General features: G+C 45.5%; 5 protein-coding genes and 1 non-coding gene across 6 annotated transcripts; 4 read left to right on the top strand and 2 right to left on the bottom strand.

The window, feature by feature from the left end:
• Positions 1-5,873: 5,873 nt before the first annotated feature.
• LOC127316297 (uncharacterized) lies at positions 5,874-6,858 on the top strand. Its single transcript, XM_051346697.2, has one exon. The coding sequence runs from the start codon at positions 6,161-6,163 to the stop codon at positions 6,764-6,766; it is 606 nt and encodes a 201-aa protein (XP_051202657.1). The 5' UTR covers positions 5,874-6,160; the 3' UTR covers positions 6,767-6,858.
• A 27,814-nt stretch (positions 6,859-34,672) lies between these two features.
• On the top strand, positions 34,673-39,550 carry LOC127316305 (AP-3 complex subunit mu). Its single transcript, XM_051346704.2, has 8 exons — positions 34,673-34,830; positions 34,973-35,078; positions 35,382-35,492; positions 36,663-36,752; positions 37,048-37,295; positions 38,073-38,282; positions 38,379-38,586; positions 38,831-39,550. The coding sequence occupies exons 1-8, from the start codon at positions 34,796-34,798 to the stop codon at positions 39,074-39,076; spliced, it is 1,254 nt and encodes a 417-aa protein (XP_051202664.1). The 5' UTR covers positions 34,673-34,795; the 3' UTR covers positions 39,077-39,550.
• Positions 39,551-40,411: 861 nt separating this feature from the next.
• LOC127316320 (mitochondrial fission 1 protein A) lies at positions 40,412-43,685 on the top strand. The gene is made up of 5 exons (XM_051346719.2): positions 40,412-40,693; positions 41,734-41,863; positions 41,978-42,099; positions 43,085-43,148; positions 43,356-43,685. The coding sequence occupies exons 1-5, from the start codon at positions 40,613-40,615 to the stop codon at positions 43,439-43,441; spliced, it is 483 nt and encodes a 160-aa protein (XP_051202679.1). The 5' UTR covers positions 40,412-40,612; the 3' UTR covers positions 43,442-43,685.
• On the bottom strand, positions 43,577-45,660 carry LOC127316313 (annexin D3). The gene is made up of 6 exons (XM_051346712.2): positions 45,380-45,660; positions 44,959-45,104; positions 44,632-44,862; positions 44,317-44,532; positions 44,089-44,178; positions 43,577-44,000 (listed from the first exon to the last, which is right to left on the bottom strand). Exons 1-6 carry the CDS (start codon positions 45,588-45,590, stop codon positions 43,794-43,796), a joined length of 1,101 nt encoding a protein of 366 aa, XP_051202672.1. The 5' UTR covers positions 45,591-45,660; the 3' UTR covers positions 43,577-43,793.
• Positions 45,661-46,218: 558 nt separating this feature from the next.
• On the bottom strand, positions 46,219-46,291 carry TRNAR-CCU (transfer RNA arginine (anticodon CCU)). Its single transcript has one exon. It is a non-coding gene; the product is annotated as a tRNA-Arg (tRNA).
• A 4,947-nt stretch (positions 46,292-51,238) lies between these two features.
• On the top strand, positions 51,239-52,819 carry LOC127316329 (annexin D4). The gene is made up of 3 exons (XM_051346726.2): positions 51,239-51,394; positions 51,512-51,915; positions 52,010-52,819. Exons 1-3 carry the CDS (start codon positions 51,355-51,357, stop codon positions 52,517-52,519), a joined length of 954 nt encoding a protein of 317 aa, XP_051202686.1. The 5' UTR covers positions 51,239-51,354; the 3' UTR covers positions 52,520-52,819.
• The last annotated feature ends 17,886 nt before the right edge of the window (positions 52,820-70,705 follow it).

Below are 70,705 nucleotides of genomic sequence, written 5' to 3' on the forward strand. Positions count from 1 at the left end.
AATAATTTTGTTAGTTCCATTCCTATGGCGCGGCGCTTCTTATCTCCAAAGCGTCGCATGGCTTGCTTCACCGGTTTAGCCCCCGGGTTTATGTTGAGGTAGTGCTCGGCGAGTTCCCTTGGTACTCCTGACATGTCAGAAGGCTGCCATGCGAAGATGTCCATGTTAGCGTGAAGGAACTCGACGAGCGCGTCTTCCTATTTGGGGTCCATGTTGGCTCCGACTGAGACCTGTTTAGATGAATCTCCCTTCTTGAGGTCGATGTTCTTGGTCTCTATCGCGGCCTTGAACGAAGTTTTCTGTTCGGAGACCTGCTTCTTGGTGGTTTGCATCTCTTTTGGATCCACCGCGGCTCTGTACCCTTTCATCTCCTCTTCGGATATCACAGACTCTGCGAAGGCGGCTTCGCCCAACTCGCACTCGTGAGCCTTCTTGTAGTCTCCGGATACGGTAATCATACCATTTGGACCCGGAATCTTGAGCTTGTTGTAGATGTAGCACACTCTTGCGTGGAATATGTGGTAGGTGGGCCTGCCGAAGATGACGTGGTAGGAGCTCTTGAAGGGTACGACCTCAAACGTGATCATCTCTTCGCGGAAATTTTCAACATCGCCGAAGGCCACGGGAAGTCTGATGCTGCCTAGGGAGTTTTCCTTTTTACCCGGAACCACACCATGAAATTCAGTGGTGCTGTGTTTGAGCTGTTCCTTGGTAAGGTTCATCCACTCCAGAGTCTCCAGGTACATGATGTTCAAGCTGGCTCCGCCGTCCATAAGGCACTTGGAGAAGTCATAGCCGTCGATGCGGGGACTTACAACCAATGCATAGCACTCCTTCGGAACGACGGTAGGATGATCCTTCCTGTCGAACGTACACGGAGTTTCCGACCACCTAACATACTGCGGCACAGCCGGAACTGTGGCGTTCAGGATCCGGAGAGCTGATTTGCTAGAACGGACTGTTGGGGTTCCGAGGAAGGTGTGGTACACGCCCGCACTCTTTTTGACAAAGGAGTTAGGTTTAGCTGCGGATCCTTCCTTGGGATCCGGCGAAGCATCATCCTCGTCCATTGCCTCGGAATTGTCTTCCTCCTTGTCCTTGTTCTTGCCCTTGCCTCCTTTGCCGCGTGGGCGGTGCTTCCGGGCTCGCTTGTAGCCTGCTTCCGGGTCAGATTTGAGATCGTTGACCCACTTGCAGTTGCGGTTGGTGTGAGTGGACTTCCCCGTAGCCGGATCCAAGTGGGCCAGGCAGGGCATGTCTCTGTACTCTTCATAGGTTTAGGGGGCGCGGGTTCCGGCAGCAGTGACTTCATCACGCTGCTGGCCCCTGCCAGCTCCGCCTCCGCGGCCACGTCCTCTTCCGCCTCCTTGACCTCCGCGTTGGAAAGCCATGTCGACCATTTCGGATCCGCCACTCTTCTGGTCATCGGGGGAATTTTTCTGCTTGCTGCCGCTGCTATTACCGTTATCACGGTTCTTCTTCTGCTGATGCAGGGGAATTGCTGTAGCTACTAGATCTCCGCCTGCGTCGTCATCGGCGGCAGTGTGATCGCTGGCAATGGAGATCATGTCATCCAAAGTCAGTTTATTTGCGTTAGCCAAGCAAGTGAGCTTGTGCCGCAGCAATCCTCCCCGCTGCAATCCACCTATAAAGGCGTGCATAGCTGTGGTGTGATTGACATTCTCACACTCGTTCCTGGTTGCTAACCATCGGGTGAGGAAGTCTCTTGATGTTTCACCCTTTTTCTGGATACAGGCCTGGAGGTCGCTTGTTGTGGCAGGTCTCTTGTAGGTGCCCCTGAAGTGGTTTTCAAAGGCGTTCTTCAGGTCAAACCAACAAAAGATGGAGTTCTTCTCGAGGTCACTGAGCCAGATCCGGGCTGGACCTACAAGGTACAGCTGAAGCATGCGGCAGGCGATATTAGGGGTTCCTCCGGCGAAGGTCACTGCATTGTAGTAATCCTCGATCCAGGTATCCGGCCTTTCGGTGCCATCATAGTTCTTCAGGTTTTCGGGTAGCTTGAGGTTCATCCTTGGCTTTGGTTCCTCTTGAATCATCTTGCCAAAGCATTTTGGGCCGATGTAGTCAGATCCGTATTTGTTGAGGTGTTCCCGCGCGTCACGCGAGCCGTTGCGGGGGGATTTTGAGCGTGAGCGAGATCTCCGGCCACCGCCTCCGCCTCCACCTCCGCCTCCACCGCTGGGTGGTGGGGAGGGAGATCTGCGAGGGGGTCGGTTCGACCTCTTGCTTCCGCCTTCTGATTCTCCTCGTCCTTCGCGGTGCTGACTCCGGCTGCGATGGCTGCCTTCACCATGGTGCTGGCTGCCCTCATCATTCCGGCTTTGGTGGGGCTCTGGCTCACGTTCATCGTTCCGGCTCCTCCTTGGCTCGGGCTCATGATTGTTGTTCCGGCTACGGCGGGGTTCCGGCGTGCGCTCCCTACTCCTATTCCTCTGAGGTACCACGTTGTCGCGGATATTGATTCCACCTGGCCCATGGGGTCTGGTGTTTCCGGCTGGACTACAACGGCGAGGGAGCGGAGGACGCGGGTATCCCTTAGGCGGAGGTGACGGATTCTGGTACTTGTTTTAACCAGCGTACATCACATCCTTTCCCTTCTTTGGATCTGACGGGGGTGTCTTTGATGGTACAGGGATTGGATTTGGGTGTTCTCTGGTTCTCCTCCTGCGCTCCGAAGATCCGGTGCGTGATTCGTCATCGCGATGGCGATTATCGTAGGCGTCCTTCTGTGCGGTAGACATGCAGTGATCCGGGTTGGATTCTAGCCTGCGCGAAGTATCTGCCTTGCTCTGCTGCTTCATTGCTGAGGCAACGAGCGTTCGGACGTAATTGATATATATCTCCTCATCCTTCTTTTTCAAGATCTCCGCAGCCTTTTTCATGTTATCCTTTGGGGTTGCGAACGGCTGTTGTTCAGTAGGAGTTGCGAAGGTGATTTTGCGGGGAGCAACAGCTTCTCGCTTCATCCTATCAGCTTCCTGTTGAACCTCGGCGATCTTGTCCTCCCAGTGCTTCCGGAGGTTCTTGACTTGCTCCAGTGACTCGTCCACCTGACGTTCCCGCTGGAGGAAATTATCCACGAAGTGCGTGGCCTCTTTCCTTTCCTTCAACATTACAGCTGCAGTGGTGGTGAATTTTTTGGCTGTTGCCAGCATCTCCTGCCTCTTAGCTTCTAGAGCTTCCGGGTCTACTGCATCTTCAGGAGTTATGGGTTTGTTGAGGATATCCGAGTGTGCGATTGCATCCATGCCTTCCTGCTCGACCAGTTCTTCTGGGGACATGACTTCCTTGTGCGGACGTTCCCGCGAGAGCGGAGATCCTGCATGGGATGGCTGTGGGTCGGATTGAGTGTTTTCCTCTGAATGTTGCTGATCTAGCGCCGCCAAGGTTGCAAGGACCTGTTTAGGCTGGGCGGATTCAACTTTAGTTTCATCATCACCTCCGAACTCCTTCATTCTACGATCGAATTTCTCGGTATCCATGGAGGAGGTATCGTAGGAAGTTGGGCTTAGATTACCCAGGATCGATTCTTCACCCGGAGCGTCGCTTTCTCCGACAGCCTCCTGCTGATCCGGAGCGGCGCTATTTTCCGGTGCCTCGACCTGCTCGGGACCAGCTCCGCCTTCTTGAGGGGCGGTTCCGGCGGTATGGGCCAAGAAGTGTACGAAGTGACACCTTTGCTTTTCTAACACCTGGGAGACCCAGGAGGATCTGCATTGGTCTTCCACCTTTATTTCCTGCTCAGGGGCGGATTGGGTGGGTTTTGATTTTTCCAGATCTAAGGCGGAATATTCCTTAGGAAGCTCCTGCATCTCAGATCGGATCTTCGCGACTGCGTCCTGCTTAGCGGCGGACGCGTCAGCGTTACTTACCAGTTTGTTTCCGTCGGAATCGACGGTCTCACCGATGAAGATGTGAATGCCGCCAATTGGGACGATAGAGAGCTTGACGGGGTTAGTCATAGCCGGAATCCAACACTCATCCGGTGGGACGATCGGCAGATTTCCGGCGTAAAGAACACGCCCCACAGCGATGGTTTCGTCGTAGCTTCCCGTGGCGGAACCCTCCCGGTTCCGGCCTCTAGACGCCGCTGGCCCCACGGTGGGTGCCAACTGTCGTTGCCTAATCGACGGTACCCCGGAGGAGGGATCCTCACGAGGGGGAGAAGAAGTAGGGGCCATAGGGCGGAGAGCACTCGGGACGGTGGTACGCGATTTACCCAGCTTCGGAACACTCGCACGATGGCAAGGCCTACTGCTGCTTGTCTGGAATTATCTGGGCGCTTTCGCGTTGTTACAATGAGTTGCCGTTGTGCCTCTAGGGCTCCTGGGATCCGGCTTATAAAGGCGCACGGATCTAGGGTTTACATGGAGAGTCCTAGCCGGAATACAAGTTGCCTAACTACGGTATAATATCTTCCCGTGTACATCAAGGATCCGCCTTCCATGAAGACTGTGCTGGATCCGGATACTTCATGGGCCTTCACGGATCCGGCCTCCTTTGTAGATCGGTTCAGGATCCGGCTTACTGTTCCTGGCTGGACTTCATCCTTCAGGATCTACAGCAACTGGGCCGCCCGACGGGCCACATGCCACATCACCATCTGTGGGCCACCCGGGCTTGCCGGATCTAGGCCACGCCGTTGATATACCCATAAAGTATACCCACAACATCCATCAAGATGGGGGTTTCCCCTCTCTACATGATAGAGATATCCCTGGACCCCTTGAGCGATCGGATTCAGAAATGCATGGCCGAGCTAGTTAACATTAAGAGTAACCTAGTAAGGATTCTGAATCACATGATCGATAAACAATGGTCATCTTGACATTGTACCTAATATCATGAGGCAAAGGAAATGACATGCATATAACATTATGATGGTTCACCCGATACGATTTTTATCCGTGTTTAGGAGTTGACATGTCTTGCTAGAGGCCAGTACCAACTATTGGCTGAGTAGAAGTACTCGTGTCACGTCTATTCACGTGTGAACCTATATGATCACACACTTAAGGGTTGGAAGCCTAATTCAGACTAGATTTGAATTAGACGAGGCTTAGCGTACTAATGGGTCTATAATGTAGAAGCCTATGAGCGACGCCTATATAAGAGAGGGTGGGGCTAGTTGATTATGTTGATCACTCCACCCAACTGCCAAACCTTTCACGTCTCAGTTGCACACGCGCACCTAGCAGTCTAGCGTGTGACGCTTTCATTCTGCACGAGTGTATACCTTGCAGGTGTTGCGTTCGTTACACTTGGACGACCCACACAAGAGGAGCTGAGCGTGTGACGAGCGCGTGAACATAGTATGGCTACACTGTTCGACGTGTTTCATTGAGTTCAGCAACTACACATCAAATAGTAATTCCGTGATCTATGGTTACATCAATTTTGTTTTACGTGGTAGAAAATGTAAACTTGCGCTAGCGAAGCCTACCCGTATTAGAAGTTGGTCCATTCTCGGCCTTTTTCCCATGTTTCCGGTGTGCGTGTGTGTTGTAACTTGACATGTGGCAATACACACTGTTGAACTTCTCGAAAGAAAATGCCAATTACAGGAGATAAAAGAAAAAACACTATATTGATATATTCCATCCATTTAAACGCATCATCACTATATTCCGTACATTTGGACGCGTCCCCTATCTAACAACGTGTCGCTGCACCACCAATAAACCTAACCTATTGCTCCTTTGCTAGAGCATCATCACCTGTCTGGTTATAAGTAAGCAATCTGTAGACTATCATTTTCTCTTGAGATACTGGGCACCACACCACCCTACAAATCATTGGTTCCACCATATCTTTATTTTTTGACTTGACGAGGCAGTTCCTTCCGTGTTTCTCAACGTAACCCTACACCTGTGGCGAAAGCGAGATGGGAACAAGAAAGCGAAGTCCAGCCAAGCCACGGCGGCAGCGTAGATGCAAACCGCAAGCTGTGCGCCGCAATAATAGCGCACGGAACAAACCGAATTAGGTGCACGCCTCTCCCCTCTTCCACCCCCTACCAATCCCCTCCAAATCGCCGCCACGCGACGGCGGGTTCGGCGGCCGCTAGCAGGAGTAGTCACCGACGCCATCTGGGCGGAGCTCCCGTGGCCGCCGCGTGTCGGCCCTGGCGGTTGCATGTATGCGGGAGGGGAGCGCCAATGGGGGAGCCGACCGAGCGGGAGGCGGCGCTGATGCCGCCGCCGCCGCCGCCGTTCCTATGGAGGCGGCCAGGCGGCAGAAGCAGCCGTCCTCGTCCGGCTCGGCTGCGTCGTCTTCGTCGGCGGAGGAGAGGGTAGGCGAGAACAAGCAGGGGAGGCGCAGGAGCAAGCGGCGGGAGGAGGTCATGAGGGCGATCCGGGACAGGCTGCCCGCCGCCCCCTCCTGCTGGGGCAACAGCGTCTCGGTGGTGCAGGAGCGGAGGGGCCGGAGGGGGAGGCCCGACGATCGCGGCCGCAACGGCGGCGGAGGCGACGCCGTCGAGGTCTTGGAGGAGGTCTCTGTTCCAGGCCGTGGCCCAGGAACCGCCGCGGCGCCGGCGTGGTGCTGCCTCTGCCCCGAAGGGGACTGCTGCTCGCTGGAGGCCAACCCGAGCGCCAACGGCAAGGAGGACCCGGGCCTCCGCGCCCTCCTCGAGCGCAACGACTTCTACTCCGACGATTGCAACCCGCACGCCCCCGCCGCCAACGCCGCCGTCAACGACGACGACGACGGCGGCTTCGAAACCCCGGCCGCCGATTTTGATTAGGTGCCGTCGATCCGTTACTGCACATTGCTGTACAGAAATTCTATACACCGTTATCTGAAGCAAATTATACACAGATTGGTTTTTTTCTCTCTTTTCCTGCGTGCCAGTTGTGGGTTTTTTCTTCTACTCTTTGTCTCGTTTGCAGCTTTGTCTCATCGTCAGTGCGTTGGATTGACTCCGTGGTCGCCTTTGCCTGCCTGCTGGTGAGCGATGTGGCACGCGGCGCAGCACACGAACCTCTTTTTTCCCGTGATCTCCATTGCCTTTCCACTGTGGAGTGTGATTGCTACCGAGGTGTACGTATCGTGTTTCTCAGGTGACTTGGCCAAGGGGTGACGTGTACCTACCTGTTGTGCTTTGCTTCGGACACGAACACGCAAACAAGAAAAGATCCTTCCTTCAAAATATCATTCCACTATTTCAAATTAATCAAATTAAGTGTCACATAGTTATCTATCCATTCGGGGACATCCGATAAATTTGCATGTATCTAGTCTAGATACAAAGATAAATGCAAATCTAGGCAAATCAACAACACTTAATTTGAAATGGAGGGAGTAATAAAAGACCAACTTGCTAATTCTCAGGGCTAGTTATAAAACTTATTTTGTACTTTTAAATACCGGCACTTGAACCTAACGAATCAGTGGTCTGATCAGTAAACCGCAAACACCGAGGCCTACTTGTTCGGTCGTGGATCCGATTATTACAGAGAACACATATGACAGTTTTATCGTTCATTATAATTGCAACTTGCAAGTAGGGATCGCCACAAAGATTTTTTGTGTGTGTTAATTTTCAGTTGTAAGTATGGTTGCAATTGAGGTTTTTTTGTTGTTGCAAGTGGAGTCGCAACTATGATTTTTTTTCTTACTTGCAAATGTGGTTGCAACCGAGACTTTCTTCAGTAATGAAATAGTTCCAGTTGCAAGTGTGATTGCAACTAAGCGGTTTCAAGTGGAACTGCAGCTATCATTTTTTCTAGTTGCAAGTGTCGCTGCAACTAGACCTTTTCAATTGCAAGTATGGTTGCAACCGAAACTTTCTACATTTGCAAGTGTGGTTGCAACCGAGGCTTTCTCCAGTTGAAAGTGTAGTTGCAACTGAGAATTTTTTTCAGTTGCTGAGAATTTCTCCAGTTGCAAGCGTGGTTGTGAGTTGCCACATATATTTTGTTCATTTGCACGTGTGGTTGCAAGTGAGAATTTTTCCATTTGCAAGCAAGGTTGCAACCGAGAATCTTTTAAAATATTCAAATTATGAAAATGTTGCTAGAAACTTTTTTGGCACCTAATTTTATTTTGCCAAATATGAGAGCGAGAAAATTTAACTTGTTTTTTTTAAAGTTAGATTGTAGAATACGAAAAACATAAAGAAAATGACTATAAAAGATGCCGACGGCATTCTACCGAGCACCCTAAGGCTGGTGCCAACGCGGGCGGCAGCTGGCGGTGTACGCCACGCCGCCGAAGCGAGAGAGGCGGGAGTGGGCGGGACGGGAGCGTGGGCGCTGCGGGCCGGGCGCCGGCGGTACCGCCCACTGCCGCCCGGCTCCCGCCCGCGTTGGGGGCGACAGCGAGGCGGGAGCGAGGCGAGAGGCGGGGCGGCGCGGTGGCGAGCCGGGGCGAGAGAGGGCGAGAGAGGGGTGAGAGAGGGGCGAGAGAGGGCGAGAGAGGGGCGAGAGAGGGGCGGTAGTGGCTGAGGTGGCGCGATCTGATTCGTCCACCTCAGCTAGCCGTTGGGGTAGCCGTTGGTACTTAGAAGCCGTTGCGTCGTATGATCGCTGGATCTGGCATGCCTTTTTTGGAGTGGCCGGGTCCAACAACGACCTCAATGTACTCAACCAGTCGCCGTTGTTCACGGATGTGCTTAGGGGAGAAGCACCCGTAGTGAACTTCACGGTGAATGGACACGAGTACAACTATGGTTACTACCTTGCCGACGGCATCTACCCCTCCTGGCCGGTGTTCATGAAAGGTGTTACTCTTCCACAAAGTGAAAAGCAGCGAATGTTCACTGCTGCTCAATCAGCTTGGCGCAAAGATGTCGAGTGTGCCTTTGGAGTGCTGAAGGCTAGGTTCAACATTCTAGCAGTTCCGGGACGCTCCTACTCGAGGCGTACTCTTGGGTTGATCATCTGTGCATGTGTCATTCTGCACAACATGATCATCGACGATGAGCGTGGTACAAATTTGGAGCACACCTATGAGACCGTTGAGTCCAATGTCGGCCCTGCAATACACCACCATGCACCACCAAGCCTAGTAGCTAGGATTCAGATGGTCGAGGAGAGAGAAAAGCTGATGTGGAGGAGAGAGAAGTGAGAGCTCTCACTATAGCCCATGCATTGGCAAGGTGGGGTGAGAGTGGGGTGAGAGTGAGGAAAAAAGCTGACGTGGCGGGTGAGAGTGAGGCTATGCATTGGCACCAGCCTAAGAGACCCAATAAGAAATGATACGATGAGTTCTTTTTTCCCATCGTCCTATCCGGTCCCTAACCGTTGGATCAGGGATTCAGGGACTTCGTAGATCCATCTAGTCCGTACAAGTTACCAATTTTGTGTGTGTGAGATACTGAGATGAGCAGGCTCTCTTTTGGTTGGCTAGAATTGGAGAAAGGTCTTTATCACCTTGAGACGTCCATGCTGCTGAGAACTCACAGTTTTTGGTTGGATTTCAATGGTGCGGGCATCACGTCTGCTAAAGAAGAAACCAAAAGCTAACTATCTCTCTTGGCTTAAATCCCAACGATGGCGACACAGCGTTTTCTCCCCATCCACATAAAGGAAGATAGATTGGGGAGACGTCGTTATCAGACTATCAAGTGCCAATTGGATTGGAGGCCTCCATCCAAACCATAATATCAAGTGGCAGGTGAGCTCAAGACAGAAAGTTCATACATTTTTCGGAGGTACGGTCTCACCCAGAATGAACTGTCGTAGCTTTTGGAGGAAGGCTGCTTCAGTCTTTTCAGTTTGTCGTTCAGGTGTCATTTGCCACAAGAACTTGCATATAGAGCCCCACCCACAATAGAAACCAAACCGTCCCGATAGTCGCAGCCATTGGAGCTCGTAGCGCGGCCGCCGCCAGAGTCCAGACCTTGCCCTGCTGCACTCACACAGTCACACTCCTTACGCGCAGGACACAAATATTACGGCATCAACAACAAAATAAAAGAGTGCTTATGAGGTAACTGAAATAAATAACCACAAATAAACAAATAGAGTGATTCTTTAAGCGCCAACACACGACCTCCTAACAGTATAAATGGTTGTCTCTTTTACGGGCCACAAGTTCTTGACCTTTCAAAGGATGGAAATTCAATTAGGCTTCCGGATGGATGCGTTATGCGTATGCTTCCACTAAATTTTTCTTTGAAATGTCAAAAAGTTTTGATAAAATATTCTACATGTACGTGTCCATAATATATGTGTGTTTGTCAAGTTTCACGAAAAACTAATTTTTATGGTCTATGCAAAAAAGACAAAAAAATTCTTGTGAAAAGCATTATTTTTACCATTGAATTTTGTTTTTTTACACACGTCACATGACAAGTCGATTTTTTCATGAAACGACTTTGTGAGCGTGTAACACGTGAAGATGTACATGCAATTTTTTTGTTTCTATTCTTTCAAATTTCATAAATGTCCGTAAGATGCATTTCAAAATGGAGGGAGCATATGCTCTGATGTTTCAAAACACCACTCCCTTCGAAGGGACACTAGACATTTGTGCTAAATAAGAGCTTACTACTAAAGGCTAACCTGACATCTAATCCTTTTGAGCACACCAACAGATTATTGACTCGTCGCTTCTACCGTTGAGAGTCCCACCCAAGCTCCCAGCTCCCCTCACCCTCTTCTTCAGCGGTTTTGTCGGCCGGAGGCGACGGGGGAGAGGAAGCCGGCCTATATACTGTAGATGTAGGTCCTCTAGGTCTAGGGTTCGTTCATGTGTTCGGGCTTTGTCGCAGTTAGGTGTTATGCCGGTGGAGATCTGGTGGCAGAAGATTGCGGGCGACGCTCGACCACTGGAGTTGATGTTGTTCCTCCTTCCGGTGTTGCAAAGGACGCAGCTAGAGGCAAGCAACAGTTCACCTTCTCCCTCCACAACGAATAAGCTCGAGGTCACTCCTGAGCTCCTGGATCTAGAGATCTCTGGCCCTGTTCTTCCCGCCTTGGTGATGGGGTGGGAAATAGACCGTGAGGCCTATACAAATTTGCTCAGCTCTGGAGTTTACGGGGGTTCTTCGTGTGTGGTACGTCGAGCTATTCAAGATCCACAACAGTTCCTTGCTGCTTCTCTATTGGCATAGCTCAAGGGAGTGCATCATTGATGACGTTTTTTATTGTCGACTTTTCAGGTCGGAGGGTGATACGTCTCAAACGTATCTATAATTTCTTATGTTCCATGCTAGTTTTATGACAATACTCACATGTTTTATATACACTTTATATCATTTTGATGCATTTTCCGGCACTAACCTATTAACAAGATGCCGAAGCATCAGTTCCTGTTTTCTGCTGTTTTTGGTATCAGAAATCCTACACAGGAAATATTCTCGGAATTGGACGAAACAAAAGCCCACGGTCTTATTTTCCACGGAGCCTTCCAGAAGTCCGAAGAGGAGACGAAGAGGGGCGACGAGGCGGCCACACCCTAGGGGGGCGCGGCCCCACCCCTGGCCGCACCGCCCTATGGGGTGGGCCCCTCGAGCGTCCCCCGACTCTGCCCCTTCGCCTATTTAATCTCTCTGTCGCGAAAACCCTAGTACCGAGAGCCACGATACGAGAAAATTTACTGTGACGCCGCGGCCGCCAATCCCATCTCGGGGGATTCAGGAGATCGCCTCCGGCACCCTGCCGGAGAGGGGAATCATTGTAGGATAACGTTGCATAGAAAACAAAAAATTTCCTACCGCGAACACGCAATCCAAGCCAAGATGCAATCTAGAAGACGGTAGCAACGAGGGGTTTATCGAGTCTCACCCTTGAAGAGATTCCAAAGCCTACAAGAGGAGGCTCTTGTTGCTGCGGTAGACGTTCACTTGCCGCTTGCAAAAGCGCGTAGAAGATCTTGATCACCGGCGCCACGAACGGGCAGCACCTCCGTACTCGGTCACACGTTCGGTTGTTGATGAAGACGACGTCCACCTCCCGTTCCAGCGGGCAGCGGAAGTAGTAGCTCCTCTTGAATCCGACAGCACGACGGCGTGGTGTCGGTGGTGGTGGAGAACTCCGGTGGAGCTTCGCTAAGCGTGCGGGAGCTTATGGAGGAGAGGGGGCGGCTAGGCTGTGGTCTTGAGGTGGCCGGCCCCCTCCCCTTGTCCCTCATTATATAGGTGGAAGCCCCAAGGGTTGGACTACAAGTCTCCGAATAAGACCCGAACCCAAAACCTTCCATATGATAGGGAAACCTACCCAAGCTAGGACTCCCACTAGAGGTGGGAGTTCCACCTTCCATGGAGGGGGTGGCCGGCCCCCCTTGGGGGAGTCCACTTGGGACTCCTCCCCCACTAGGGTTGGCCGGCCATGGAGGTGGAGTCCCTCCGGGACTCCACCTTCCTTGGTGGTTTCTTCCGGACTTTTCTAGAACCTTCTAGAACCTTCCATAGAACCTTCCGCATCATTTTAAATCACATAAAATGACATCCTATATATGAATCTTATTCTCCGGACCATTCCGGAACTCCTCGTGATGTCCGGGATCTCATCCGGGACTCCGAACAAATATTCGAACTCCATTCCATATTCAAGTTCTACCATTTCAACATCCAACTTTAAGTGTGTCACCCTACGGTTCGTGAACTATGCGGACATGGTTGAGTACTCACTCCGACCAATAACCAATAGCGGGATCTGGAGATCCATAATGGCTCCCACATATTCAACGATGACTTTAGTGATCGAATGAACCATTCACATACGATACCAATTCCCTTTGTCACGCGATATTTTACTTGTCCGAGGTTTGATCTTCGGTATCACTCTATACCTTGTTCAACCTCGTCTCCTGACAAGTACTCTTTACTCGTACCGTGGTATGTGGTCTCTTATGAACTTATTCATATGCTTGCAAGACATTAGACGACATTCCACCGAGAGGGCCCAGAGTATATCTATCCGTCATCGGGATGGACAAATCCCACTGTTGATCCATATGCCTCAACTCATACTTTCCGGATACTTAATCCCACCTTTATAACCACCCATTTACGCAGTGGCGTTTGGTGTAATCAAAGTACCTTTCCGGTATAAGTGATTTACATGATCTCATGGTCATAAGGACTAGGTAACTATGTATCGAAAGCTTATAGCAAATAACTTAATGACGAGATCTTTATGCTACACTTAATTGGGTGTGTTCATTACATCATTCATACAATGACATAACCTTGTTATTAATAACATCCAACGTTCATGGTTATGAAACTAATCATCTATTAATCAACAAGCTAGTTAAGAGGCATACTAGGGACTCTTTATTTGTCTACATATCACACATGTACTAATGTTTCGGTTAATACAATTATAGCATGATATATAAACATTTATCATAAACATAAAGATATAAATAATAACCACTTTATTATTGCCTCTAGGGCATATCTCCTTCAGTCTCCCACTTGCACTAGAGTCAATAATCTAGATTACATTGTAATATACCTAACACCAATGGCATTCTGGTGTTGGTCATGCTTTGCCCTAGGGAGAGCTTTAGTCAACGGATCTACTACATTCAGATCAGTGTGTACTTTGCAAATCTTTACTTCTCCATCTTCGATGTACTCGCGAATCGAGTGGTAACGCAGCTTGATATGCTTCAGCCTCTTGTGTGACCTTGGTTCTTGTGCATTGGCGATGGCACCCATGTTATCACAGTAAATGATTAATGGGTCCAATGCACTAGGAACCACACCGAGCTCTACAATGAACCTCTTCATCCATACCGCTTCTGATGAAGCCTGCGAAGCCGCTTATGTACTCGATTCCGTTGAAGACTTTGCCACCGTGCACCGCTTCGAGCTTGCCCGACCATCGCAGCACCATTCAATATAAACACGTACCCGTGCGTGACTTAGAGTCATCAGGATCGGTGTTCCAACTTGCATCGGTGTAACCACTTACAACGAGCTCTTGGTCACCTCCATAACAAAGAAACATATCCTTAGTTCTTTTCAAGTACTTCAGGATATTCTTGACCGCTGTCCAGTTGTTCCATTCCTGGATCACTTTGATATCTCGCTAGTCAAACTAACGACATGTGCTATATCCGGTCTAGTACATAGCATGACATACATGATAGATCCTACTGCCGAGGCATAGGGGATATTACTCATCCTTTCTCTTTCTTCTGCCGTAGCCGGTCCTTGAGTCTTACTCAAGACCTTGCCTGGTAACATAGGTAAGAACCCTTTCTTACTTTCGTCCATTCTAAACTTCTTTAGAATCTTGTCCAGATATGTACTCTGTGATAGCCCTATTAGGCGTCTTGATCTATCTCTATAAATCTTGATGCCTAATATATACGATGCTTCACCAAGGTCTTTCATTGAAAAACTATTATTCAAATAACCCTTTACACTGCTTAATAGTTCTATATCATTTCCGATCAATAATATGTCATCTACATATAATATCAGGAATGCTACAGAGCTCCCACTCACTTTTTTGTAAATACAGGCCTCTCCATGACACTGTATAAACCCGAAGTCTTTTATCACCTTATCAAAGCGTCGGTTCCAACTTCTTGATGCTTGCTTCAGTCCATAGATTGAACGCTGAAGTTTACATACTTTGTCAGCATTTTTAGGATCGACAAAACCTTTGGGTTGTACCATATACAACTCTTCCTCAATGTCTCCATTAAGGAACGCTGTTTTGACATCCATCTGCCAAATCTCATAATCGAAAAATGCAGCTATTGCTAACAAAATCCTCACAGATTTTAGCTTCGCTACAGGTCAGAAAGTCTCATCGTAGTCAACTCCTTGAATTTGTCGGAAACCCTTTGCGACAAGTCGAGCTTTATAGACAGTAATATTACCATCAGCATCTATTTTTCTCTTGAAAATCCATTTATTCTCGACAGCCTTTCGGCTATCAGGTAAGTCTACCAAAGTCCATACTTTGTTATCATACATGGATCCCATTTCGGATTTCATGGCTTCTTGCCATTTGTTGGAATCTGGGCTCATCATCGCTTCTTCATACGTCGCAGGATCCTCATCATTGTTATCCACAATCATGACATTTAGACAAGGATCATACCAATCAGGAGTGGCACGCTCCCTTGTCGATCTGCGAGGTTCAGTAGTTTCCTCGTTCGAAGTTTCATGATCATTATCATTAGCTTCCTCTGTTGCCGGTGTAGGCGGTACAGGTACAACTTCGATCTTGCGCTACTACGATCAACGAGTATAGATTCATCAATCTCATCGAGTTCTACTTTTCTTCCAGTCACTTCTTTAGTGAGAAATTCTTTCTCAAGAAAGGTTCCGTTCTTAGCAACAAAGATTTTGCCTTCGGATCTGTGATAGAAAGTGTACCCTATAGTTTCCTTAGGGTATCCTATGAAGATACATTTCTCCGCTTTGGGTTCTAGCTTGTCCGGTTGTAACTTCTTTACATAGGCTTTGCAACCCCAAACTTTCAGGAACGGCAGCTTAGGTTTCTTATTAAACCATAATTCATACGGTGTCGTTTCTACGGATTTTGATGGTGCTCTATTTAAAGTGAATGCGGCTGTCTCTAATGCATAACTCCAAAATGATAACGGCAAATCAGTAAGAGACATCATAGAACGAACCATATCTAAGAGAGTTCGATTACGATGTTCGGACACACCGTTTCGTTGTGGTGTTCCCGGCGGTGTCAATTGTGAAAGTATTCCGCATTTCTTTAAATGCATGCCAAACTCATAACTCAGATATTCACCTCCACGATTAGATCGTAAAAATTTAATCTTCTTGTTACGTTGATTTTCTACTTCACTTTGAAATTCCTTAAACTTCTCGAAAGTTTCGGATTTATGTTTCATGAAATAGATATACCCATATCTACTCAGATCATCTGTGAAGGTTAGAACATAATGATAACCACCGCGCGATGCTACGCTCATTGGTCCGCACACATCGGTATGTATGATTTCCAATAAGTCAGTGGCTCGCTCCATCATACCAGAAAATGGAGTCTTAGTCATTTTACCCATTAGACATGCTTCGCATCTATCAAGTGACTCAAAGTCAAGTGATTCAAGTAATCCATCAGCATGGAGTTTCTTCATGCGTTTCACTCCAATATGACCAAGACGATAGTGCCACATATAAGTAGAATTATCATTCAATTTAATTCGCTTAGCATCAATGTTATTTATATGCGTATCACTACTATCGAGATCTAACAGAAATAAGCCATTCTTTTGTGGTGCTCGACCATAAAAGATATTATTCATCAAAATAGAACAACCATTATTCTCAGACTTGAATGAATAACCGTCTTGCATTAAACAAGATCCAGATATAATGTTCATGCTCAACGCGGGTACAAAATAACAATTATTTAGGCTTAAAACTAATCCCGAAGGTAGATGTAGAGGAAGTGTGCCGACTGCGATCACATTGACCTTGGATCCGTTTCCAACGCGCATCGTCACTTCATCTTTCAGTAGTCTTCGTTTATTCTTTAGTTCCTGTTTCGAGTTACAGATATGAGCAACCGAACCAGTATCAAATACCCAGGTACTAGAACGAGAACCAGTGAGATAAACATCTATAACATTGATGTCTACGTTCCCCCTCCTTTCTTGTAGACAGTGTTGGGCCTCCAAGAGCAGAGGTTTGTAGAACAGTAGCAAGTTTTCCCTTAAGTGGATCACCCAAGGTTTATCGAACTCAGGGAGGAAGAGGTCAAAGATATCCCTCTCATGCAACCCTGCAACCACAAAGCAAGAAGTCTCTTGTGTCCCCAACACACCTAATAGGTGCACTAGTTCGGCGAAGAGATAGTGAAATACAGGTGGTATAAATAAGTATGAGCAGTAGCAACGGTGCCAGAAAATAGCTTGCTGTCGTGTAGTTGATGGTGGTAGTATTGCAGCAGTAGTAACGCAAAGAAACAAGAAACAAGCAGCGATAGCAGTATTTAGGAACAAGGCCTAGGGATTACACTTTCACTAGTGGACACTCTCAACATTGATCACATAACAGGATAGATAAATGCATACTCTACACTTTTGTTGGATGATGAACACATTGCGTAGGATTACACGAACCCTCAATGTCGGAGTTAACAAGCTCCACAATTATGTTCATGTTTAAGTAACCTTATAGTGTAAGATAGATCAACGCTACTAAACCAAGTACTAACATAGCATGCACACTGTCACCTTCATGCATATGTAGGAGGAATAGATCACATCAATATTATCATAGCAATAGTTAACTTCGCAATCTACAAGAGATCATGATCATAGCATAAACCAAGTACTAACACGGTGCACACACTGTCACCTTTACACACGTGCAGGAGGAATAAAACTACTTTAATAACATTGCTAGAGTAGCACATAGATAAATTGTGATACAAACTCATATGAATCTCAATCATGTAAAGCAGCTCATGAGATTATTGTATTGAGGTACATGGGAGAGATGAACCACATAGCTACCGGTACAGCCCCGAGCCTCGATGGAGAACTACTCCCTCCTCATGGGAGCAGCAGCGGTGATGAAGATGGCGGTGGAGATGGCAGCGGTGTCGATGGAGAAGCCTTCCGGGGGCACTTCCCCATTCCGGCGGCGTGCCGGAACAGAGACTCCTGTCCCCCAGATCTTGGCCTCGCGATAGCGGCGGCTCTGGAAGGTTTCTGTGGTTTTCGTCGAACGTATCAGGGTTTTCGATCCAGGGGCTTTATATAGGCGAAGAGGCGGCGCAGGAGGGTCGAAGGGGCGACGACACCATAGGGCGGCGCGGCCAGGGCCTGGGCCGCGCCGGCCTATGGTCTGGGGGCCCAGTGCCCCCCTCCGGTCCTTCCGGTGTTCTGGATGCATCCGGTGAAAATAGGAACTTTGTCGTTGATTTCGTCCGATTCCGAGAATATTTCGTTACTAGGATTTACGAAACCAAAAACAAGTAAAACAGAACTGGCACTTCGGCATCTTGTTAATAGGTTAGTTCCAGAAAATGCACGAATATGACATAAAGTGTGCATAAAACATGTAGATAACATCAATAATGTGGCATGGAACATAAGAAATTATCGATACGTTGGAGACGTATCAGCATCCCCAAGCTTAGTTCTGCTCGTCCCGAGCAGGTAAAACGATAACACAGATAATTTCTGGAGTGACATGCCATCATAACCTTGATCATACTATTTGTAAAGCATATGTAGTGAATGCAGCGATCAAAACAATGTATATGACATGAGTAAACAAGTGAATCATAAAGCAAAGACTTTTCATGAATAGTACTTCAAGACAAGCATCAATTAAGTCTTGCATAAGAGTTAACTCATAAAGCAATAATTCATAGTAAAGGCATTGAAGCAACACAAAGGAAGATTAAGTTTCAGCGGTTGCTTTCAACTTGTAACATGTATATCTCATGGATAATTGTCAACATAGAGTAATATAATAAGTGCAATAAGCAAGTATGTAGGAATCAATGCACAGTTCACACAAGTGTTTGCTTCTTGAGGTGGAGAGAAATAGGTGAACTGACTCAACAATGAAAGTAAAAGAATGGTCCTCCATAGAGGAAAAGCATCGATTGCTATATTTGTGCTAGAGCTTCTATTTTGAAAACATAAAGAGAGCATAAAAATAAAGTTTTGAGAGGTGTATGTTGTTGTCAACGAATGGTAGCGGGTACTCTAACCCCCTTGCCAGACAAACCTTCAAAGAGCGGCTCCCATTTTATTTTATTTTGAGTGGCACTCCTTCCAACCTTTCTTTCACAAACCATGGCTAACCGAATCCTCGGGTGCCTGCCAACAATCTCATACCATGAAGGAGTGCCTTTTTATTTTAGTTTTATTATGATGACACTCCTCCCAACCTTTGCTTACACAAGCCATGGCTAACCGAATCCTTCGGGTGCCGTCCAACAATCACATACCATGGAGGAGTGTCTATTTTTGTTAATTAATTTGGGACTGGAAATCCCATTGCCAGCTCTTTTTGCAAAATTATTGGATAAGCGGATGAAGCCACTAGTCCATTGGTGAAAGTTGCCCAACAAGATTGAAAGATAAACACCACATACTTCCTCATGAGCTATAAAACATTGACACAAATCAGAGGTGATAAATTTTGAATTGTTTAAAGGTAGCACTCAAGCAATTTACTTTGGAATGGCGGAGAAATACCATGTAGTAGGTAGGTATGGTGGACACAAATGGCATAGTGGTTGGCTCAAGTATTTTGGATGCATGAGAAGTACTCCCTCTCGATACAAGGTTTAGGCTAGCAAGGCTATTTGAAACAAACACAAGGATGAACCGGTGCAGCAAAACTCACATAAAAGACATATTGAAAACATTATAAGACTCTACACCGTCTTCCTTGTTGTTCAAACTCAATACTAGAAATTATCTAGACCTTAGAGGAACCAAATATGCAAACCAAATTTTAGCATGCTCTATGTATTTCTTCATTAATGGGTGCAAAGCATATGATGCAAGAGCTTAAACATGAGCACAACAATTGCCAAGTATCACATTACCCAAGACATTTATAGCAATTACTACATGTATCATTTTCCAATTCCAACCATATAACAATTTAACGAAGAAGAAACTTCGCCATGAATACTATGAGCTAAGAACACATGTGTTCATATGCAACAGCGGAGCGTGTCTCTCTCCCACACAAGCATGATGTAATCCAATTTATTCAAACACAAAAAAAAAGCATACAGACGCTCCAAGTAAAGCACATAAGATGTGACCGAATAAAAATATAGTTTCAAGAGAAGGAACCTGATAATTTGTCGATGAAGAAGGGGATGCCTTGGGCATCCCCAAGCTTAGACGCTTGAGTCTTCTTGAAATATGCAGGGATGAACCACCGGGGCATCCCCAAGCTTAGACTTTTCACTCTTCTTGATCGTAGTATATCATCCTCCTCTCTTGACCCTTGAAAACTTCCTTCACACCAAACTTCTCATAAACTTCATTAGAGGGGTTAGTACATAATCAAAAACTCACATGTTCAGAGGTGACACAATCATTCTTAACACTTCTGGACATTGCTCAAAGCTACTGGAAGGTAATGGAACAAAGAAATCCACCCAACACAGCGAAAGAAGCAATGCGAAATAAAAGGCAGAATCTGTCAAAACAGAACAGTCCGTAAAGACGAATTTCTAATAAATACTTCCGTTGCTCAAATCAGAAAACTCAAAACTAATGAAAGTTGCGTACATATCTGAGGAACACGCACGTAAATTGGCATATTTTTCTGATTTTTCTACAGAGAAAACAGTCTAGATTCGTGACAGATAGAAATCTGTTTCTGCGCAGAAATCCAAATCTAGTATCAACCTTCGATTAGAGGCTTCACTTGGCACAACAATGCAACAAAACTAAGATAAGGAGAGGTTGCTACAGTAGTAACAACTTCCAATACACAAATATAAAACAAAATTACTGTAGCAAAATAAACACATGGGTTATCTACCAAGAAGTTCTTTCTTTATAGCCATTAAGATGGGCTCAGCAGTTTTAATGATGCACTCGCAAGAAATAGTATTTGAAGCAAAAGAGAGCATCAAGAAGCAAATTCAAAACACATTTAAGTCTAACATGCTTCCTATGCATAGGAATCTTGTAAGTGAACAAGTTCATGAAGAGCAGAGTAACAAGCATAGGAAGATAAAACAAGTGTAGCTTCAAAAATTTCAGCACATGGAGAGGTATTTTAGTAACATGAAAATTTCTACAACCATATTTTCCTCTCTCATAATAACTTTCAGTAGCAATATGAGCAAACTCAACAATATAACCATCACATAAAGCATTCTTATCATGAGTCTCATGCATAAAATTATTACTCTCCACATAGGCATAATCAATTTTATTAGTTGTAGTGGGAGCAAATTCAACAAAGTAGCTATCATTATTATTCTCATCAAGTGTAGGAGGCATAGTATAATCACAACAAAATTTACTCTCCATAGTAGGTGGCACCAAAAGACCACTATCATTATAATCATCATAAATAGGAGGCAAAGTATCATCAAAGAAAATTTTCTCCTCAATGCTTGGGGGACTAAAAAGATCATGAAAACCAGCTTCCCCAAGCTTAGAACTTTCTATATTATTATCAACAATGGTGTTCAAAGCGTTCATACTAATATTACTACCAGCATGCAAATAAGATTCCATAGGTTTTTTAATTTTCGCATCAAACAATCCATGTTTTAAATCAGGAAACAGAAATAGAAGCTCATTCTTGTCCATTATGCCAAACTAGTGTAAACAAGAAACAAAAAGATGCAATTGCAGGATCTAAAGGAAATAGTTTCGAGTACTTACAGCGCCGGGAAATAACTTAGTAGCCGAGATCCAGAGTGTGAGTACCTTTTACCTTTCCTCCCCGGCAACGGCGCCAGAAAATAGCTTGATGTCTACGTTCCCCCTCCTTTCTTGTAGACAGTGTTGGGCCTCCAAGAGCAGAGGTTTGTAGAACAGCAGCAAGTTTTCCCTTAAGTGGATCACCCAAGGTTTATCGAACTCAGGGAGGAAGAGGTCAAAGATATCCCTCTCATGCAACCCTGCAACCACAAAGCAAGAAGTCTCTTGTGTCCCCAACACACCTAATAGGTGCACTAGTTCGGCGAAGAGATAGTGAAATACAGGTGGTATAAATAAGTATGAGCAAGATAACGGTGCCGTAAAATAGCTTGCTGGCGTGTAGTTGATGGTGGTAGTATTGCAGCAGTAGTAACGCAAAGAAACAAAGAAACAAGCAGCGATAGCAGTATTTAGGAACAAGGCCTAGGGATTACACTTTCACTAGTGGACACTCTCAACATTGATCACATAACAGGATAGATAAATGCATACTCTACACTTTTGTTGGATGATGAACACATTGCGTAGGATTACACGAACCCTCAATGCCGGAGTTAACAAGCTCCACAATTATGTTCATGTTTAAGTAACCTTATAGTGTAAGATAGATCAACGCTACTAAACCAAGTACTAACATAGCATGCACACTGTCACCTTCATGCATATGTAGGAGGAATAGATCACATCAATATTATCATAGCAATAGTTAACTTCGCAATCTACAAGAGATCATGATCATAGCATAAACCAAGTACTAACACGGTGCACACACTGTCACCTTTACACACGTGCAGGAGGAATAAAACTACTTTAATAACATTGCTAGAGTAGCACATAGATAAATTGTGATACAAACTCATATGAATCTCAATCATGTAAAGCAGCTCATGAGATTATTGTATTGAGGTACATGGGAGAGATGAACCACATAGCTACCGGTACAGCCCCGAACCTCGATGGAGAACTACTCCCTCCTCATGGGAGCAGCAGCGGTGATGAAGATGGCGGTGGAGATGGCAGCGGTGTCGATGGAGAAGCCTTCCGGGGGCACTTCCCCGTTCCGGCGGCGTGCCGGAACAGAGACTCCTGTCCCCCAGATCTTGGCCTCGCGATGGCGGCGGCTCTGGAAGGTTTCTGTGGTTTTCGTCGAACGTATCAGGGTTTTCGATCCAGGGGCTTTATATAGGCGAAGAGGCGGCGCAGGAGGGTCGAAGGGGCGACGACACCATAGGGCGGCGCGGCCAGGGCACAGGCCGCGCCGGCCTATGGTCTGGGGCCCAGTGCCCCCTCCGGTCCTTCCCGGGTGTTACGGATGCTTCCGGTGAAAATAGGAACTTTGGCGTTGATTTCGTCCGATTCCGAGAATATTTCGTTACTAGGATTTCTGAAACCAAAAACAGCAGAAAACAGGAACTGGCACTTCGGCATCTTGTTAATAGGTTAGTTCCAGAAAATGCACGAATATGACATAAAGTGTGCATAAAATATGTAGATAACATCAATAATGTGGCATGGAACATAAGAAATTATCGATACGTTGGAGACGTATCAAACATGTATATCAGATATACCTTCTTTCTTCTTCTTGACAAGGCCGCTCTTCAGATCAGCCAGATACTTGGAGCAATTACGCTTCCAGTGTCCCTTCTCCTTGCAGTAATAGCACTCAGCATCAGGCTTAGGGCCGTTCTTAGGTTTCATAGGAGGCGTGGCAGCTTTCTTGCCACCCTTCTTGAATTTTCCCTTAGACTTGCCCTGTTTCTTGAAACTGGTGGTCTTGTTGACCATCAACACTTGGTGCTCTTTCTTGATCTCAATCTCAGAATTTTTAGCATGCCAAAGAGTTCAGGTAACTCCTTGTTCATGTTCTGCATATTGTAGTTCATCACAAAGTTCTTGTAACTTGGTGGCAGTGATTGAAGGACACGATTAATCCCCAGTCTGTTAGGAATCACTATTCCCAAGTCACTGAGTTTCTTCGCATGCCCGGTCATGGCGAGCATGTGCTCACCAACGGAGCTGCCTTCTTCCATCATACAGCTGAAGAAATGTTTCGATGCTTCATAGCATTCCACGGCCGCATGAGTCTCAAAACTAGCTTTCAGCTCTTTCATCAACTCATGAGGATCGTGGTGCTCAAAACGTTTTTGAAGATCGGATTCAGTATCGCACAGGATGGCACACTGAACTTGAGAGTACCGAGTTTTCCGAGTCTCGTAAACAGCTTTTAATTCATCGGTTTCAGTTTCTGCAGGAGGGTCACCTAGCGGTGCATCAAGCACATATTGCACATTTCCGCCAGAGAGGAAGATCCTCACATGATGGAACCAGTCGGTGAAGTTGCTACCGTTGCTCTTAAGTTTTTCTTTCTCTAGGAACTGGTTAAAATTGATTGGGGACGCCATCTCTACAACATATATTTGCAAAAGTTTAGACTAAGTTTATGACAAATTGAGTTCAAATTTTAATTCAACATAATTAAAAATCTAGGTGAACTCCCACTCAAAACAATATCCCTCGCATTGTCTTAGTGATCACACGAACCAAATCCACCGTACCTAAGTCCGATCATCACGAGACAAGGTGTGATTTCAATGGCGAACACTCAAAGTGTTCATCATATCAACTATATGATTCATGCTCTACCTTTCGGTATCACGTGTTCCGAGACCATGTCTGTACATGCTAGGCTCGTCAAGGCCACCCTAGTATCCGCATGTGCAAAACTGTCTTGCACCCGTTGTATGTACTTGTTGATTCTATCACACCCGATCATCACGAGATGCTTCGAACCGACAAGACTTGGTAACGGTGCTACTAAGTATGAACACTTTATTATCTTGAGATTTTAGTGAGGGATCATCTTATAATGCTACCGTCGCGATCTAAGCAAAATAAGATGCATAAAAGGATTAACATCACATGCAGTTCATATGTGATATGATATGGCCCTTTTGTCTTTGCGCCTTTGATCTTCATCTCCAAAGCACGGACATGATCTCCATCATCTTCGGGCATGATCTCCATCATCGTCGGCGTAGCGTCAAGGTCAATGGCGCCGTCTTCATGATTGTCCTCCATGTAGCAACTATTACAACTACTTTGAAATACTACTCAACATGAAATTTAAAGACAACCATAAGGCTCCTGCCGGTTGCCACAATACAATAATGATCATCTCATACATATTCATCATCACATTATGGCCATATCAAATCACCAAACCCTGCAAAAACAAGTTAGACGTCTCTAATTTGGTTTGCATATTTTACGTGGTTTAGGGTTTTCGAGAGAGATCTAATCTACCTACGAACATGAACCACAACGTTGATACTAATGTTTTCAATAGAAGAGTAAATTGAATCTTCACTATAGTAGGAGAGACAGACACCCGCAAAGCCTCTTATGCAATACAAGTTGCATGTCGAACGAGGAACAAGTCTCATGAACGCGGTCATGTAAAGTTAGTCCGAGCCGCTTCATCCCACTATGCCACAAAGATGCAAAGTACTCAAACTAAAGATAACAAGAGCATCAACGCCCACAAAACCATTGTGTTCTACTCGTGCAACCATCTATGCATAGACACGGCTCTGATACCACTGTAGGATAACGTTGCATAGAAAACAAAAAATTTCCTACCGCGAACACGCAATCCAAGCCAAGATGCAATCTAGAAGACGGTAGCAACGAGGGGTTTATCGAGTCTCACCCTTGAAGAGATTCCAAAGCCTACAAGAGGAGGCTCTTGTTGCTGCGGTAGACGTTCACTTGCCGCTTGCAAAAGCGCGTAGAAGATCTTGATCACCGGCGCCACGAACGGGCAGCACCTCCGTACTCGGTCACACGTTCAGTTGTTGATGAAGACGACGTCCACCTCCCGTTCCAGCGGGCAGCGGAAGTAGTAGCTCCTCTTGAATCCGACAGCACGACGGCGTGGTGTCGGTGGTGGTGGAGAACTCCGGCGGAGCTTCGCTAAGCGTGCGGGAGCTTATGGAGGAGAGGGGGCGGCTAGGCTGTGGTCTTGAGGTGGCCGGCCCCCTCCCCTTGTCCCTCATTATATAGGTGGAAGCCCCAAGGGTTGGACTACAAGTCTCCGAATAAGACCCGAACCCAAAACCTTCCATATGATAGGGAAACATACCGAAGCTAGGACTCCCACTAGAGGTGGGAGTTCCACCTTCCATGGAGGGGGTGGCCGGCCCCCCTTGGGGGAGTCCACTTGGGACTCCTCCCCCACTAGGGTTGGCCGGCCATGGAGGTGGAGTCCCTCCGGGACTCCACCTTCCTTGGTGGTTTCTTCCGGACTTTTCTAGAACTTTCTAGAACCTTCCATAGAACCTTCCGCATCATTTTAAATCACATAAAATGACATCCTATATATGAATCTTATTCTCCGGACCATTCCGGAACTCCTCGTGATGTCCGGGATCTCATCCGGGACTCCGAACAAATATTCGAACTCCATTCCATATTCAAGTTCTACCATTTCAACATCCAACTTTAAGTGTGTCACCCTACGGTTCGTGAACTATGCGGACATGGTTGAGTACTCACTCTGACCAATAACCAATAGCGGGATCTGGAGATCCATAATGGCTCCCACATATTCAACGATGACTTTAGTGATCGAATGAACCATTCACATACGATACCAATTCCCTTTGTCACGCGATATTTTACTTGTCCGAGGTTTGGTCTTCGGTATCACTCTATACCTTGTTCAACCTCGTCTCCTGACAAGTACTCTTTACTCGTACCGTGGTATGTGGTCTCTTATGAACTTATTCATATGCTTGCAAGACATTAGGCGACATTCCACCGCGAGGGCCCAGAGTATATCTATCCGTCATCGGGATGGATAAATCCCACTGTTGATCCATATGCCTCAACTCATACTTTCCGGATACTTAATCCCACCTTTATAACCACCCATTTACGCAGTGGCGTTTGGTGTAATCAAAGTACCTTTCCGGTATAAGTGTTTTACATGATCTCATGGTCATAAGGACTAGGTAACTATGTATCGAAAGCTTATAGCAAATAACTTAATGACGAGATCTTTATGCTACACTTAATTGGGTGTGTCCATTACATCATTCATACAATGACATAACCTTGTTATTAATAACATCCAATGTTCATGATTATGAAACTAATCATCTATTAATCAACAAGCTAGTTAAGAGGCATACTAGGGACTCTTTGTTTGTCTACATATCACACATGTACTAATGTTTCGGTTAATACAATTATAGCATGATATATAAACATTTATCATAAACATAAAGATATAAATAATAACCACTTTATTATTGCCTCTAGGGCATATCTCCTTCAATCATCACCGGAGGGCTCTACATCACTGATGGCGTGTAACTCACACGTTCGTTGGGAACCCCAAGAGGAAGGTATGATGCGCACAGCAGCAAGTTTTCCCTCAGAAAGAAACCAAGGTTTATCGAACCAGGAGGAGCCAAGAAGCACGTTGAAGGTTGATGGCGGCGGGATGTAGTGCGGCGCAACACCAGGGATTCCGGCGCCAACGTGGAACCTGCACAACACAACCAAAGTACTTTGCCCCAACGAAACAGTGAGGTTGTCAATCTCACCGGCTTGCTGTAACAAAGGATTAACCGTATTGTGTGGAAGATGATTGTTTGCAGAAAACAGTAACTGGCACTTCGGCATCTTGTTAATAGGTTAGTTCCAGAAAATGCACGAATATGACATAAAGTGTGCATAAAACATGTAGATAACATCAATAATGTGGCATGGAACATAAGAAATTATCGATACGTTGGAGACGTATCAGCATCCCTGCTTAGTTACGCTCGTCCAGCAGGTAAAACGATAACACAGATAATTTCTGGAGTGACATGCCATCATAATCTTGATCATACTATTTGTAAAGCATATGTAGTGAATGCAGCGATCAAAACAATGTATATGACATGAGTAAACAAGTGAATCATAAAGCAAAGACTTTTCATGAATAGCACTTCAAGACAAGCATCAATAAGTCTTGCATAAGAGTTAACTCATAAAGCAATAATTCAAAGTAAAGGTATTGAAGCAACACAAAAGAAGATTAAGTTTCAGCGGTTGCTTTCAACTTGTAACATGTATATCTCATGGATATTGTCAACATAGAGTAATATAATAAATGCAATAGGCAAATATGTAGGAATCAATGCACAGTTCACACAAGTGTTTGCTTCTTGAGGTGGAGAGAAATAGGTGAACTGACTCAACATTGAAAGTAAAAGAATGGTCCTCCATAGAGGAAAAGCATCGATTGCTATATTTGTGCTAGAGCTTTGATTTTGAAAACATGAAACAATTTTGTCAACGGTAGTAATAAAGCATATGCATCATGTAAATTATATCTTATAAGTTGCAAGCCTCATGCATAGTGTACTAATAGTGCCCGCACCTTGTCCTAATTAGCTTGGACTACCGGATCATCACAATGCATTGTTTTTACCAAGTGTCACAAAGGGGTACCTCTATGCCGCCTGTACAAAGGTCTAAGGAGAAAGCTCGCATTGGATTTCTCGCTATTGATTATTCTTCAACTTAGACATCCATACCGGGACAACATAGACAACAGATAATGGACTCCTCTTTTATGCATAAGCATATAACAACAATTAATAATTTTCTCATTTGAGATTGAGGATATATGTCCAAAACTGAAACTTCCACCATGGATCATGGCTTTAGTTAGCGGCCCAATGTTCTTCTCTAACATATGCATGCTTAACCATATGGTGGTAGATCTCTCTTACTTCAGACAAGACGGACATGCATAGCAACTCACATGAAATTCAACAATGAATAGTTGATGGCGTCCCCAGTGAACATGGTTATCGCACAACAAGCAACTTAATAAGAGATAAAGTGCATAATTACATATTCAATACCACAATAGTTTTTAAGCTATTTGTCCCATGAGCTATATATTGCAAAGGTGAATGATGAAATTTTAAAGGTAGCACTCAAGCAATTTACTTTGGAATGGCGGAAAATACCATGTAGTAGGTAGGTATGGTGGACACAAATGGCATAGTGGTTGGCTCAAGTATTTTGGATGCATGAGAAGTATTCCCTCTCGATACAAGGTTTAGGCTAGCAAGGCTTATTTGAAACAAACACAAGGATGAACCGGTGCAGCAAAACTCACATAAAAGACATATTGAAAACATTATAAGACTCTACACCGTCTTCCTTGTTGTTCAAACTCAATACTAGAAATTATCTAGACCTTAGAGAAACCAAATATGCAAACCAAATTTTAGCATGCTCTATGTATTTCTTCATTAATGGGTGCAAAGCATATGATGCAAGAGCTTAATCATGAGCACAAAAATTGCCAAGTATCACATTACCCAAAACATTAGTAGCAATTACTACATGTATCATTTTCCAATTCCAACCATATAACAATTTAACGAAGAAGAAACTTCGCCATGAATACTATGAGTAGAAACCAAGGACATACTTGTCCATATGCTACAGCGGAGCGTGTCTCTCTCCCATAAAGTGAATGCTAGGATCCATTTTATTCAAACAAAACAAAAAACAAAAACAAACCGACGCTCCAAGAAAAAGCACATAAGATGTGATGGAATAAAAATATAGTTTCAGGGGAGGAACCTGATAATGTTGTCGATGAAGAAGGGGATGCCTTGGGCATCCCCAAGCTTAGACGCTTGAGTCTTCTTAATATATGCAGGGGTGAACCACCGGGGCATCCCCAAGCTTAGAGCTTTCACTCTCCTTGATCATGTTGCATCATACTCCTCTCTTGATCCTTGAAAACTTCCTCCACACCAAACTCGAAACAACTCATTAGAGGGTTAGTGCACAATATAAATTGACATATTCAGAGGTGACACAATCATTCTTAACACTTCTGGACATTGCATAATGCTACTGGACATTAGTGGATCAAAGAAATTCATCCAACATAGCAAAAGAGGCAATGCGAAATAAAAGGCAGAATCTGTCAAAACAGAACAGTTCGTATTGACGAATTTTAAAATGGCACCAGACTTGCTCAGATGAAAATTCTCAAATTGAATGAAAGTTGCGTACATATCTGAGGATCATGCACGTAAATTGGCTTAATTTTCTGAGCTACCTACAGGGAGGTGGACCCAGATTCGTGACAGCAAAGAAATCTGGAACTGTGCAGTAATCCAAATCTAGTACTTACTTTTCTATCAACGGCTTAACTTGGCACAACAAAACACAAAACTAAGATAAGGAGAGGTTGCTACAGTAGTAAACAACTTCCAAGACACAAAATAAAAACAAAGTACTGTAGGTAAAAACATGGGTTGTCTCCCATAAGCGCTTTTCTTTAACGCCTTTCAGCTAGGCGCATAAAGTGTGTATCAAGTATTATCAAGAGACGAAGTGTCAACATCATAATTTGTTCTCATAATAGAATCAAAAGGTACCTTCATTCTCTTTCTAGGGAAGTGTTCCATACCTTTCTTGAGAGGAAATTGATATTTTATATTACCTTCCCTCATATCAATAATAGCTCCAAGCTTTCGAAGAAAAGGTCTTCCCAATATAATGGGACAAGATGCATTGCATTCAATATCCAAGACAACAAAATCAACGGGAACAAGGTTATTGTTAACGGTAATGCGAACATTATCAACTTTACCCAAAGGTTTCTTTGTAGAATGATCAGCAAGATTAACATCCAAATAACAATTTTTCGGTGGTGGCAAGTCAAGCATATTATAAATTTTCTTAGGCATAACGAAATACTTGCACCAAGATCACATAAAGCATTACAATCAAAATCTTTAACCTTCATCTTAATGATGGGCTCCCAACCATCCTCTAGCTTTTTAGGAATAGAGGCTTCGCGCTCTAGTTTCTCTTCTCTAGCTTTTATGAGAGCATTTGTAATATGATGCGTGAAAGCCAAATTTATAGCACTAGCATTAGGACTTTTAGCAAGTTTTTGCAAGAACTTTATAACTTCAGAGATGTGGCAATCATCAAAATTCAAACCATTATAATCTAAAGCAATGGGATCATCATCCCCAATGTTGGAAAAAATTTCAAATAGCTTTATCACAGACGATTTAATGATTTTAGCGATTTCGAGCAGTTTCTCGCGCTTTGCATTAGAAGTGGAAACATTGCTAACACCAATTCTTTTATTAGTATTAGTAGGAGGTGCAGCAACATGTGTAGCATTAGCATTACTAGTGGTGGTAATAGTCCAAACTTTAGCTATATTCTTCTCTTTAGCTAGTTTTTCATTTTCTTCTCTATCCCACCTAGCACGCAGTTCAGCCATTAATCTTATATTCTCATTAATTCTAACTTGGATGGCATTTGCTGTAGTAACAATTTTATTATGATGATTTTCATTAGGCAAAACTTTTGATTTCAAAAGATCAACATCAATGACAAGACTATCGACTTTAGAAGCAAGTATATCAATTTTCCCAAGCTTTTCTTCAACAGATTTGTTAAAAGCGGTTTGTGTACTAATAAATTCTTTAAGCATGGCTTCAAGTCCAGGGGGTGAACTCCTATTATTGTTGTAAGAATTCCCATAAGAATTACCATAGCCGTTGCCATTATTATAAGGATATGGCCTATAGTTGTTACTAGAATTGTTCCGGTAAGCATTGTTGTTGAAATTACTATTTTTAATGAAGTTTACATCAACATGTTCTTCTTGTGCAACCAATGAAGCTAATGGAACATTATTAGGATCAATATTAGTCCTATCATTCACAAGCATAGACATAATAGCATCAATCTTATCACTCAAGGAAGAGGTTTCTTCGACGTAATTTACCTTCTTACCTTGTGGAGCTCTTTCCATGTGCCATTCAGAGTAGTTGATCATCATATTATCAAGAAGCTTTGTTGCTTCACCAAGAGTGATGGACATAAAGGTACCTCCAGCAGCTGAATCCAATAAATTCCGTGAAGAAAAATTTAGTCCTGCATAGAAGGTTTGGATGATCATCCAAGTAGTCAATCCATGGGTTGGGCAATTTTTAACCAGAGATTTCATTCTTTCCCAAGCTTGAGCAACATGTTCAGTATCTAATTGTTTAAAATTCATTATGCTACTCCTCAAAGATATAATTTTAGCAGGGGGATAATATCTACCAATAAAAGCATCCTTGCATTTAGTCCATGAATCAATACTATTCTTAGGCAGAGATAGCAACCAATCTTTAGCTCTTCCTCTTAATGAGAAAGGGAACAATTTTAGTTTAATAATATCACCATCTACATCTTTATATTTTTGCATTTCACATAGTTCAACAAAATTATTAAGATGGGCAGCAGCATCATCGTAACTAACACGAGAAAATTGCTCTCGCATAACAAGATTCAAGAAAGCAAAAGTTTAATTTCAAAGAATTCTGCTGTAGTAGCAGGTGGAGCAATAGGTGTGCATAAGAAATCATTATTATTTGTGGTTGTGAAGTCATACAACTTAGTATTTTCAGCGTTGGCCATTTTAGCAACAGTAAATAAAGCAAACTAGATAAAGTAAATGCAAGTAAACTAATTTTTTTGTGTTTTTGATATAGCAAACAAGATAGCAAATAAAGTAAAACTAGCAACTAATTTTTTTGTATTTTGATTTAGTGCAGCAAACAAAGTAGTAAATAAAACTAAGCAAGACAAAAACAAAGTAAAGAGATTGAGAAGTGGAGACTCCCCTTGCAGCGTGTCTTGATCTCCCCGGCAACGGCGCCAGAAAATATGCTTGATGGCGTGTAACTCACACGTTCGTTGGGAACCCCAAGAGGAAGGTATGATGCGCACAGCAGCAAGTTTTCCCTCAGAAAGAAACCAAGGTTTATCGAACCAGGAGGAGCCAAGAAGCACGTTGAAGGTTGATGGCGGCGGGATGTAGTGCGGCGCAACACCAGGGATTCCGGCGCCAACGTGGAACCTGCACAACACAACCAAAGTACTTTGCCCCAATGAAACAGTGAGGTTGTCAATCTCACCGGCTTGCTGTAACAAAGGATTAACCGTATTGTGTGGAAGATGATTGTTTGCAGAAAACAGTAACTGGCACTTCGGCATCTTGTTAATAGGTTAGTTCCAGAAAATGCACGAATATGACATAAAGTGTGCATAAAACATGTAGATAACATCAATAATGTGGCATGGAACATAAGAAATTATCGATACGTTGGAGACGTATCAATCACCATGCCCGCCTCCGGACTGATGCGTGAGTAGTTCATCCTTGGACTATGGGTCCATAGCAGTAGCTAGATGGTTGTCTTCTCCTCTTGTGCTATCATGTTTAGATCTTGTGAGCTGCCTATCATGATCAAGATCATCTATTTGTAATGCTACATGTTGTGTTTGTTGGGATCCGATGAATATGGAATACTATGTCAAGTTGATTATTGATCTATCATATATGTGTTGTTTATGATCTTGCATGCTCTCCGTTGCTAGTAGAGGCTCTGGCCAAGTTGATACTTGTAACTCCAAGAGGGGGTATTTATGCTCGATAGTGGGTTCATGCCTCCATTGAATCTGGGACAGTGACAGAAAGTTCTAAGGTTATGGATGTGCTGTTGCCACTAGGGATAAAACATCAATGCTTTGTCTAAGGATATTTGTATTGTTTACATTACGCACAGTACTTAATGCAATTGTCTGTTGTTTGCAACTTAATACTGGAAGGGATGCGGATGCTAACCCGAAGGTGGACTTTTTAGGCATAGATGCATGCTGGATAGCGGTCTATGTTCTTGTCGTAATGCCCTAAGTAAATCTCATATTAGTCATCATGATATGTATGTGCATTGTTATGCCCTCTCTATTTGTCAATTGCCCAACTGTAATTTGTTCACCCAACATGCTATTTATCTTATTGGAGAGACACCACTAGTGAACTGTGGACCCCGGTCCATTCTTTTACATCTGAAATACAATCTACTGCAATCATTGTTCTCTGCTGTTCTTTGCAAACAAACATCATTCTCCACACCATATGTTTAATCCTTTGTTTACAGCAAGCCGGTGAGATTGACAACCTCACTGTTAAGTTGGGGCAAAGTATTTTGATTGTGTTGTGCAGGTTCCACGTTGGCGCCGGAATCCCTGGTGTTGCGCCGCACTACACTCCTTCACCAACAACCTTCACGTGGCCTTCATCTCCTACTGGTTCGATAAACCTTGGTTTCTTACTGAGGGAAACTTGCTGCTGTACGCATCACACCTTCCTCTTGGGGTTCCCAACGGACGTGTGCTTCACGCGTCATCAGAGGGTGGCCACTCCCTCTTGGGATGCTAGCGCTTGGTAGCTAGCTAGCATCAGGTATTCTTCAATCTCCAACCTAGGAGGCTCTTCGGCTCCACCATGGTTGGCTCCTGCTACGGCGATCAAAGTGGTCTTGTCCCCGACATCGTCGTGGTTGACCATGTCAGGAAGCATCACGAGATGTGTGGACATGGAGGTGGACCGGATCGCGTTCTCTTAGATAGATCTAAGGTCCCTGGTACAAAGAGGAAGGACTCAAGTGTAATTTACTACTTCTTCAGGATTCTTTCTGTAATTTCTACTTTCACAGCTCCCTATTCAAAAATAAAAAAGAATACATATTTCTTACTTTGGTTGCTAAGACTACACATCATCGGTGCAAAAAAGAAGAAGAAAACAAAATACAATGATCTGCAAGTGCCCGCACGCATTGGGGTGATGTGTTGATGACTGTAAGTGCACAATTTATATGTAGCTAGTTTTGAAGTAATAATTTCGAACCACTTGAAACTATTGGTAAATGTCTGTATGACTCTCGTTACCCTTTACCAAAGGATGCTTGAAACTATTGGTAAATGTCAGTTCGAGGGAGCTTTTGTGCTATTTTAGACGGATAAACTTTGGATGACAAAGGCGGAACAAAACTTTCTGACCTTGCAATAGGAAAATAATATAACTAAATTGGAATTGGCAGTATGATCTTTATAGAATTTTGAAAGAAAGAAAGGTTTTTGTGTGGTCGTTATTTCTTGTCTCTATCATATCACATAGGCTTTTCGATTTGGAACGAGGAGAGATGGCTGAGTGGACTAAAACGGCGAATTGCTAATTCGTTGTACAATTTTTGCAGGCTTTCTAGAAGATGTGTCATCCATCCATAATATATTGTGTACTCCGAGTCATCAAGTACTCCTGCTGCACCGGAGTTGTTCTGGCCGCAGGATGGATAAGCAAGGGACATGATGGCCCTTGGTCCAGATTCAATGCTATATTTGCAAAAACGCCCTTCCAAATCTGTAAATTCAAGTATGAAGTACCTCCATCCCCAAACATCTCGTCACAGGTCAAACGACTCCCGTTTCCTTCTACTGCTGCAGTGCGGCGGTATCTTCCGCGAGTCGCTCCAGTCCCGAGATCCTCACACCGGCGGAAAGGAGCAGAATGCTGCAGTGCGTCTTCCTCCTCTCCGACTGCGGGTAATCCCCTCCCCGCGCCGCAAGTCTCTTGATTTCCTCTCCCCATTAGCATCGTCCCGCCTTTACTGGTCGGATCCGTCCGCCCCTTTCCGCCGGATTCGTACGAATTTTGATGAATTACGGGATCGGTGCGTGCTTCTAGGGAGGTGTTGGTGGAGAAGCAGATGACGGCGCACCGGGTGGACCGCGCCATCTGCGGCTGGTTCTGGGAGTACGTTCTTGCCCACGCCGCCGGGGACCCGTCCAAGGTAGAACCAGCCTCTGCCCCTGCCAATTCTTTTATCGCCCGCCCCACTTTTGCTCAGTACTTCCAGGGGAGCTCCTTGCTCTTGATCCCCGATGCCTCATTGTGTATTGCTGGCTGAATTTACATTGCAGGCTCTTGGTCTGTCCCAGGTTTCAGTATCTTAGATCATGGATGTTGCTATTGTACATAAATTCAGTTTAAACTAGTGAATTTCAAGCTGTTGTAGTGATGAGTTCATGATATTTGGTGTTCGTGCATCGATATAACTGGATCACCGCTTATTAGGTTTGTTCGACTTTGGAAGGTCTTGCAGGTTGTGGTGTCCCCAACACACTACTTGTTCCAAGTATATCGCAACGGCGTGACGTTCTTGGCATGCACCCAAGTGGAGATGCCCCCGCTGATGGCTATCGAGGTATGTGTGCTTCATAGCCTTACACTCTTTTGTGTCTTTAATTCAGTGCCATTTTCTTGCTGACAAGACACAATGTAACATAGCTGTCTCAGCAAAAGCTACCAATATCAAGGGGAACTGAGATTACATCCTGTTTGCGCCGCTCATGGTGGATGCTTTCATACGATGTTGCAGTTTCTGGATAATATGTAACTTTCACTATGATAACCACAATTAAGCTTGCTGATTTATCAATGCTCGATATGTATATAAATTACCCCCTCCGATCCATAATAAGTGTCGTGGTTTTAGTTCAAATTTTGAACTAAAACCACAACACTTATTATGGATCGGAGGGAGTATAAAATAACTAATAGAATTTTCTATTGACATTTGGTGTATCAAAATCCTGAAAGCTAAGAAAATACTAACACATTGAATAAAAAGCTTGATAGATGATACTCATTTATGGTATCTTTTTTGCAAGGATAATATATAGAATCTCTACATCAACATTTTCTAGTTCTCGTGCCACAACACTTATTATGGATCGGAGGGAGTATAAAATAACTAATAGAATTTTCTATTGACATTTGGTGTATCAAAATCCTGAAAGCTAAGAAAATACTAACACATTGAATAAAAAGCTTGATAGATGATACTCATTTATGGTATCTTTTTTGCAAGGATAATATATAGAATCTCTACATCAACATTTTCTAGTTCTCGTGCTGAAAAATGTTAGTGAAAATGTGTTAAACCTGCTCATTCTTATCTAAGAGTTGTAATTTATTAACGATATGAATTTGAATTTTCCAGCTTGAATTAGGTGCTCCATTCTCAGCAGTAGTTATGTTTAAGATATGTCTTAAGTACGGCTTTCTTTCTAAAATTGTTTGTATTCTACTTATACAAGTAATAACATGGATTCCATGTTTAAAAAGTTTTTGAAGATGTATAATTTTAAGTTAAACAACAAGACTCTGGGACATCAGAAGCACTTCCTGCGAGGATTTGCAAATTGGAGCTAAAAATGTTTTGTTATTCGTTAATCTGTCCTTTCTTGAAGTAGTAATATTGAAGTAACTTCAGAAAGTTATCTATCCCTGGAATAGCAGATAGCCCGATTTACTACATGTTTTAACGTTCACCAACTTATATGGGTGTGCTCATATGATTTTTGGCATCCAGTTTCTCTCTCGCGTGGCTGATGTCTTGACAGATTACCTTGGAGATATAAATGAAGACACAATCAAGGACAACTTCGTAATTGTTTATCAGGTATGTTTCATTACTCCTTTCGAATTATAACTATGCAAACAGTGTCACTATAATTCATCGTAGGATGATTTTCTTTGATAGTTTATTGAAGTTCTACTATGGAAAATTTGAATTGTATATGGAGAGCTACAAAGCTCAAGTATTTCAATACGTACAACTATATATTTGTTGAAAATTAGGCGCTACATCTGTTAAGTTCAGTCTGTCAAATCAACATTAATCCAGGATGTCTGTTGCATTTGAGCATTTAATAATGATCAGCAACTTCTTTAAACATTATAATTCTTATATCCAGATTCTAGATGAAATGATGGACAATGGCTTTCCGCTCACTACTGAGCCAAACATCTTGAAAGAGTTGGTTGCGCAACCAAATATGGTCAGCAAAATGTTGAATATTATGACTGGTAAGAGTTCTACTATTGGTAACAAACTTCCAGATGCAACTGCTTCTTTTGTACCTTGGCGAACAACACTTGTCAAGGATGCAAGCAATGAAGTCTATGTTAACATAGTTGAGGAACTAGATGCATGTGTGAACAGGTATGTTTTCATTTCTCCTTTCTTATACTCTGGGTATAATAAATTTATTTCATCAGATCTGTAAATATATTCTCAGTTCACACATTTTTGTTTTTGAGTCAATAGAAAATCCATCAAATCTGCGACTGTGACTGCTAGGACATTAGGTTGAATTATCTGCAGGAAACTATTACTGGACTTTGCTATATCCAAAGTACCAACTACTAAATATTCAGTATTGGTACCAAATCACAAATCAGCTATCTACTCCTTCCATATTATGAAAACATGAAGTTGGTGGTTTTTCAAAAGCACACGAAAAGATAACGTTGGAGGATTTAAGGAGTTTAATGGTCACGTTTGCTCTTGTGTTGTTAATGCCCTAAAAAAGATGCAAGCACCAGGATTATATGCGTGTACCTGTATGTCACCATGAAGTGCTGCCACCAGCTGGACTAGACAGTTGTATTGGTTAACATGCGAAACTGCGTCTATGTTAAGTACTTAAGTAGGGGCAAGACGGTAAACAAGCACCGCCATTGACACCACCTTGATATCCGATTTGTTGACTAAAACGTCAAATATTCATGATACAGTGTGAGACTGAGAGTACTAAATATTCAACAAAAAGCCAATATTAATACAGCATGAGAAGTGGTTGTTAGCAATGTAGAAGATCTTATTCCTTTTCTTCTTGTGATAACTGATGAGAAGATCCAACTACCTGTCTTTTGGCGTCTGTGTTTGTGGAATAATATTTCTGACGTCGGCATCTTTATTGGTTGATTGTATTTGCAGAGAAGGGGTTCTAGTGAAATGTGAGGCGTGCGGTGAAATTGAAGTGAATTCCAGCCTTCCTGGGTTACCAGAATTGACCTTGTCATTTGCTAATCCCACACTTATCAATGATGTGAGGTTCCACCCCTGTGTCCGATTCAGACCTTGGGAGTCCAATCAGATCTTATCTTTTGTTCCTCCTGATGGACAATTCAAACTTATGAGTTATAGGTGCATAATTATTTACTTCTAATTATTACGATTTTTCTATGTTTAAGCTATATTGGGCTGTCTGTTATATACTCTGATTTGATCACAAAAAACCAGGGTTAAGAAACTGAAGACCACACCAATTTATGTGAAACCACAATTATCTTCTGATTCTGGGAATTGCCGTGTTAATGTAATGGTGGGGATTCGAAACGATCCTGGTAAAGCTATTGATTCTATAATAGTGCAGTTTCAGTTGCCTCCCCTTATTGCTTCTGCTGATTTGACCGCAAACCATGGTACAGTTGACATCCTTGCCGATCAGGTCAGTACATTGTCTGCTATCAGTTCTGTAACTTCAGTTGATGCTATATTTTCCGTTGTCATGCATCAAGCTACAGTCTAATCAAAGATGCTCGTAACTAGAAAATTTAAATGATGTGTTGGTGAATCAATCATCCTATATTACACTACTCATAATATACTGGATAGATGTAATATTTTCTACACTGTACCACTCCACATATTCCTAGAAACGTCTGTCTAATAGCATTTGTTTGATCACGCAGACCTGCGTTTGGACAATTGGGCATATTCCAAAAGATAAAGCACCATCCCTCTCTGGAAATCTACGTCTTGAGGAAGGACTGGCTCATTTGCATGCATTTCCAACATTTCAGGTGAAGTTCAGGATTATGGGGGTTGCACTGTCTGGGCTTCAAATTGATAAGCTGGATGTGAAAAATACACCAAACGCACCATACAAAGGTTTTCGAGCCCAAACTCAGGCTGGAAGGTATGAGGTCAGATCATAATAGGAGCTCACGGAAGTCTTGGCCGCCATATTTGACACCCTAATTCAAAATGGTGCCATAGCCCAGAACCATCAAGGTGTTTTCTTGTCCATCCATAGCCAGCATGGCTGTGCAAATGTTCTGGCCTGCAGACCTGGCATACTGAACGTCAGAATTGTAAATGCATCCATTTTCCCTGGTTGCAGAAGCGTCAAAATACAGTATCCTGACATGCAAAGTGAAGACGGCTGCGTGTGTAGATAGCGTCTGATGTATCAAGGTTTGGAGTTGTGCTGTACTGTCATGGTCACCGTTAGTCTGCATATGCTCAGTCATTCCTGAGAAGTGAGAACTACCCACAGTTAGAAAGCGTTGTGTTTCTTTCTCAGGCTCACAGCTACTTGTGTGCAGTTGTAATTTGAGAATAGCTGTATAAAAGGATAAGTGTTGGCTGTAATATTTTTTTATTAAAGATAGATCAACTCGTTCTTTGAATGTGATTTTGCAAGGAAATACTTTCTATGTTCTGTCCTTATCTCAGAATTCATACTGAGTAATGCGGAAAATAATATACCGAATGAATACATGGTGTAATTCACGATATGTGGACATGATGGCGAAGCTGACATCAGATATATCGAGTTGACGAAAAATCTGAGATATGACGCAGGGAGCAGCAAGACTAGAGAAATGATGATGACAACGGAAAGATGTTTGAGTTGAGGCCTTGAGGGGACGTCGATGCCATGACAGCACCAGCTAGAGCGAGGTAAGTTACAAAGAAGTACCTTAACAGATTGCTACAACTACGATGAGTTGATGGCTGTGTAATGCCTCTTGGACAGCGTTTAATAACATGTGAACTTCAGCTGAAGTTTTTATATGGTCCACACGAAAAAACACACGGGAATCTTGGAGGATTGAGGAGGGAGACTGGAAAGAGACATAGTGTAATTGCATTTGGAGCTTAATACAATGACTCACAGATCCCGTCTGGGTTCTTCGAAAAAAGAGTGTAAATGTACTGGACTTCTAAATGGAAAAATTAAAATAGTGTTTTAGGTCATGTTGAAAATTTGTAACATCGATCTTAGAATCCAAACAAAGCTTACATATGAAATTCCTTCTATCCAAGACGATCTTTTTGTCTTGCGGGGTCTATCCAAAACGATCTGAATCTTGATCCGGGCGTTCAGATAAGCGGACGAGGACATCGTGTGATTTTTGTCGTTTTGAACTACTCCCAGGTTTGATGAAGATCTGCTTAAATGGGACCCACAACCGTATGCCGAAAAGTCGTGCCCTCGTGGGCTAAGCAAAGGTGAATCTATCCAACCACGCGGCTTACTTGACTTGCCCTAGAATCCATTTGCTGCTATTCGTACTCGCATCGCAGTTGCATACCCTCATCTGGCCCATCATCCATCGCTGCTTCCTTCCGCGTCCATTGCTCGATCCAGAACCAGAAACCCTCCTCCAGTCCACACAACACACCGGCCACCGCCTCCTCCTCCCCCCGAAACCGAAATCCCCACCCGACCCCCAAGCAGATCGGCGATGGAGGCGAAGATGACCAAGTTCTTCGACTTCTTCACCGGCGGCGACAACATCCCCTGGTGCGACCGCGACATCATCGCCGTATGTGCCCCCCCCCCCCCCCCCCCCCACTCGCCCTTCGGTCAATGAATCTCCCGCCTGTGATTTCAGTTCCGGCGATGTAGTAGATGGGGATTAATTTATTCTAAGGGGAGCACACCATGTTATGTTAGGCAACAGCGAATTATTAGAAGCTTCGTCAGTGCTTGATGCTGCCCTCGGCGTCCTGATGGTGGGAGACCAGCCTATCTGTTGAACCGGTGGCGATTTAGCATTTATGTTCGGTTAGTTGATGCGATTCTTAAATGGTTGTAGGATTGGATTTACCAAGTCGGAATATCTGGTGCTCATTTGGTCTCCTGTACTAGCACCAAAATCGTTAGGTGGTCAACTCGCTTTGAAATTTAACACTTGGAAAACGGAGTTTATGTGTTTCATTCGGATAATATTATCTGCTTATGTATTGTTTACAAACACAGATGTCCAAGTCAGCTATTCTTGGCTGTTGTCTTGTCGTTGTTAAACAGGCTCTTCAATGTTCGCAATTCTGTTCTGTTAATTATGTCCGATGAGCAATTAGAGCTTATAGTTCTGATTCTGATGACTATTCATGGTCCATATATACCTAAGGATGCGAAAGAGAGTTTGCTGAGGCTGCAATCGAAGAACAGAAAAACGATAGCATGATGAGCCTATCTGTTGAACCGGTGGCGATGTAGCATGTGTGTTCAGTTAGTTGGTGCGATTCTTAAATGGCTGTAGGATTGGATTTGCCAAGTTGAAATATCTGATTCCCATTCGGTCTCTTGTACTAGTACCCAGGGCTGCGTTTTAGTAAAATCGTTAGATGGTCAACTCGCTCTAAAATGGACACTCGGAGCACGGAGAAATTCGTTCGGTTAATATTATCTGTATGTGTATTGTTCACAAACAATAACCAAGTCATCTATCATTGGCTGTTGATATAATTAAATATGCCTTTCTGTTCCCCTTCAGTGTACACATTTTGTTTGTTAAATATATCCAATGAGCAATTGAAACTTATATTTCTGACTCTGATGATTACGGTTATATGTACCTAGGGGTGTGAACGAGAGGTTGCTGAGGCTGCAACCGAAGAACAGAAAAATGATAGCATGATGAGGCTATCTTGGGCCCTTGTCCATTCCAGGCAGACGGATGATGTGAACCGTGGAATTGGCATGATTGAAGGTCAGATATCTGTTCTGTTTGCATGGTTGAAGATCTACTTCTTGCAACATTATCATCTTACATTCACCATGTATTCTTCTCAACTATGTTTTAATCAGCTTATTTGTTCTGCAGCTTCTCTCGATAAATCCACCAGCCCACTGCAGACTAGGGAAAAACTGTATCTGTTGGCTGTTGGGCACTTTAGAAATGGTAACTATGTAAGAAGCCGCCAACTTGCGGACCGTTGTTTGGAGGTATGGCTGCAATATTTCCACCTTCTGATTGCCTTGTATAATTTAATACTTTCTTGATGTCTAGTTAGTCTTTTTGCCTGCAAAAGGGAATGGAATATTTCACTGGTTTCAGACATGTTACCAGACACTAGTATTGTTTCTGTGCTCGATGACATTGTGTCAAGCCAAAATATTTGTTTCCTTTTAAGTTTCTGCAAGTCATTTCCAGAAAAGTTTGTGCAAATAAAGTAAACGTTAGCCATTCTTTCAAGCTTCTTGACTTTTATGATTTGGTCATTTTGCTCACTTAATCATCTTGAAAGTAATCTTACTGGATTTGCACCGTCCAGTAAATCCCCCAACTGCCAAATTAATCTTGCTGTTGACCTGATGTAACACTCGGTGATTGCAGTAGGATGAATCAACAATGAACATATGTTGAAGCAGATATCAGTATTTGTCATTGTTACGCAAACAGTAAATTTCTTCCAGCTGGTTTTTGAATTCAATAACCGTTCTGTAACGTGTTTTATACTTTTCGTTCCATGCCTACCCTTGTCGAGTAATTCTAGCTAAACAAAGCTCATCAGCTGAAGATTGTCGCTATGCTTGTTCCTGATTCCTTGTGCTATTATTCTGCAAGACTTTTCTATGCTTGAGCCTAATACCAAATTAGAATCTCTACGCCTGGCATATTATGTATGTAGTTGAACATGCTATTGTTGGTTTTGCTTTGTATGCCAGACTTGTATGGTATTTGGAATGTTTATTTTGACATCCTAGAGTTAATATGCCTTTGTTGTCCAACTGGCCTATACACTGGAGTTGATTTGGGTGCTTTAATTTTAATTGGAACAAAACTGTGCAAAATGAAGATTGTCGGCTAATCCCAGGCCACATTGACATCTTAGCTGAATAGTGCATATGTTTTTCAACCTTGTAAGAATATTATTGACTTTTCAACTTTTTCCTTCCCTATCTAAAGTATTTTGACCCCTTCTTGTAGATTCAACCTGATTGGAGGCAGGCCTCATCTCTAAAGAAGGCAATAGAGGATAAGATTGCTAAAGGTGAGATAAAATTAATCAACAGTACTTTCCTGTATCTTCTTTTGTTTGCTATTGACATGATGGATTGTTTTACAAATGGAACATCCTTTATCTTTTTCACATGTTCCTCAATCTTCACAAAAATGCTATGTGTGATTCATTTCATGTGTTGAAGTGATGATAGTAAACTGAGTAATTTATGCCGACTGACAATCCTGTTTTGTGCAGATGGTGTGATTGGCATAGGAATCGCCACAACTGCAGTTGGACTTATTGTTGGCGGCATCGCAGCTGCTCTTGCAAGAAGGAATTGAAATGGCATCCGCTTAGTGATGAATGAAGTAGGAGACGTTTCGTTCTGTATTGTCAGTTGTTCTAATCTTAGTTCTGTATTATTTCTGTCGAATCATGTGCATAAGATGAGTCCACGATATCTAGCAGTCTGTATCTTTGGATAATCAAATCAAGGTGGAAATAATATTGTCTCGAACTAGGTGCTGAATACACCAAATGAATTGTCACAGGTCTTATTTAACAACACCGACACTTCACTCTCTAGATTGTACACATGATGATGACATTCTATTCAATCCATATATGAGCAAAGTTGCCAAACAATATGCCATTGTCCCTGAACAGCTACCTCGAGCTTGTTGATAATAATGTTCATGGCTGCTCGGGCCCGATGAGGGCGAGCAGGATGCCCTGGTAGTACCCTGAAGTGTCGCCAACGACGTCTGCAGTTACTGTCGTCTTGTACCTCACCTTGTATTCCTCCTTCACCTTCTTCATGTCGACCTCAGCGCGCGAGACGATCCCTCTTGTCAGGGACGACTCGTCCGTGCCAAGCCCGATGATTGAGGTCCGGATCACCTGAAAATAAAGGCAAACCATGAAGAAAATCAGAACTGAAGCAAGCCATTCCCATACTGATGAATCACAGAAATGGTTTGAGTGCTACCTCTGCGAAATGCTTCTCAGGCGATGTCAAGCACCAAACCGCAGTTTTCAGCAGTGCCGAGAGCTTGTCGTTGCTATTCCGTTCGAGAACCTGCGGGTCAAAGGGCACACAAAAAAACAGTCACAGTTAGAAGTGTCATCATACAGACGGTACAACCTTCATGCGACAAATCAAAGTTAGACTGAATATTTTGATTGGGTGCGTTGTCGACGACGACAGAAATGGGACCTCGTCGATGGCCTTGCCGTGCTCTTGCTTGTAACGCTCGAACGTGGCCTTGAGCTGCGGCTTGCTTCTCGAGCTGACGATGCGGACCACGTCCCCGTGCAGCACCTCCTTCTTGGTCACCACCGCGGCGTGCAGCTCGGCCGCCTCCGCCATCGCCAGCTCGTCGTCGACGTGCTCGCCGGCGTACCGGTACGAGCTCACCAGCCGCACCAAGAACTGCAGCAGAAATACACGCACGCGCAAGATTCAATCCCACCGCGACGACGGACAGAAGGAAAAAATGGATGCCAAGATCGGCACTGCACGACGCCTTGCCTGCCTGAGGGGATCCTTGTAGAGCGCGCAGGCGGCCACGTCCTCCTCGAGCGACGAGTCGTAGGCGGAGCAGTAGGCCTTCCTGACGGCGACGAGGTGGTCCGGCGACGACGCGCAGGCCACCTCGATGAGCGGCCAGGCGTGCCGCTCGCCGTTCTTCTTCCTCAGGGCCTTGTAGGCCAGCTTGGCGTCCCGCGCCGCCGGGTCCATCGCCCACAGCGTCATCGCGCCCTGACCACCCAGCAAAGATTGTCAGTTTGCCCGTTGGACTCACCAGCTCTAGAAGGAGACGAGGTCGCAACGGAGACGAAGATGCATCGTAATTACCTTGAAGTGGCTTGAGAGCTCGGCCTGGAGCCTGCTGAGGAGGGTCTCGTCGTAGAGGCCCTCGTAGGCCACGGCGATCTCCCCGCGCTGCGCCGCCGTACGGTGTCCTAGTATCTCGATCAGCGCCTTCTCGTCCGTCCCCCACCCTGTTCCCCAGAATTTTCGGTTCAGCACAAATTCTTCATCGGTGCTCGTCTTATACTACTTAATTAAAAACAACGAGAAGAATTATCCTAATTTCTCTCCCCTCAAACAAGAACAGTGATTTGAACAGCAACCACTACAGTGACTGTACAAAGAACTGACCAGAAGAGCTAACACACTTTTTACACAATCCAGTGACTAATAAGTTTCTTAGGATACAAATAAACAAACACAAATCTTCAACAATAATGCACAGAAACTTGAAAAACAATAATACCTTGTACTGCTTTTCTTATGTTCTCCGCATCTTCAGTCGGAGAAGGGACCGGGTCCGGGACCGAGATGGAAGCCATGGAGACGACAGGTGCTGCTTGTGCTTCTTCTTCCTCCTCGTGTCCTGGAGCCGAGGTGGAGTCGAAGTGGGGGAAGAGGAGATTGAGGGGAGGGATGTTATGGATGCACTCGAGGCAGGAGCACCAGCTACACATGGCACGCGAGACGCGACCACAGCAGAGTTGAAAGCTTCGCCCGCAATGAGCTTTTGGCTAATTATTCTCTCGTGTGTTTCGCGTGCATGTTTTGATTGTGTTTTCTTGGTTCATTTTCAGCTTCTTAGAGACGAGTTTTGATGGGTTTGGATCCATAATTGATAGCCTTTGGCGTATTAGGCCAGTGGGAGTGTGTTACACCTCACAGCTCACTAGGTGTATTTTGTGGGTTGGAGTGTGCTAATGACTTAATTAACATTAAAGAGGTATAATAAACTTGTATATTCTTGAAAAAATACCCATACACTAATTAATTTTCTTTTCCTTTTCACCCACAGTGATATATCATGTGTTTAAAGATTGCCTGATTTACATTCAGACTTGAAGTCAGCAGAAGCCATTAAATTCTTACCATTTTCACCCACACACATAAATCATGTGTTTAAGGATTGCCTGATTTGTTTTCAGATTTGAAGTCAGCAGAAGCCAATAAATTCTTACCCATTGACACTCTTTAACTATTTTCCATACTCTTGTCTATATCCTCTTGTGAATATAAAATTTCCTACAACAGCAGAATAAACACTAGCATTAAAAAAAAGGAGAACACACTAAAACAAAACAAATACGCGCCAGGTAGGGGTCGAACCTACGACTTTCCGCTTAGGAAACGGACGCTCTATCCACTGAGCTACAGGCGCTTGGATGTACGACATCTTCCATTTTAACTTCACAGTGCAGATTTACTGTTTTTAGCCTTAATGGCAAGCACTCTGCCTTTGCAAAAATGTGCAACAAACAGAACAATCAAGAATTTACAGGAATTATGAAAGCAAGAGCTCAATGAGTTCCTTCTTCCTATAATCTGTTCTTCCATAAATTTTTATTTTCAGCTTGAGGGAACTACTACCATACGGAAAGATAGCATGTGCAACAACAAAGGTGTTCAGTAATAACAATTGTCAGGACAGAGAGAACTTACAGTATAGTATTGCTTTTTTATTGTATAGTATTTCTTTTGAAAAGGAAAGTATGTACATTTTCATAAAAGCTAAGTTTTAGAAACACATGGCATTGCTTAACCTGTAAGTTTTCTTCTACTGCATCTTGTCTAAGAAGACACCGTCTCCAGTATGCAAACATCTGTAATATGTTTACACTTTAGCCCATCAGTTAAAATAACAAGAAGCGGCATGGCATCCAGGACAAATATATTTAGAAACCCTTTCAAAAGTGGAGGGATTTGCCTGCACGTTCCATACCACGTTTCACACAGCATTTCAAGTCTCTTTTGCTTTCTGTGTGAAACCCATACTGTTTCATGTTCTTCTCTTACTTTGTTAAATTGTTTCTTTCAGCCGAAGCTGGTTGGAAGCCTTACTAGCAGATAAAAAAATCAGGGTCAGCTATCACAAATATATAAATACATAATTAAGCTACATCCAAACAACTGTGCCAAGTTATCTAGTATTCCATTATTTCAAACAGAAACACGAGAGGTACAGTTGGCAAGGGGGTTGAGCTGACTATAGAACTGCTTGCTTAAATATATTAGAGAAAATAAGTGTTCTCGCGGATCACACTGATCTGACTAAATAGTTTTGAATATGAACGTTGCGAAGAATGATTTGGTTGCCAACGCATAACCAGTCCGTTGGCAAGAGATGCATGGACAACTGGCTATGTGGAAAATGCCCAGGTTTAGTTAGTGCAAACAAATCAACAACCATATCTGAAACTACTGTATTGTAGCCAAATAGGCTGTGCTGCTATTGAAAAGGCACCCAATATTCATGGATAACAATTAGTTAATCTTTTTTTCCCGGTAACAATTAGTTGATCTGAACCACGTTAGTTGTCTCTAGATGTTAAGATACTTATCTATGATAGTTAACCCTGAAAGATTTGCTTGTCACTAAAGATGACGACGAGGTGAACGAGCAAAACTACATGATATTATTTCCGAAGTAATTGCAAAAATTAGTTTGGAGAGCAGACCGTTCATCAACTATGTTTATAATACTTCCAATTTCCAACACGGCCATTTCTGCAGTAACTGTGGAACTGATCATCCCTGGAAGGCCAAAATTGTCTGATCCATTAATCATTCTTTTTTTTTTCGTCCCTCCGTAGCCAGAAACAGGATGTATACAGTATTGTGAAGTTCTGCTTGATTTGAGACCAAGAAGCCAAGCATAAGAAGCTACATATCCACTTCTGCTGATCAGTGACCTTATAACAGACACTTGAAACAGAAGTTGTGTCCCGGAACAGCCTTCAATTGAATAAGACATAAACCAACCATTCATGATTTGATGCAAATAATGATGATGTTGGTGGCAACGATAAGGATGACAGCGTGGATTGCAAGGTTTACTTACTACTTGTGCAGTGTATTGCTATCAGATTAATAGTATTTACTAGGAAAAATGCCCATGCGTTGCATTGGGCAGAGAAATAATTACATCAAAAATGCAATTATTTTAATTGAATACATTTTAGACCCCTATAATAATCAACTTTTGCCAACAAGACTACCCAAACCTTTTGAAAATAGTACATCAAATTTCTTTGGTGGAAATTTGTTGAGCAACTAAATAAAAGAATTATTAAAGTAAACTCGTAGCAGGACTTCTTCTACGGAGGGGCTCCTCCAGGTCGCAGCCATCCTCAATCTGCTCCAAGTGTAGCAAACTATTGTGGACTGCCGCTGTCGAAGGTGAATAATTACTACATTACGAAGAGAAGCCACGTGGTGAAGAGACTCCTTTCTGTATGTATCTTGTACATGCTCGTTCAATTGAAGTACTCGGGGCATGTAACTGAAGCAATCCGATTCGTGTCACAAGATGAAATGACAATAAGATTATGTTGGCCTTGGTCAGCTTGACACTTTTGCCGAGACAACACGTCGAGAACAATCAGAGAGAACTCGTGTCTGGCTTGCCGGCCGAGCTGAGATTGAGGTACTCAAGCTTGGTCGATATATTTCCTACTTGTCTTCAGAAAGACATTTTCTGCCATCTTTTTTTCCCCCTTTCAAACATGGCACTGATAGTCAGAGATCACATGGAGGACGTTGTTGAGGCCTTCACTCGCTATAGCTCTAGGTAATACGCCTATCAATCTTGTTTGATGTAAGTTTGAACATGTTGATATCTCTCTACGCGATACTTTGATGATTCCCTCAATTTTCAGGCATGGAAACCTTCAATTACAGTGGAGGAAGTTTTGGTAGGCATCCATCTAGTAGCTGCTTGGCCGAAATCCTAACTCGGTTATACACAAGTTTTTCTTTATAACCTGAGCTTTCATAACATGAAGGTGCAATTTCTTAGTGTCGATGCAACAGTTATGCGCTTAAGAGACCCTTTTTTTTTGTCACTCACTGCATTTGCAGAACACGGGTCTCGGCTCCGTGGCGACCAACAAGCGGCAGGTCTTCTTCCCCAAATTCTTGAAGATTTGATTTGAGGCCAAGGTGTTACCGGGGGCAACCTCGTTTAGACCCACCAACTCCCTCTATTATTTCAAATCCATCCCAATCCGCTCCCGAGCAGCAGGCTGTCTTCCCCGAATTCTCTCAAATGTCAAAAAAATAATCAAGAGAAACCTTAATTTGGAAGCACAAATCCACCACTAATCCTATTCCCACCGTTTGATTTTGTAGTCGAGCTTGATCGATTCGGCTAGAAGCAAAATAAATGGGAGGCTTGGTATGCCGCTAGTACATGAAACCTGATTTATTTCTCCCCTAACGGGTGGTTCAGGCCATCTATTTATCTTTTGTATCTTGAGAAATCCTTGATTTGTTACTCCGACGAGGATGGTTTCTCTGAAATTGTGGCAACCTCATATATCCATCATGTATGTACAGTCACCCTCAGTAATCCCGGCCACACCTATCGCGGACTGGTTAGTGCCTCATATCTCCAGCATTTATTTTGCCTCCGACTCTGCTTTTGTGGATATGTGGCAAGTTATGCCTGAGCACATCGCTGAGTTTTTTGATACTTCTGCGAGCTACTCAGAACTGAAAACGGTTAGCAAGCAAACAGTATCACATGCACCGGTTATAACGTCACTGGATCCCTATGTGGTGGCAGCTCCTGGATCCTTAAAACTTTGCAAGTGAAGATACCACTTGGGACGGAGCTACACCATGGCGAGTCACTGATGACTGCCATGGTAAGGGGTGCACGGTCACCTCTTGTGCGGCCTGGTTGAGTGCTCCACCAGCCCGTCCATGGCTGCCACAGAAGCAGCTTACCTCTCTGATCATATATTTGACATGAAAATCCCTTTTTATGGAAATTGACACGAGAATTCTGAATGCATTGAATTTACAAAGGTAATTTCTTGAAGTGACAATTCAAACTCATATATTTGACATGAAAATTCCTTTTTATGGAAATTGACACGAGAACCATACAATTTTGCAATTTTAGGGGCAAGGATATTGAATGATACAAATAAATAATAATGACCATTTAATTGATACTCTTTCTAACAGATGGCTCGACTTGTTTCATTATTTGGATAACTTGATCTGATCATGTGATGTGTTTATTCCACATCCATGGACCATGGTGACATGGGGCCTTCATGTGCAGCGGGTCTCCTAAAGGTTTCTCAATAATGGGGTTTCCTCTTGTTATTTATCTGCTGGAAATATTAGGTGAAGAACTAGCTGCGACGCGCAGATTCCGCAGCTGATCTCGGGCGAAGCTGATATCATAGCCACTGTCTCTATTCAGCCTTTTTCGAGATTCGTGCCAATGGTTCCCACGTGAAAAGGGATTCTGCAGCTGCCATATGTACAAAAAATAGAAGTACTTTTCACAAATACTACATGTACCATTCAAACAAATTTGGAAGGACTTGATAAAATCAGTACTATATTTCGCAGGACTACATGGACGTAGTGTCCGGACTGTATGCCCCAGTAATAGAGAACTCTATAGATGCAGTTTACAAAATAACTTTTAAAATATTGAATATTAGACTCATTTTGAAGAGCTCGTCGCGAGGAAGTCGAATATGAAAATAAAATTTCATTTGAATTTATTACGTGAAAGTTGTGCTAGTTTTTCAATTGGTAGTGTATTTAGAGAAGAGAATCTTGTAAAGTGGGTAGTCAAAATCGTGGGACCCAGGGATGAACATCCCTATGCCATGCAAGGGCCCAGATATCCACTTCGCCCGAGATCAGCTGCGCGAAGGCATTTTCGAACTAGCTGGTTCTACTAGCTAGCTGGTTTCTGTTGTAAAAAATAGAATTAACAGTAACTCTTCCTTGTAGTTGTACATATGTCCTCCCAAGTTGCATGTTATCACGAAAATGTAACTTTGACGTGATCGGTACACAATGATAAGGGCAGGGCAGCTGACAATCATAGTGGTGGTCGTCTAAAATCAGCGCGTGTTCCACGATGCCAAGTGTACGCATCAGCTCATCACGTCGTGGGTTGTCACCTCATTTATCAGATGGGGAGGATTGTTGCATACGCGGATGTGTACCCATGTGTAAACCATTGACGAGAGCCATTCTTTGATTAGCTGGGCAAATCATATCAAAACATATATACTGAATTAATTTGAAATACCAGCACTGCCCATAATTGCCTTCCCAAACACACGGTTTCCAGTATAAAGATCGTCCGCCAGGGAGGAGCCAAAGCACACAGCGATCCATCACCATCCTCTGCACACCCATCGTCTTCTTCTCCGCAAATCTTGGGTTAGTCAGAGACTCCGGGCGACAATGGCTGACGAAGTTCAGACGCTCACCAGGGCCTTCTCAGGTCTTGCATCGACAGATCATTGACTCCTACATTAATTCTTCATCCACGAGGTTCCGTTTTGTGATCATTTGCTGTGAGTCGACATTGATTTTGCTGTGATTCCGAAATAATATGAAGGTCTGGGAGGCCTGGGTGTGGACGAGCAGACGATGGTGACGGCGCTGGCGAAGTGGCGGAAGCAGCCGGAGAAGCGGTCCGGGTTCCGGAAGAGCTTCCCTGGGCTGTTCAAGGATCACGGCGTGATCGAGAAGGTCGAGGACGACTACATCCTGCACCTCACCGCGGAGTTCTCCCGGTTCAAGAACCTGATGGTGCTGTGGGCGATGCACCCGTGGGAGCGCGACGCCCGCCTCGCGCACCACGTCCTCCACCAGGCGCACCCCGCCGCCATCGTCGTGGAGATCGCCTGTACCAGGTCCGCCGAGGAGCTCCTCGGCGCGCGCAAGGCCTACATGGCGCTCTTCCACCACTCCCTCGAGGAGGACGTCGCGTACGGCGCCAAGGACAAGCCCTACTGCAGCGTAAGCTCCGCTTTCTTTGGATGCTGCTGATTAATGGCGATTCTTCTTGCAAGCCGATGAGCGCGTCTGACTGATGATCTGTGAAATGTTGCAGCTGCTGGTGGGGCTGGTGAGCGCGTACCGGTACGAAGGGCCCAAGGTGAGCAGCGACACGGCGAAGGCGGAGGCCAAGGCGCTGGGCGCGGCGGTGAAGAGCGCCGGCGCCGCCGGCACCAAGCTGGTGGAGAACGACGAGGTGGTCAGGATCCTCAGCACCAGGAGCAAGCCCCACCTGGTGGAGACCTTCAAGCACTACAAGGAGCTGCACGGCAAGCACATCCTGGAGGACCTCGCGAGCGAGGAGACCCTGGGGGAGACCGTGCAGTGCCTGGCGACGCCGGAGGTGTACTTCAGCCAGGTGATGGAGGCGGCGCTGAGGGACGGCGCGGACAGCCACGGCAAGGAGGCCCTGTCGCGGGTGGCGGTGACCCGGTCGGACGTGGACATGGACGGCATCAGGGCCGCCTACCAGGAGCAGTTCGGGACCAAGCTCGAGGACGCTGTCGCCGGCAAGGCCCACGGACAATTCAAGGACGCCCTCATCTCCCTCATCGCCGGCAAGTAAATTGCTTGATTGATTACGAACGGATCTTCTCACAAAAAAAGAAGAAGATTACGGACGGATCGACCGTTATTCTTCTTCTTCTTCTTGCGGTGGCACCGGCACGCCAGTTGTGGCACCCCGGCCGTGCGTGTGTTGATTTCTTTCGATATCTCATTTCTGTATGTGTTTTGTATGTTGATTGTTGAATTGTTGTCGATCGATCGAGCCTGTAACATCTGCAGCTGAGGTTGGGACGTCACGGATGAATAAAATTGTAATCAATCGAGCATAAATCTTTCCAATAAAGAGAATTTGGTCTTAGGATCCTTTCACCCTTCTCGCACTATGACGATGATTTACTTGACGCGTGTCTTCTTCGATCTGGCCGGATTGTTGATTTTTTGAAGGCTTTGCCGGCGAATTTCAATGAACGACATGCGTGAAGATCGCTAGATTAGATGGATTCGGTCGCACGCTATCATATATTTTTTCTCACCGGTTGGTTTCAGAGGAAGCGCTGCGAAGATTAGCATCTGTTGTCATTGTGGGACATGTCTTTAGTCCCATGATGAAGTCAGTCGCGTAGAATGGCATGAAAGTCGAGGTCTGAGGACTAGTGATGGTGGTTCGAAGCCCGGTGGCGATGAGGTTTTGGGCTGGTGATCCATGACTTGGAGCAGTGGCATCGTCAAGTGGGGCTGACAGTATATGAGAAATTCAGAGTCTAAACTCGCAGAGTGAAAATCCACGGTCTGGCCTTAGTTGGTTGTGCCTGACAATATCCTTGTTGAAGACATTGTTTTGTGAGCACGAGCTTCCTCCTGAGTGAAAACCTATGATCTATGATCAGGGCGATGACTGTGTTTATGTATTGTTCCCTTCTTGGAGGCGTCACTTTTGGAGAAGATGGATTTCTGGTGTTGTTTTGGTGTTTTAGTCCGATGTTACAAAAAATAGAGCGAGAATTTCCTTTTCTGTGTTTCTTATTTTTTTTTAGTATGTGTATGTATTGACATTAGTGTACTATATTGTTGCGGATGCTGGATGCAATTGGTATCTTCGCTATATTGATAAATACTCTTTGTACAAAAAAAATAATATTTGGAAGCTTCTCTTTTCTCCTGTCTTGGGTGTTGGCTTGAATTTCATACAACACTAGGTGTTTTTTTTAGATCAAATGATGCGTTTATATTTAATCAACCACACACTCACACTTTGATGACAATAAGTTCACAATGAAGTCTGGTGGTAAATCCAAACCAACTCTTATCTTCTATCTCTAAATAGTTGGTCTCATTTTCCTGACTTCTCGCGCAGCCACGTCACCCCAAATTCTGCCTCCCACCACCTCACGTTCAGCCATTCCGTTTTTTTACTATTATACTAATTAAAGCCGTGTCATAATTTTTCGCAGATCTCTGCCTCAGTGCCTCTTCCCTTGGTTTTTGGTGTTCGGTTTTCACCTAGCCTCTTCGCTTCGTCTCCCCGGTAATCTGGAGACATACGAGCGGGCGGCTGCAGATCTATATTTCCCACCGGTCACCCACCCCATGCCATTATGTACAGATGCCATTCCTCCGGCCTTCAGCTAGGTTCCCTTCCCTGTGCCCATTCTGATCTTGGCATAACCTGCGCTTCCAGCCCAAAACTAATGCCTCCCCGGCCGTCGATCAACGTCGCATATGGAGCCGTGAAGAAGGCAGCGGAAGGTCCCCATGTCAAGATCAGGACTCTCAACTAGCAGTGTTGCAGCGACCCTTTTCTCCATGGCCAATCGGTAATATCCCTATCTTTGTATTCTTACGATTTTGGGGTGTGGGAATCTGAATTGCAAGGACTGAGCTGAGAGTTCACCAAGGCTGTTCGGTGATATGTCTGGGTGAACCGTTAGAACCATACACATCGCTGAATGTCTAATTGTTGCATTGGAGTAGCTACCAGCCCCGGTTCATCTGTGCCCGGCATCTACAGACTACAACAGACTACAGTACAGCTTCCCTTGGTTCTAAGCCTGCACTCCCACCGACCAGCCCCGCCTCATCTGTGCAGCTGGCGTGTTCGTAGATATTCGATCTATTTTTCTATCGGTCTTCTTGGTTTACTTGAATTGTTGTTTGTCTCTCTGCAGTTTATCTCCATTCAAGATGGACGTTGCCTCCCGTCGATGAATGACGCCTGCGTGCTGCTGGAGCCATGATCTTCCGTCTTTATATACACCCGTCACTACCAACAACTTATCGAGGGAGTTCACCTCCTCCTATATCCAGAGCATAATAGTATTCGTTGGTTCATTTCCACTTCTCAAACACAAGGACAACGACCTGCTCGGTCTGGATGTGAGAAGCAGCGCTTGAAGCATCAACCGCTCCTGTAAATTGAACCTGCAACCTATCTCCTTCATCCTCCTGTTACTTTTTTTTTTTTTTTTTTTTTTTTTTTTTTGAGAAACACAGTACAAACGCAGACGCTCACATACACGTGCATACACTCACCCCTATGAACGCACACACGTACACCCTACCCCTATGAGCACCTCCGAAAGACTGAGTCGGCGGATTGGATCTTGAAATTGACGAAGTCACCACAGGCGCCTCGCTGTCGACGGGAACGTCGCCTCCCACTGAATGAATATTCCGCCTTTATGAGACACACAGATGTCAAACCTGGGGTTTGAACTCTGGTGGGCTGGGGGTACAACCACCCTCCTAACCACCCAACCTCAGGTTGGTTCTCCTTCATCCTCCTGTTACTGGTACAAATTTATTGCATATTTCTTCATCATGTATTACTAAAACTATGACCTTTGATTAATAATATCAGACATTTTTCTCTAACGCAAGGTGCCTCTAATCGAGCATTTGGCAGCAGCAAGTATTTCCTGTGTGTAGTATATCCTTCCTTAATGCCCTTCGAAACTGATATCCTTCCTTAATGTCCCACCGTGTGTATGTGTGTGTGAATCAAACAAAAAAGGAAGCCCTCCAAACTCTGAGCATTATTTGACACTTGACATATCATTCATGGGAACATCTGTGTTTTCCCTCTTTTATCTTTTCCCTCTACTATTTTTTATTTGTTTCATTTTGTAGCAGACTGTTAACATTGATCAATAGATCTGCAGGTTTCTTTCCAGAACAATCAGATTCAACAAAGGTCCAAGGACGATGCTTTAAATTTACTTTTTTGCTAATCTCTACTATTAAGAGCAAACTGGTGAATGCCTGGTGTCACATTTTCAGGATGGACAATAATATCCCCACGTCCAATCTAGATAAGTACGGAAGAGAAGAAGATATATTTTTAAAATTAAATATCCTATCTGATCCAACAATATCGGTAACAACCCGCAAGCAACAATATCGGTAACAACCCGCAAGAAAAAAGATACTGGCTGTACCTTAGCGTACCCTTTGGTAACATGGCACATCCCCGTCTCCAATTTCTGGGAACAACGCGCATACTTTTCATCCCCGCCGCCCCGTCTACCTCGACCTGCGCTGGTGACAAAAAGTCGATCATCTATTTCTCGTCGCTGCTCCTCTCTTCCGTCTTCCTACTTCTTAAAATCCTCTTTAAGAAGGAAGCAGTAGAGCTCGATTGGATGTTGCCGTGCACGTGGGAGATCGTTCGGATGACTCTGCATAGTTGCATTGTCTTGTCACCGGACAGGGGCATGGAGGCGGCCACGGCAACATCAACCTGCGATGAGTCGTGTGAACGAAGGATCCGGCTGTGTGCGGCTGGCTGCGGCAGTAGCGGTGGGCTGGACATCGCAGCTCTTGGCTCCTGTGATCAGTTCATGGCCGGTGGTCATGGTCACATGGGTACTATAGCTGCGGCCTTCGGCAACGTCGGCATGCCGGATGGCAGAGCTCGCTGCCGGCAGCGGATAGTGTCCCGATGGCCTGATCTTCCTCTTCAACAAGACGCTGCAATCGGCTAGGATCGTGTCCTTGATTTTCGATTTAGTTAGGATCTACAAAGACTAACAAAGAGTACAGCCGTATCATGCTTTTTCGTTGGGTGGTGTACAGCAGGCGTATCCTGATACAGAGACCAGAGTACAAAGGGATTAGGGGATGACGAGCTTTGAGATAAGTGCTGTAACCTGACGTGTCGCAATCACAGGAGGGGCCTCACGAGCGGCACGGTAAGGACCAGTCCCATAGAATTTTTTTCCATTGGGGGCCGCCTCTTCCATCCATTGGCTGCCACCGCCAGTCCTGCCCGGGACATCGTCCGCGCCACCTACTCTCCTGACTTCCACCGTCACAGATCGACCTGGCCGCCCGAATCGTGCCACTGACCTGCGGCCTCGCCCGCCCGCCTTCTGTCCATGCGACGCCGGGTCAGTGCCAAGGCGCGCCGCACATTCCTCATCCATCCGCATGCAGCCGGAGAAACCAACGAGCAGGTCGAAGACTCGAAGTCGCAACCCACCAGGAGCAACATCGCTTGCCTCTTGGCGCCTCCATTTAATCGCATCGCCACCGGTTGTCAGTTCCGTGCAACCTGCGGATGTGCAGAGGTGTCTAAGAAGAAACACAAGAATTTGAGTCCTGGTTGGGTCTACAGCTCGGCACCTCCGCCAGCCAATTCCTCTCCATCTTCGTCTCCACTCTCCAAAGTCACTTCAGGTGAGAGGTGACCTCCCTGCGGCCGTTTGCTTTAGTTGGTCCCTGCTGGTTTGTTCTGAAAACTGTGCAGGAATAGAGCATTAGCATCGCAAAGCTAGCAGCAACAGTAGGGGCGAGCTGAGGAAGAAAATTGGGCCCACCTTTCATTGAATGCATAGCAAACTAGAGCATGAACAAAAATACAGAGCAAAGATTTTGCTAGCTACGTGTACATTATTGATGCACTGAATTAAGGACGTGTGAGTTGTTTGGTTGCCTGTGGTAATTCATTATTCATGTTTCTTCAAAACTCCCTTTTTTGGCGAATTTGTTCGCAACTCTAATTTTACTATTCATGCTCCAATATGATGAGCAATGTAATATATGTATTTTTTTAATCTTTGCAAATACCGGAAACAATGATCGTTTGGAGAAGATGGCAGAAAACCAAATGTTATGTGACATAGTCGCGTGTACAGGTATATCTGTTTGTTATGCTCGCTGAGACATGCACCTGCTCCAATCATGTCATGTATGAATCAACCAGTTGTGATCTTTCTACTTTGTTGTTCCATAGGTTGTTCTTGCAACTCTTAGATCAGCTAGATATTTAAAAACAGATGCAACTTGGTGCTATATGGTTCGATGGAACTGTATAGTTAATTTATTTTCTAGATGGACATCACACTCACTCTTGGATTTTTTTAAAACTTCTGACACTTGAATACTTGTTTTTTTTAGAAATGGGGCATCCCCAACTTGAATACTTGATAACTGAGTATTGGCACTTGATTTACCATGCGAGAGTGATCTGGAATTTATTTTGTAGTTATTGTACTTCTGGTGTTATGAGAGTGTAAGTAAGTCTTCTATTTTCTAATGATAATTAGGAACCAGATGCGAATGGTCTTCATGTGGTGGCTACTACAATGGATGCTATGAAGATACTACCTCCATCCTGAGATTTAAGGCTTATAACTTTTCAAAAAGTCATACTATATCAAGCTTGATCAAGTTTTTATCAAAAATAGTTAACATGTAAAATACAAAATATCATATTTGTTGATAGATTCTTCTAAAAGTTTAGTCAAACTTTACTCAATTTGACTTTTCAAAAAAAATATAAGCTTGCCTTGGGATGGAGATAGTATTTGCTTCCTAGATGGACGGTATAACTCTTCATGGTGTACCCTATCATTTCCATGATTACCTATGATTATTTCATTCGCGTCCTGATAACCTTTTCTATTTATCAGGTTACATGTCCTAATATTGAGTGTCAATCGGAATTTCACGACGAACCATATTCGGAACTGAAGGGTATGGCAGCATGGAGTAACCATTCAATGAGTTTTTTTTAATAACATTTCAGAGACTGTTTGGATTAGTTACTCCCTCCTTTTCATATTAGCTACCACAGAGGAAGTAGTTTGTAATGAGAGTGGTGTTTTGGCACATGCGAGCATATGCTTCCTTTATTTTAAAATGCATGTTACACATATTTTGAATTTTTTTTTTAAGATTGAAACAAAAGATTCGCATGTGTATCTTCAAGTGCTACGCATTCACAAACTCATTTCATGAAAAAACGACTTGTGGTGTGGCGTGTGTAGAAAGAAAAAATTCAATGCTAAAAATAAGGCTTTTCAGAAGATAAATTTTCTTTTTTTTTTTACATAGACTAGAAAACATATTGGTTCCTCGCGAAATTTGATGAACACACATATATTATGGAGATGTACATGTTTTTTTGTGATTTTTTTTTTGAAATTTCTAAATATTTTTTTCATTGCCTCTTACGAAATGAAACCATTATGAGGTTAGGGTGTTAGGAAACAAATTGGCAGAGAATAAAGAAGAGATGGCTCTTGTGTGTATAACAAGATATTGTGTACATAAACAGAAGTGGAAGGATTAAATGCACAACATCCGAATGGGTAAGTTTTCCGGTCTTCCTCCGGTGCGGTTCCTGAGGAACCTTTTGCCGTCCACGTGCATGTGATATTGCTGCCCCCGGGACAGCTGCTCTCGGCTAGGCAAGGTCGCGTGGGTAAGCTGGCGGCAAGGCGAGAGAAAGCTGACGGAGGGGCAGGAAGAAGGAGGCGGCGCCGAGCTTGTGCGTCGGGAGATGACGAACCTCGTAGGCGGCCATCAAGTGCTCTGGATGGGAAATCGACGGCGGAGAGCGCGCATGCTAGAGTGGGGGAGGCTGGCGGCGAGCATGGTTGGGCTGGTAAGTCGGAGGAGGTTGGGGCAGGAGGGAGACAAGGAAATCGGGGTGGTCTCTACTCGCTAGGGTCCATGAGGGAAATCGGGTCAGTGTCCTTCCTTTTACGGGGGTGCGCCAGAACGTACGAGCGGGCGCCTGTGCGTCCGCTAGACGAGTCATATAGTTAAAGCACTTTTCGCGAAGGGATTTAGGTGTGCCTTGCACTAAGTTGTTGTGTGAGTATAAGTTGTGAGAGGTGCAAGTTATTCCTTTTCGAAGCATTGTATTGTTCGTTTTGCTATTTCTAGAGATTGATCTCTTGGTTGTCTATAAGTAGGTGGAATTGCTATTGGTAAAAAGAGAGGTAATCCAAGTTTTTCATTCAGCTCTCGATGCGCATGCAAGCTCTCCTTTATAGTTGCTCGTAACCTAGGTTAACCTCTCTATAACTCTTGCTCCTCAACTTTGAATAAACATTTTATGGTTTCCCTCCTTTTGGAGATTATGGTACAATGAAAAAAAAGATTTTCGTAGGCTAATTTACTTGCTTGTGCTATTACTTTAGACGCAAAAAAAACTTAAGCTGCTTGCCATTATCCTAGACAAAATGTTAATGTTTTCCCTTTTTTTTCTTGTTTGCGAGGTCATAAATTTGATCTTATGTACCATCCGGTGTTGATCCCATAATACGCTATATCAGATATATTTCAATTTCGTCACTTTTTCTAGCAAAAAGATGAAGTATTTATATTAAAACGTTGGTGGAACGGAGATCAACGATTCAACTACTTCTTGTTTGCATGATAGAACTTGATGTGGAAAATTGACAAGTTGCTTTCTTCTGCACTCTCGAAGATGGGCATACATGTGTATTCATGATCTTGGTTTTCATTACCTCTTCTAACATCTTTGTGATCTTCTTTACCTGGTTGTAGTACAAATGCTAAATAGGTTTAAAAAATTATTTTGATGTGCACAATTATGTGACACAAATATTTTCTTTTCACGTGCAATGTGCCATCAGATTTTCTCAAATAATTTTTATTTCATATTCCATTGCCTACTTTATGCATGATTTAGAAACAACGTTGAGCAGTATGAGGTTGCGCCATCATAGTTTAGTTGAACATCTTAAACATCTCAAAAATCTCACTGATCAATATCATTGTCACCGGTACAACGAAAAGCACATAGCCTGCAAGAATCAGTGTTGAATTACATCTTCATTAGATTGCACTTAAAAGTGAAGTTAAACCTTAATTATTTTGTAAATATCATGTTAACATCTTTTAATACACGTGAATTTTCACTTGTATTGTATTTGCATGTAGTGCAACAAAATAAATTTAGTGAAACCGTAGCGAAGCACGGGCATCCAACTAGTGTGGTTTAACGATTTAATATATAAGTTCCCAATGCTCAGTGTGGTCTGCGAACAGAACATGTGATTATCTTTTTTCAAGTAGTTTTGCAAGTTGGATAGATGATAAACAATACTGACGTAAGTTTCTGGACTATCTTTTTCCTTGCTTCATATTGTTCTTTTGTATTGTGCTTCATCATTGTTTAAAGTGTGAAACAAGGCTACTGTAGATCCATGAGTAAGCACTGACTTATCAGGTACTCCCTCCGTTCCTTTTTAATTGACTCGAATTTAGTACAAATTTGTACTAAATCCGAGTCAATTAAAAAATAACGGAGGGAGTACAACTGAACAAATATCTTTGCTCAACGAAGTTAGTTCCCTCTCCCCTCCCCCCCTCCATCTCCTCTTCTATACCTCTGTACCTCTGCTGTAACCTGGCTTTTGAGCCCTGATATGAATGAAAAATTCAGGTGGGGAATCTATCTCCCAACCCCCCCCCCCCCCCCCCCCCCGGTGACCGGTGACCATTCAAAAAAAAAGTTAGTTCCCTCCAATTATTATCCTTATTTCCCAGGGAGATTGGATTGTCTGACCTTGCCTCTTCATCCATATGGAGATCTAGCACATCCCAGATTTTGTAGGTGCTGACTAAATTTACAACACGAAGCAACCATATTTTTTAGTGTTAGTTTATAGAATACAGCGCTAACTTTTATGTACACGAGTGCTATTCACAATTAATTATAGATTCTTTTACATCAATTATACTTTTTATTGGTACATTGTGTTATTTTCTATATAACAAAGAGTACCTCTATTGACGATATATCTGCCATCCATGTAGTATTTTTCTTTGTAACAAGAGTGAATTCAGTTTTCGCGTCGTATATATGTGATAGTTCAATAGCATGGAACAAAATGAGTCTATTTGTAATACTTATGTTGTGTAAATATATGGGATTTCTATTGCTTATTTCATACGGCCAATCTTACTTCCCCAATTCTCCAGAGATCTATTAACACACTCCCGCAGCAACGCGCGGGGTATCATCTAGTTACATTTATTTTTGCAGCCTTCGTCAGCTACAAAATGCGCTATTCTATTCTGAGAACGACACACATGTTTAACCGAGAAATCTAAAACTCTTCAATAGAAACTTGATGTCTTCAATCAAAGGACCATGGATCACTGATCGGCTTTGTTGATGCGGGGCAGTTGAGATGCTCGCTTGTGAGCACCACCTTCGCCAGTGATGGATTTTGAGGAACGGAGGAAGATAGTTTTGTGTGTCGCCGACTTGACTCGTCGGCGGCTTTCCGGCGCTCATCGACTGCCTTTTTCTCTCCTTCCATCCTCTTCTTCTCACCGTCTATCCTCTTACACTCGTCCTCCAGCTTGTTCTGCTGATCGGCGAGGAGGCAGTGATAGGCTTGCATCTCTTCTCGTGTTTCGTCCCATGTGAAGGGTCTTGCGCCTCTATAAGCAACCCTGCCCCTTTGCCAGGATGATGTTGGGAGCCTCCGCCATTGGCGTTTCCGCCATTAGTGTTTCCGTTGAGGGAGGTCCGTTGCGCCTCTAGCGGTGGCCACGACAGAAGCTTCAGGATTGATGACCACCGCACACGGGAAGTATGACGAGCGAGCACTCTTCCCGTCGCCACCATCGCGGGTGGTGAGGCAATTTTCATGGTTCTTCATGAGATCGCTCGGACTCACGACATGATGAGCATCGCAACCGAAGCAGTAGAACGTTGTTGGTGTAGAGGTCGATATCGATGGTGAGTGCGGGGTCGACGTAAACTCTATCTCACTGCAGGAGCTGACAGAAGATGTCGGCGTGGATGTTGTAGCGGCAGATGCGATGTCGACTCGGTCGGAACCGAGTAGATCTAATCCGTAAGGAGGACGGAACCTGCCGAGTTGAAGTGGAAGTTGAAGCTCCCGAAGGTTATCTCTTCTCCCTCGCCGAAGGAGACGAATGCCGGTCGCATGGCCGGTGGGTGTGGCTGAAAGCCACATATCCAAAGCAGATTGATTCCTCTTGAATCGACGAGACGTAGATAGCTGAGATCCAAACCGCAGAAACCATGGATCCAGCATGCATACTTTCCACATACGACACCAATTGACGTGGGGCAACCACGGAAATGCCCATACGTGATGGACTTGGATTTTAGGGAAGAAACGTATTGGTGGTTTAAACAGAGTACAAGCACACCACATAGGGGACAAGGTGAGTTTTATCCCACTTCAGGACTCCAGAGGAGAAACCCTATGATACGTCCCAAACGTATCTATAATTTCTTATGTCCCATGCTACTTTTATGATGATACTCACATGTTTTATACACATTATATGTCATGTTTATGCATTTTCCGGCACTAACCTATTGATGAGATGCCGAAGAGCCAGTTGTTGTTTTCTGCTGTTTTTGGTTTCAGAAATCCTAGTAAGGAAATATTCTCGGAATTGGACGAAATCAACGCCCAGGGGCCTATTTTTCCACGAAGCTTCCAGAAGACCGGAGGGGAGACGAAGTGGGGCCACGGGGCACCGCCACACTAGGGCGACGCGGCCTAGAGGGGGCCCGCGTGGCCCTAGCGTGTGGGGCCCCCGTGACTCTCCCGACTCCGCCCTTCCGCCTACTTAAAACCTCCGTCGCGAAACCCCCAGTACCGAGAGCCACGATACGGAAAACCTTCTAGAGACGCCGCCGCCGCCAATCCCATCTCGGGGGATTCAGGAGATCGCCTCCGGCACCCTGCCGGAGAGGGGAATCATCTCCCGGAGGTCTCTTCATCGCCATGATCGCCTCCGGATCGATGTGTGAGTAGTTCACCCCTGGACTATGGGTCCATAGCAGTAGCTAGATGGTCGTCTTCTCCTCATTGTACTATCATGTTCGATCTTGTGAGCTGCCTATCATGATCAAGATCGTCTATTTGTAATCCTTCATGTTGTGTTTGTTGGGATCCGATGAATATTGAATACTATGTCAAGTTGATTATCAATCTATCATATATGTTATTTATGTTCTTGCATGCTCTCTGTTGCTAGTAGAGGCTCTGGCCAAGTTGATACTTGTGACTCCAAGAGGGAGTATTTATGCTCGATAGTGGGTTCATGCCTCCATTTGAAGGAGATATGCCCTAGAGGCAATAATAAATTGGTTATTATTTATATCTTTATGTTTATGATAAATGTTTATATATCATGCTAGAATTGTATTAACCGAAACATTAGTACATGTGTGATATGTAGACAAACAAGAAGTCCCTAGTATGCCTCTTAAACTAGCTTGTTGATTAATGGATGATTAGTTTCATAATCATGAACATTGGATGTTATTAATAACAAGGTTATGTCATTGTGTGAATGATATAATGGACACACCCAATTAAGCGTAGCATAAGATCTCGTCATTAAGTTATTTGCTATAAGCTTTCGATACATAGTTACCTAGTCCTTATGACCATGAGATCATGTAAATCACTTATACCGGAAAGGTACTTTGATTACACCAAACACCACTGCGTAAATGGGTGGCTATAAAGGTGGGATTAAGTATCCGGAAAGTATGAGTTGAGGCATATGGATCAACAGTGGGATTTGTCCATCCCGATGACGGATAGATATACTCTGGGCCCTCTCGGTGGAATGTCGTCTAATGTCTTGCAAGCATATGAATGAGTTCATAAGAGACCACATACCACGGTACGAGTAAAGAGTACTTGTCAGGAGACGAGGTTGAACAAGGTATAGAGTGATACCGAAGATCAAACCTCGGACAAGTAAAATATCGCGAGACAAAGGGAATTGGTAATATATGTGTATGGTTCATTCGATCACTAAAGTCATCGTTGAATATGTGGGAGCCATTATGGATCTCCAGATCCCGCTATTGGTTATTGGTCGGAGTGAGTACTCAACCATGTCCGCATAATTCTCGAACCGTAGGGTGACACACTTAAAGTTGGATGTTGAAATGGTAGTTCTTGAATTATGGAATGGAGTTCGAATATTTGTTCGGAGTCCCGGATGAGATCCCGGACATCACGAGGAGTTCCGGAATGGTCCGGAGAATAAGATTCATATATAGGATGTCATTTTATGTGAAATAAAATGTCGCGGAAGGTTCTATGGAAGGTTCTAGAAGGTTCTAGAAAAGTCCGGAAGAAACCACCAAGGAAGGTGGAGTCCACAAGGGACTCCACCTCCATGGCCGGCCAGCCCTAGTGGGGGTGGAGTCCCAAGTGGACTCCACCATAGGGGGCCGGCCACCCCCCACATGGGAGGTGGGAATCCCACCTTTGGGTGGGAGTCCTAGTTGGGCTAGGTTTGCCCCCTCCTATGGAAGGTTTTGGTTTCGGGTCTTATTCGAAGACTTGGACACCAACACTTGGGATCCACCTATATAATGAGGGGCCAAGGGAGGGGGCCGGCCACCCCAAGACCATAGCTTGGCCGCCCCCCTTGAGTGGCCGGCCACCCCCTCCCAAACCCTAGCTTTGCTCCTCCACTTCATATTTCCCGCGTAGCTTAGCGAAGCTCCGCCGGACTTCTACACCGCCACCGACACCACGCCGTCGTGCTGTCGGATTCAAGAGGAGCTACTACTTCCGCTGCCCGCTGGAACGGGGAGGTGGACGTCGTCTTCATCAACAACCGAACGTGTGACCGAGTACGGAGGTTGTCGTGGATGTAGCCACGGCAGATGCTACAGGGGGTAGCACTTCATTGATGCGAGGGGAAGGGAACATTGCCATCTACGGGTCGAGGTGCAAGAGACGCAAGGGTTTTACCCAGGTTCAGCCCCTCCGGAGAGTAAAAGGCCTACGTCTGCTAGATCTCTATTGCTCAGTGGAGAATTACATTGGGGGGGCTCAGTCGGCGGCTACGCCGAGAGCTTACAGGGGGAGATTGGATCTCGAGTAAGGTGTCCTCTAGGGCCTAAGCTCGGGGGTTTATATAAGCACCCCCGGCCTAGGGTTACATGGAGATAACTCCGAATCATATCAGTTGCTACTAACCCGGGATCCGCTATCCCTCTCGCAAGTAATCTTCTTGTCCAGCCGTGTGGACCTCCTCCTTGGGATCACGGCCCAGTCGCCTTAGGGCCCAGTCGCTTAGGCGACTGGCGATCCACCCAAGCCTCTATCTTCATGGCGACTGGGACTGGCGACCCACCCCCTATGGGCATATCCCCATCAGTAGTCCCCAAGCGCGGTGGTGATGAAGCGCGGATCTGGAACAAGTCTTGGAGAGGCGCGGTGATGGATCAAGATGAGTCGCCGCCGGGCTTCCAAAGATAAAGTCGCGGGTGCGGTGGCAGTCTCAGTCGCCATAACTTGATCGATCGATCGGCGTGTGACAGTCGGCTCTAGCCAGTCGCCGTTTGCCAGTCGACGCGTAGTCACCATAGAGACACGTGGAGAGGCCAACGGCTAGATTTCACGTTGACCGAGGCGCACACCGTCTGCATGTTGTTGACCGTTGGGCTCGACGTGACCGCTAACGGCTAGTTTAACGGCTATTCAGCCGGTGACGGCGCAGATCTCGACCGTTGATTGCGGGGCGGCGATTCCGGGACAATTCAACGAACAGATCTCATCCTCAATCTGAGCGAGTGCGGGCGGTATAAAGGGTCGCCCCTAGGATTAGGGTTCAACACTCCTCCGCATTCATCCCCCATCTTCTCTTCATCTCATCTTCATTCCACACTCCACACGCATCCATGGCGGCGAAGGGTGGGGCAAGTCGAAGGTCACGCGGGAGTCTCTCCTCCCGTACGTCGCCTCCGGAGTCATCCCGGAGTTCAACCAGGAGCGATGGCGGGTTCCGCCGGCGAACGAGACGGAGCCCCTCCCACGGCCTGGGGAGTTCGTGATCTTCATGAGCTTCCTCGATCGCGGGTTCGCTCTCCCCACCTCCGATTTCCTCCGGCAGTTGCTGGCCTTCTACAGCATCAAGGTTTCCGACCTCGGGCCGCACAGCGTCCAGCAGATTTCTCTGTTCGTGGCGCTGTGCGAATGCTACTTGGGCTGTCCGCCCTACTTCCCGCTGTGGGTGTCCATCTTCCACGGGCGGGCGACTCGGGCCAGCAAGAACAGCGAAGCACTCATCCCGAACGGGGGGATCACCTTCCGGTGAAGTCCGGGGAAAGCTTCATCGACATGGCGCTCCCCAAGAAGGCGCGATCGCTGTGGCGTCGTTTCTGGTTCTACGCCAAGGAGTACACTCCCCGGGCGAGGTATGCATTCCCCAATACAGTCCCGAGCCGAGCGCCCCGCGGCGCCTCAATGTCCGGCTGCTGCCGCGCGAGCAGGAGAAGGTGGTGAAGGATATGCGCCAAGCGATCCAGGCGCTAAAAGATGACGGCTTTGACGGCGGTCGACATGTACAACTGTTGGCTTGGCCGGCGGCTGATCCCCCTGCGGTGCCGAGCTCACCCCATGTGGGAGTACCGGGGACGAACGACCGCACCCGGTCGACGGCGACCGAGTGGGACGAGGGCGAGTACCGGAAGGCGCTCGCTAAGATCACCACTGCCACCTTTACTTCCTTCGAGGACGGCTTGCAGCCCTACACCGAAGACACCCCAGCGCCTCGGGTAATGCTTCGCATGGCGACTTCGCACGGCTTAGCCGCGCTTCTTCCTTTCTGACTTGTTCCTTTGATTCGATTGCAGCGTTGGCAGAAGATCGCCGGACCACCTCCCTCCTCTCGCCGGAAAGGAACCACCGGAGATGACCGAAGGCGAGGAGGAAGAGGTCGACGAGGAGGAGGAGCGCACCGAGTCGGACTCGGAGGCGCGGGACTTCATCAGACTCCCGCGCGGGTCGAAGAGGGGTGCCGAGTCCTCGTCCCAGGGCGCGGCTGAAGAGGAGGCGACCTCCCGTCCGGAGGACAAGGCGGAGCCCTCCAAGGAAGGGGCCGAGCCGCTATCGAAGCGACTGCGCCCCACTCTCCTGGAAGGGTCCACGAGGCTTCAGCGTCCCTTGAAGGACGCGATCGTTGGGGGAGCTCGGGCCGGACCGGGCGTAAACGCGATTCCCACGGTGAAGTAAGTATTTCTTGTCGAATTTATCCTTCCTGCGACTGGACTGAGTGTCGACTCACCTCGCCTCTCTGTAGGTCCAAGAAGAAGACCTTGGCGAAGCCGCCCGCGGCCGGGGTGGCGGCCACGAGGGCGGCCGAGGCAAAGAAGAAAGCCGCGGAGAGGAAGGCGGCGCCGTCCGACCTTGGGGGTGCGGGGTCGGCTCCAGAAGAGCCCGCCGCCGGGAGTCAAGCGGAGAAGGAGAGCACTAGCCACGTCGAGCCCACCGCCAACGTTTTCCTCTACCCGCATGGCTCGCGGGGGCATGGCGAGTGCGGCGACGGGTCCGGACGTTGCTCCGCCTGTGGTGGAGGAGGAGTCGACTGACATTGGATCGACCGAGGGGCAGAAGGCACCCGAAGTTGAAGAGGACATCGTCGAGGAGGGCGGTCTGTCGGAGCCACTGAAAGAGCGCCGGTCCAAGGCCGCCAGGGACCGCGCCCCGCCCAGCGACACCGACACGCGGACGGGCGAGGTTCCGTCGACTGAGGCGGTGATGCGAGCGGACGGGGCGACCGAGTCGCGTCATCCGCCGCCGTCTTCATTGACCTTCACCGAGCTCCACACGGCGCTTGGCGAGGCGCATGTGGTAAGTGTCGCTGAACACGTGGCCTAGTCACCCCCCGTCCCCGAGGGTCGACTTGGTCTGAAAGGGCGAGTCGAGTCTCTATTTGCTTTTTGTTTGTTGACCTTGGCATTTTTGTTTGGTTTCCGTAGGCGGAGATTAAGCGGCTGACCGCGCTTGTGGAGGAGGCGGCGCAGAAGAACCGGAAGCTGATTGCCCTGGGCAGTAAGTCATGCCCACTCGCCGTCCTCATTCAGTGTCACTGGCCCGGGCGTTCGTTCTCACCGTTTCCTTTTCTTGTAGCGAGGCGCAGGCAAAGGCTCTTGCCGAGGCTCGGGAAGGGTTCGTCAAGGAGTCCTTCTACCGTGAAGCCGAGTTCCGGGCGCAGCAGGCCGAAGAGGCCCGGAAAAGGGCGAAAGCGGAGGTGGCGGAATTGACGAAGGTCCTGGAGCAGAAGGGCCGGGAGCTGGAGGACGTCATCACCGAATACAAGGTGAAGCTGGAGGCCGCGACCGATGCGCGGGACTCGCACGTGGGGCTGCCGCGTCTCGCGGGAGGAGGTGGCGGCCTTGAAGCAGCAGCACGCCAAAGAACTTGCTGCGGAGAAGGAGGCGTCCGAGGGCATCGTCTGGCGGTGCAGGCCGAGAAGACCAACTTCGAGGCTTTCGTCGAGGAGATGTCGCGGCAGATTCTTGGTAAGTTCTTGTTGTCGCACTTCTTGTTTTATTTGCCGGGGTTTGAGTATCTGAACACGGCGAGTCGGCCTCGGGGGTCGGTCCCCGAGCGTGGCGAGTTGGCCTCGGGGGCCGATCCCGAGCGTGGCGAGTCGGTCTCGGGGGCCGGTCCCCGAGCGTGGCGAGTCGGCCTCGGGGCCAGTCCCCGAGCGTGGCGAGTCGGTCTCGGGGCCAGTCCGCGAGCGTGGCTAGTCGGCCTCGGGGGCCTGTCAACGAGCGTGGCGAGTCGGCCTCGGGGGCCAGTCCCCGAGCGTGGCGAGTCGGCGTTGAAGGGGAAGTTCTCATTTTTCCCTTTTCCTTGTGTTGTTGACTGCAGGTACGTGCGACTTCGTGGAGACGGCGACTCCACGGGAATGCCTGTCGACCGCGACCGCGCGTATCATCGCTGCGCGGGGAGATACTTGCCGCGCTCCGGTGCACGAGCCCGCGGGAGGTGATTCCGCGGGACACGCCATCCGTCTTCAAGGCCGTGTCCAACATTCCGGCTGTTGTTGATCGGCTTCGTCGCTCTTCCTGCCGCGTTGGCATTACCATGGCTACGAGCATGGTCTTTGGCGCATTATTACGAAGGGTTCGACGTGGAGGAGGTCACCGCTGGCTTCCCCTCGGAGGCGGGAGTTCGATGTTGCCGAAGTGCTGCGGCTGATGGATGCGGTGCGCCCCTTCGCCGACCGAGTGCGGCGACCGCGGACTTGGAGACTCATATCCCCAGCCAAGCGGCTCCTGGTGACGCGGAGAAGGAGCCGGGCCCGGTGGACTACCCCGCGGAGCGCCTCTTCCATGCTGCTGCCGCCGGCTCGCTGTCTACATATCCGGTCGTGGTGTACACGCCGAAATTTCGTCACGGCGATGACGGCGTCGAGCCTGTCGTAGAGGGGGCTCCGGGTCGTCCTCGTAGTTTCCTGAGTACTGTGTAAGAAGTAGCTAGATTTCCGCGAGCGGGTGTTAGTTGTAAATAGAATGATGACTTTTGCTTAAATGTGATTCGGTGGTTGCTTTTGCATTATTTGAGACGGCGATGCATTGGAGTTGGTTCCGACTATCCATGGCCTTCAGGTCGATCGCCTTGCGACCCCAATGAAGGCTATCGACTTGACTGTTTTCCTTTTCGAGCTGGGCGTCCCCGGTCGCGATGCGTAGTCATTATAGTACGAATAGCAGCCTCATGGGTGGAGTAGTGGTGTGGTGTAGTTTGCGCTGTTCGGATGTAGCGCGCCACTCGTCGTGGCTCGGTGAGCCAGTCGCTAGGCGACTCCAAAGGGGATCATTGCGGGCGTATTTTCCTTGGCGAGCCGCGGGTCCGTTTTGCGGGGTCCCTAGTCGAAGTACTTAGCCGCGCAATTCGCCAACCTAAGGTAGAGGAGGGCATTGGTGTGCTTTATAACGTAGCACAAGGCGGTCGCCGAGGCCCGTGGGGCTGGCCGAGCGTGCGGCCTGCTGTGGGTTCCGGTCGCCGTTTTCACCCGATGGCGTGAGAGATGGTGGGTGACCGGGCCTGGTGTTGCGCCTCGGTCACGCCGCCATCCCGTGTTAGCCCGGCTACTTGGCCGATCGTGGACTTCTCTCTTCCAACAGCGGCGACCGGAGGTCTCTCGGTTCCTAGTCGCTTGTCGCGGCGAC

This window comes from Lolium perenne, chromosome 1 (genome assembly GCF_019359855.2).
Source record: "Lolium perenne isolate Kyuss_39 chromosome 1, Kyuss_2.0, whole genome shotgun sequence".
NCBI classification, from domain to species: domain Eukaryota; kingdom Viridiplantae; phylum Streptophyta; class Magnoliopsida; order Poales; family Poaceae; genus Lolium; species Lolium perenne.

What these genes read in the sequence shown, in the direction of transcription:
- LOC127316297 (XM_051346697.2), top strand. Translation starts at nt 6,161, where the DNA reads ATGCGGGAGGGGAGCGCCAATGGGGGAGCCGACCGAGCGGGAGGCGGC.
- LOC127316305 (XM_051346704.2), top strand. Translation starts at nt 34,796, where the DNA reads ATGCTGCAGTGCGTCTTCCTCCTCTCCGACTGCGG. An exon ending in TTCCTCCTCTCCGACTGCGG is followed by an intron (nt 34,831 to 34,972) that starts GTAATCCCCTCC and finishes GCGTGCTTCTAG; the next exon opens with GGAGGTGTTGGTGGAGAAGC. An exon ending in TTGACATCCTTGCCGATCAG is followed by an intron (nt 38,587 to 38,830) that starts GTCAGTACATTG and finishes TTGATCACGCAG; the next exon opens with ACCTGCGTTTGGACAATTGG.
- LOC127316329 (XM_051346726.2), top strand. Translation starts at nt 51,355, where the DNA reads ATGGCTGACGAAGTTCAGACGCTCACCAGGGCCTTCTCAG. An exon ending in GCTCACCAGGGCCTTCTCAG is followed by an intron (nt 51,395 to 51,511) that starts GTCTTGCATCGA and finishes AATAATATGAAG; the next exon opens with GTCTGGGAGGCCTGGGTGTG. An exon ending in AGGACAAGCCCTACTGCAGC is followed by an intron (nt 51,916 to 52,009) that starts GTAAGCTCCGCT and finishes GAAATGTTGCAG; the next exon opens with CTGCTGGTGGGGCTGGTGAG.
- LOC127316313 (XM_051346712.2), bottom strand. Translation starts at nt 45,590, where the DNA reads ATGTGTAGCTGGTGCTCCTGCCTCGAGTGCATCCATAACATCCCTCCC. An exon ending in CATAAGAAAAGCAGTACAAG is followed by an intron (nt 45,105 to 45,379) that starts GTATTATTGTTT and finishes TCTGGGGAACAG; the next exon opens with GGTGGGGGACGGACGAGAAG. An exon ending in AGCTCTCAAGCCACTTCAAG is followed by an intron (nt 44,863 to 44,958) that starts GTAATTACGATG and finishes CTGGGTGGTCAG; the next exon opens with GGCGCGATGACGCTGTGGGC.
- LOC127316320 (XM_051346719.2), top strand. Translation starts at nt 40,613, where the DNA reads ATGGAGGCGAAGATGACCAAGTTCTTCGACTTCTTCACCGGCGGCGAC. An exon ending in GCGACCGCGACATCATCGCC is followed by an intron (nt 40,694 to 41,733) that starts GTATGTGCCCCC and finishes ATATGTACCTAG; the next exon opens with GGGTGTGAACGAGAGGTTGC. An exon ending in AGAGGATAAGATTGCTAAAG is followed by an intron (nt 43,149 to 43,355) that starts GTGAGATAAAAT and finishes TGTTTTGTGCAG; the next exon opens with ATGGTGTGATTGGCATAGGA.